This window comes from Nicotiana attenuata, unplaced genomic scaffold (genome assembly GCF_001879085.1).
Source record: "Nicotiana attenuata strain UT unplaced genomic scaffold, NIATTr2, whole genome shotgun sequence".
Taxonomy (NCBI): Eukaryota; Viridiplantae; Streptophyta; class Magnoliopsida; order Solanales; family Solanaceae; genus Nicotiana; species Nicotiana attenuata.
In genome coordinates this window covers 12,437-75,133 of record NW_017671079.1, presented here as the reverse complement: position 1 = coordinate 75,133, position 62,697 = coordinate 12,437, and the positions used below count along the sequence as shown (strand labels likewise).

The 62,697-nt window shown below is 36.9% G+C and overlaps 4 protein-coding genes across 5 annotated transcripts; 1 reads left to right on the top strand and 3 right to left on the bottom strand.

Moving 5' to 3' along the window:
- Window positions 1–7,391: 7,391 nt before the first annotated feature.
- LOC109205758 lies at window positions 7,392–10,608 on the bottom strand. The gene is made up of 4 exons (XM_019368503.1): window positions 10,013–10,608; window positions 9,018–9,568; window positions 8,329–8,930; window positions 7,392–7,832 (listed from the first exon to the last, which is right to left on the bottom strand). The coding sequence occupies exons 1-4, from the start codon at window positions 10,606–10,608 to the stop codon at window positions 7,392–7,394; spliced, it is 2,190 nt and encodes a 729-aa protein (XP_019224048.1).
- A 6,083-nt stretch (window positions 10,609–16,691) lies between these two features.
- Window positions 16,692–17,588, bottom strand: LOC109205757. The gene has a single exon (XM_019368502.1). The coding sequence runs from the start codon at window positions 17,586–17,588 to the stop codon at window positions 16,692–16,694; it is 897 nt and encodes a 298-aa protein (XP_019224047.1).
- A 14,800-nt stretch (window positions 17,589–32,388) lies between these two features.
- Window positions 32,389–41,473, bottom strand: LOC109205761 (probable RNA methyltransferase At5g51130). Of its 2 annotated transcripts, XM_019368507.1 has the most exons (9): window positions 41,233–41,473; window positions 36,768–36,975; window positions 35,618–35,732; window positions 35,395–35,442; window positions 34,627–34,897; window positions 33,126–33,213; window positions 32,978–33,043; window positions 32,782–32,850; window positions 32,389–32,642 (listed from the first exon to the last, which is right to left on the bottom strand). In XM_019368507.1, the coding sequence occupies exons 2-9, from the start codon at window positions 36,888–36,890 to the stop codon at window positions 32,553–32,555; spliced, it is 870 nt and encodes a 289-aa protein (XP_019224052.1). In that variant the 5' UTR covers window positions 36,891–36,975; window positions 41,233–41,473; the 3' UTR covers window positions 32,389–32,552. The 2 variants fall into 2 exon arrangements, with proteins under 2 accessions (XP_019224052.1, XP_019224053.1); XM_019368508.1 differs by lacking the exon at window positions 36,768–36,975.
- A 7,784-nt stretch (window positions 41,474–49,257) lies between these two features.
- Window positions 49,258–51,299, top strand: LOC109205760 (rRNA methyltransferase 1, mitochondrial). Its single transcript, XM_019368506.1, has one exon. The coding sequence runs from the start codon at window positions 49,539–49,541 to the stop codon at window positions 51,096–51,098; it is 1,560 nt and encodes a 519-aa protein (XP_019224051.1). The 5' UTR covers window positions 49,258–49,538; the 3' UTR covers window positions 51,099–51,299.
- The last annotated feature ends 11,398 nt before the right edge of the window (window positions 51,300–62,697 follow it).

Genomic DNA, 62,697 nt, shown 5'->3' with positions numbered 1-62,697 from the left:
ATCTCAGTACCAGTCTCCCTAGCCATCTGGAGACGAATCGGCTGAATCAAACCATCAATAAACCTCCTTACCCTCTCTCTCTCGGTGGGAAGTATGACAAGAGCATGGCGAGCTAGATCGATAAACCGGGTCTCATACTGAGAGACCGTCATAGAACCCTACTGGAGGCGCTCGAACTGCCTTCGATAAGCATCTCTCTGAGTAACAGGGAGAAACTTCTCCAGGAACAACTCTGAAAACTGATCCCAAGTCAAAGACGACGACCCTGCTGGTCTAGCTAAACAGAAATCTCTCCACCAAGTCTTGGCGGATCCAGATAGGCGGAATGCAGCAAAATCAACTCCATTGGACTCAACAATGCCATGTTCCGAAGAACCTCGTGGCAGCTATATAAGAAATCCTGTGGGTCCTCAGAAGAAGCACCGCTGAATGTAGCAGTGAAGAGCTTGGTGAACCTATCCAGCCTCTACAAAACATCTACGGACATAGCCGCTCAATCGCCGGTCTGAGCAACTACCCCCGGCTGAACTGCCATAGCTGGCTGAACCACTAGAATCTGAACCTGGGGAGCTACCTGCTCCGGAGTACGTGTAGCAGGAGTCTGGGCTTCTCCTCCAGCCTGAGAAATGGCTGGTGCTATAGGAAGCAATCCTGCTCGGGTGACACTCTCCATGAGGCCCACCAACCGTACCAAAACGTCCTGAAGAACTGGGGTAGCAATAAACCCCTCTGGGACCTGAGCTGGGCCCACCAGAACTGCTGCGGCTGGGGCCAGAACCTCCTCCTCAAAGTCAACCTGAGGCTTCGCCGCTGGTGCTGCTGCTTGGGGCTGAGCTCTGCCCCTACCTCGGCCTCTAGCACGGCCTCGTCCTCGCCCTCTGCCCCTAGCGGAAGCTACCTGGGGCTCGGACTGCTGATCGGTAGATGAAGAAGCGCGTGTTCTCGCCATCTGCGAAAGAACGGAGTGGAAATCCAATTAGCATTGAGAAACAGAACCGCACGACTAGAAAGAACAAATGTGAAACTTTTCCTAACTCTGTAGCCTCTGGGGGATAAATACAGATGTCTCCGTACCGATCCCTCATACTCCACCAAGTTTGTCCATGAGTTGTGAGACCATGTAACCTAGAGCTCAAATACCAACTTGTCACGACCCGGATTTCCCACCCTCGGGGGTCGTGATGGCGCCTACTCGTAGTAGCTAGGCAAGCCATTTTGATTACTTTTCCATTAATAAACAATTCTTTTTAACAATTTATGACAACAATATAAAACAACAAAACTAATTAATAGCGGAAGTCTTAATTATAGAAACTGAATAAAACACGGAGTAGTCAATATAAGCCTCTACCCAAGACTGGTGTCACAATACTCACGAACTGCTAAGAATTTCTAAATACAAGGGTCTGAAAGAACACATAAGCTGTTTGTCTCGAATACAAAGAGGCAACAGTCTAAAAGGGAGAATAAGAGAGAGACATCGGGCCTGCGGACGCCTGCAAGGCTACCTCGGGTCTCACGATAGTGAAAGCTTGCTCCCGTGCTAATGCTGCTGCTGCTGCTCGAAACCTGGGCCTGTGCAAAAAAATGCACAGAGTGTAGCATCAGCACAACCGACCCCATGTGTTGGTAAGTGTCTAGCCTAACCCCGGCAAAGTAGTGACGAGGCTAGACCAGACTACCACATAAACCTGTGCAATTTCATATATATATATACAGCGGAATCGAAATACAAAACAGATAAACAATATGGGAGGGGAAACATGTTGTGGGGAGTATAATAAATTCCAAATAAGAGTCGTCCAATAATAAAGGAATACAGCACAACTCAATAGTACATAATGAAAACAGAATTCAATCAGTGCACGGCATCACCCTTCGTGCTTTTACTCTCGTCCTCACCAAGCAATAACAAGTGCACGGCATCACCCTTCGTGCGTTTACTCTCATTCCTCACATATATCAATAGAATCGGCATAGAATGGTACATCGTGCGGCACGGCATCACCCTTCGTGTTTTAACACTCTTTCTCATAATAAGCAAACAATGCACGGCATCACCCTTCGTGCTTTACACTCTTTCCTTACCATAAACAAACAGTGCACGGCATCACCCATCGTGCTTTATCACTCTTCCTCACCCAATCAACAATCACAAACAAGGGCAAGGGAATAAATAGACAATAATGAAAATCCCGGCAAGGGAACACAAACAACAATTTAAACCCCGGCAAGGGCACAATATCAATAACCAACAACGTCCCGGCAAGGGAATGAATCATGAACTCTTTTCTTTCTTTCACTTTCATCTCATAGTTCACATTATAACTTGAGCCAATGCTCCAAAGAGTTACTTATCTCATATACCTTCACAATTTGTATTTCAACCCGAGCCAATGCTCCACGAAGTTTCAAGATCACAATTTCTTTCACAAGGTCGTTACAATATATAGAAGTCATCATTTAAGCATGGAAAGCATAACAACAACCAAACTATAAGCAAATAAGGACTCGCGGTCATGCTAGACACCAATTCATAGATACTCGTCACCATGCCTATACATCATACTCGACAATTGACAACTTACAAATAAGACTCAACTCATATTCCCTCAAGCTAGGGTTAAACCAAACACTTACCTCGATGCCTTGAACTCAACTCAAGACTCAACTATGGCTTTACCCCGCAACTCCACCTCCAATCATCTCGAATCTAGCCACAAATTACTTAATTACGTTAACAAACACTAAATGAATCAATTTGAATGAATAAAAATGAATTTTCCAAAGTTTTTCCCAAAAATTCCAAAATTGCCCCCGGGCCCACGTGGTCAAAACCCGAGTTTCGAACCAAAACCCGGTTACCCATTCCCGCACGAACTCAAATATGCAATTTGTTTTAAAATCGGACCTCAAATTGAGGTCCAAATCCCCAATTTATAGAAAACCTAGGTTCTACCCAAAACCCCCAATTTCTCCCATGAAAATCATTGATTTTAAGTTGAAAACATATTAAATGATGTTAATGATTGAAAGAGTTAAGTAAAAATCGACTTACAAATGATTTGGGATGAAACTTGTTCTTGAAAAATCGCCTAAGGAGTTGTATTTTGAAAGTGGGGTGAAAAATGACTTGAAATTCGTCTAAGCATGAAAAATGCAGGTTGCAGATGTGGGAAATGCGAACTGGGGTTCGCAATTGCGAATCCCGACCTGCTACTTTGGGAATTGCGTACAAAAGTTCGCATTTGTGAACCATTGGCATATTTGGGGACTTCGCATTTGCGAATAGAAGCGTCGCATTTGCGAAAGTCCCAGCTTTCGCATTTGCGATGCTATGATCGCATTTGCGATCCCTGTGCAATGTGAGCACCTTAGAATTTTCGAAGGATTCTTCGCAAATGCGAAGCCTGCAGGTCAGATCACACCAGCAAATTTCCAAGTTCAAAAATGCACTCTGTGGCCTATCCAAAACTCACCAGAGCCCTCGGGGCTCCAAACCAAATATACACACAACCTCAAAAACATCCTACGGACTTACTCGTGCGATCAAATCGCCAAAATAACATCAAAAACAACGGATCAAGCCTCAAAACTCATGAATTCTTCCCAATTTTCATAAAACATCAATTTTCCATTTTAAGTCCGAAAAACGTCAAACGACGTCCGATTTCAACCAAACTTTACAGAAAGCGCTTAAACCATATATAAGACTTGTACCGGGCGCCGGGACCAAAATACGGGCCCGATACCACAGTCTTTTAATCAAATTTCATTTCCAGTTTCCTTGATAATTTCAGAAAAACAATTTTACTCAAAAATTCATTTCTCAGGCTTGGATTATCGGAATTCGATTCCGGGCATACACCCGAGTCCCATATTTTTCTACGAACCCTCGGGGACCGTCAAATCACGGGTCCGAGTCCGTTTACCCAAAATGTTGACCGAAGTCAAATATATTCTTATTAATATCAAAATTTAGCATTTTTCACACGGAATTCATATTTAAGCTTTCCGGCTACATGCCCGGACTGCGCATGCAAATCGAGGCAACCCTAAACGAAGTTTTCGAGGCCTCGGAAGCACGGAATGAATGAGAAAACAGGTGATGACCCTTTGGGTCGTCACATTATTTATCTTTATTCTTACACTAAGTTGCTTCACTAACAATGATACATACGACTAACAGAAACCAGTGCTTGATGCTCAATGTGTGGAGTCAAGAGTTGGGGGGAATACTACATTAGAGGTGCCGTGAAACATACCACCTACAGGTCAAGAGGGTGTATCCACAGAATTCTATGTATCTCAATTTGAGCTAGACAACAAGTTTCTTACAGTCAAATTCCAGAAACTAGAATTGTGATACACAACAGTGCAAAAAAAGTTGAATCAACCCCAGTACCATCTCATAGGATCGGCGACCAAGTAGATGGTATTCTTCTCCTTATGAGTATAACTTCGACTTCGCAGGTTAGTGTTTTTATAAACTAAAGATCTATTTCCTCATGGTTTTTAAAATTAAAAGTCTCTACTCACGAATTCAATGAACAACAGGTACCTAAGTAAAGTTGACCCCCATTTTTGGAAAAAGACACCCCTTTGAGGATGATTCAATAAAGGGGCCACATCCTACATTAATCATTCAGGAATATGACAAATGGGTTCGTGATGGTCTTCTCGCTAGACATGATCAGAGGTGAGTTATCCCCCGGTATGTGTATTAAGTTTTTATATTTTAAAAAATGTATATACTATTTTTCTATATCATACTTGTAGAGTAATTTGGAACACCATTACAAGAAGAACAAGGCAACACTTCATATACCATTGGATTTTGGAGTTGATCAAGTTAATTCAAAAAATTAGTTTTACCTTCTATCGTTTGACGGGAAGCTATGGGATGACAACGTAAGTTTTTCCCCTAACTGACTAATTTTCTTTGAATAACAGCATGCATTTGATTGTATTCTGTTGTAGTATTTTTACTGTTTTCAAACACTCTATATGATGAAATGTTTGATGAATGCAATGGCATCATTATTCAGCTGTATTCAGCTGTAGTCAGTATTATTAAACTGTTTTAGTCAGTTGTAGTCAGTTGTATTCAACTGTATTATTCAGCTGTATTCAGTTGTATTTTTCTTGCTTTCAGCTTTATTCAGTTGTTCTCAACTGTATTATTCATATGTATTTCTCTATATTCAGCTGTATTCAGCTGAATACAGTTGTATTCAACTGTTTTATTCAGCTGTATTCAATTGTTTTATTCAGTTGTATTCAGCTGTAGCCAGTTGTATTCAACTGTTTTAATCAGCTGTAGTCAATTGTATTCAACTGTTTTATTCAGCTGTATTCAGCTGTATATTTCTGTTTTCAGCTGTTTTCAGTTGTACTCAACTGTATTATTCATATGTATTTCTCTGTATTCAGCTATATTCTTTAATAGTTTGATTAATTGGACTCACACCATGTAATTAAATTTGTGTATAGCATATTGATGTCATATTTTACTATCTGAGAAAGAAGGGAAAGTACAATCAAACAAGCAATTTCAAGTATACAATTGTTGATTGTATATTCAAGACAAGAATCGCTGAAATCTTCGACAGGTATGCTGATACAGATAGTAATGCTAATGTAGCCAAAGAAGAGGATGTGGTATGTGAGTACATAAGGGGCTACAGATTGCTAGTTAATGTACCTTGGAATACTGTGGATAATGTCTTGATACCAGTCAACTTGAAGGACAAACTACACTGGGTATTGGTTGTTGTCTCATTCAAGGAGAGATATATCAAAGTGTATGACTCGTACAGATCTGCAGGTCATGATGCCTATGTAGCTTCTGAGATTGATAAGCTAGCTAAGCTTGTACCTCTGTATCTATCAATTAGTGGCTTTTACAGAGATAGTCAAGGCATAGATTGGTATACTTACTCAGCATACACTGACAAGTCACATAATGATCCATTTGAAGTTTTTTTCTTATTAGATCTGCCTCAACAGAAAGCTGGGAGCATGTAAGTATTCAATCATCATTCTTTTATGTTATATACAAATCTAATTGTATGAATTATTTTTAATTGTTTCAATCAATTATTTTTTAGGGATTGTGGGGTGCATGTTGCGGCATACGCAGAGTTTCTGAGCACTCCTGGTGAGATTCCACAAACAACATTTGATTCTAATCTACTCCTTCAAAGATATGGTGCTCTCCTCTGGGACTATGCTATGTGGAAGATAGACGTTGATGCCATAAGCGAGAATGAAGCACCCTCAAAGATTGCTAGGCAAATCACGGAGTTAGATTCGTAGATGCAGATAGTGTTAAAGTAGTTTTCGGTTAATGTAGTTTTGGAATATAGCTTGAAGAAGAATATTGTTTTGAGTAGTTTTTTGGTGAAGATGGTATTTAGTTAGAAAAACTTATCACTTTATCATCAGTGTTCGTGTATGACAATTGCAACTTTTGAATCGCTGTTTCACTGGTTTGTTTATAAGTATTCATGCTTATTCTTCAGTTTGTATTCATATGTATCTTACAGGATTCAAGTATGTATTAATATTCAGTAACTTTGCTTGAACAGGTTTTAGGTATTAAACATGTTAATATCCAAGTCAGAAACTTTATGTATTCTGATGGTAGGTTATATTAAAGAATTCAGATGTATCTTTCTGAATTCAGGTGTATTCAGTTGTATTCAACTGTATTATTTAGTTGTATTCAGCTATATTCAACAGCATTCATTTATATGTATCTTTCAAGTTCAGTTAATACATATTAAAGAATACAAATTCATATGTATTAAACAGGTTATACATGTTCAGCTGTAGTCAGTTGTATTCAACTGTTTTATTCAGCTGTAGTTAGTTGTATTCAATTGTATTATTCAGCTGTATTCAGTTGTATTTTTTTGTATTCAGCTATATTCAGTTGTACTCAACTATATTAATTTATATGTATTTCTTTGTATTCAGCTATATTTCTCTGTATTCAGTTATATTCTTTAATATGTATCTTTCAAATTGAGTTAATATTTTCTAAAGAATATAAATTCAGATGTATTAAACAGGTTATTGTCTAGTTAGAGACTATAAATTCAAACTTATTGAAATTGTTATATTACAGCTGAGTATATAGATGTATTCCGATGAATTCTGACTAGTTATGTATATAACTCAGGCACTATCTATAATAAACTGTCAAAGTATATGTGGACAAGGTTATATTCGATTGTATCCGACACATTAAGGCAACTATATGCATTCAGAATCTATTCATGAAAGTCATTTCAGAAATTATTACTTGACAATGAGATTTATTACTTGACAATGTCATCATAAGTATTGACAAATCGTTGAAGCACCAATACATGTCAGAGTGTTAACTATTTATTACGTGGAGCATTTCTACACGTTTGCTTGTTATGTCCTCCCTGCCAAAATATGATACATGAATGTTGATTTTTCGGCTGCAGCAATTCACTTAAAGGTTTATCGCGCTTCTTCTTTAGCCTTCCAGGAGGTCTTTTCCATTTGGGTGGTAGTACAACCTCCTCTGCAACATGTGCTGGTATATTCGAGTCATTTCTGTCCGGTAGCGGGTACACAGGCACATCGTATGTCATTACAACAGTATTTGGTTTGTAATAGTTAGAGCAATATTCTTCTGGCATTAGAAACTTGCTCTTCAATACAGCCCAAGCATGTGGGCAAGGCAATTCATCAACTTGGAACCTCCCACAAACACATTTTCTCTCTAACAGGCAGACTGTGTAATTCCTCCCTCCATCGTTAATCGTATGTAAGTATTCAGTTGATGGTACCACCTATAATTAAAAATAGAAATATAAGTTTTGAGCACATATAACTGAATTACCATATGTATAATGCTGAATTACTCAGTTACATACAACTGAAATATTTGCATACAGATGAATACATCATATATTTAGACCAGCAGACTATCAACTGTAATTAGTGCAGAACTTATATAAAGTCTTCTATACTTTAGGCAACAGGAGGCTAACAAAAACATTAGAAGGATACGTCATGACAGTACATATTAAAATTTTATATAATACAGATTTGTTAGTTGTATTCTGATGTATTCGAATAGCTTTTGCAGCATGTTTTTAGTTATATTCAGTTGTATTCATATCAGATCTTCGAAAAAATATGTCTTGTATTTGTTTGGATTTAGTTGTATTCATATGTATTTATGGTAGTTGTATTTTAAAAAATGATTGTATTCAGTTGTATTCATGCCATTAATTCAGAAAACAATTAAGCTATATACTACAATGACATTAAAATATAACTTACAGTCATACGTGTAGACATTGCCTCATTCAAAGTCAGTATCTCCTGGTATTTTTTTCCAAGCGTCGTGTACGTCTGTGTAGCTTCTTTGCAGTTACTACAATTCCAACGACCAAACATCTTCCTAACTTCTTCGAGGAAGTCGTATATTGGCAATTCCCTTGCTGAAACTAGTGCGGCATTGATTGACTCAGCAATATTTGACGTCATTGTCCATCCCCTGTTAACAGGTGCATACAACCTAGCCCACTTTTCGTATCCAGCTAACTCTAAGTATTCTTTCACCCTAATATCTACCTTCTCCATCAGACTGTCAAATTCAGCTTGTGTGTCTGCTTTTGCCATCGAGAAGTATATCTCGCTCAACTTGGCATGGCTCTTTTTGAATTTCTTATATACGTTGTTCCATAGATGCCATATACAAGCAAAATGCGGTACATCTGGATACACTCTCGATACAGATTTAATGATACTCTCATTTCTATCTGAAACGATGCACATGTTTTCCCTGTCACCGTATGCTATCTTGAATTGCTCAAAGAACCACGTCCAAGCAGCATCGTTCTCTGAATCAATAACACCATATGCTAGTGGCAATATATGACCTGTAAATACAATTGAATACATATTTTTAAAACATGTATTCCAATATTTAAAATATTAACAGATTGTATTATAATTCAGATACTCACCTGCACCATCCAACGTGCTTGCCGAAACGAATGTCCCGGTGTAGTAAGATTTTAGGTGACTTCCATCCACAACAACAATGGGTCTACAATGATCAAACCCCTTTATAAAGGCGTACAAAGATATATACACGTACATGAATTCATTTTTTGGTGATTTTACCATTCTGATGTGGGAACCTGGATATGTCATATCCATTGTATATAAGTATCCTGGTAATTTTTTGTATGAATCAGCCGGTTCACCTCTCAAAAAATTCATTGCCTTTTCTTTAACCCTCCACGCCAACATGTAGCTAACATCTACACCTAAATCTGATTTCACATCATCAATAATATCATTTGGGGTGTATTTCCTCTTATGATTAGTAAGCTTAGGCCTTATCATACCACCTATAATGCTGCTACTTGCATGCCGCTGCTCATACACCTTGTCCTTCAGCGGACATGTATGGTTATCAATGAATTCTCTCACTTTGAATAGTTCTGATTTGTTAATGCTTGAAGCCTTAAACCTCCATTCACAATCTTCTGAAATACATAATAATGCATAGCTGCAAAGAATTAATCATTGTACATATGATTAGCATAAGTGTTTACAAAAAAATTCACTCATATACACACGAGTACAATCTAATTATTTTACATACTGACATCTATATATATATATATATATAAAAAATTTTATACTACTGAATTGAATTATAGCTATATGCATTTAAATACAATGAATACAACTGAATACAATTGTGGGTATATGCATATACTTAAAACCACAGTAGACAAAATAAGAAAATAATTAGAGCCACTGTAATGTAATTATACCAATAAAATACATATGAATACATGTATTTAAGGACCATAAACAAACATATGTTAACTACATCTGTGATAATCAAGAGGAAATCCATAAATACGCATAAATACAACAACGTTAAACTTACAGCTCGAACCAATAATAGAAAATACAAAAAAAATTAAATTAAATACATGCAAACCTGATAGCTTTAGACCTATTAACCCGGAATTGAAACCTTTGAGCTATAGCATAATTCTCCATCACCTCTTTCAATGTAGCCTTATCCTTATACACTTGTCCAGCCATAACCTCCCTTTGATTAGTTTTTGAAATTATCAAATCCTTGTGGAGTTCGAACACTCCAATCGCTTCTCCTGAATTGACAAAATCTAGAGCCAGTGTATTATCTGTATCGGAATCGTACCTTTGAACTGCTTCGTCTATTTGCACAATGTCGCCTTGATTTAAACTACCTCCGAATACAAGTTCTTTTTCAATAGTTGTTATACACAAAGGATACATCCCACATTCCATGTTCTCTTTTTTCAATTCTACATACACTCTGTAACCCATATCATTGTGTATTTCTATTGGCGTGCAATTTTCTTCTACTTTGTATTGAATTTTAATGGACTTTGAGCTCAAATCTATACCTAGTTGATTAGAAATCGAAGCAACCAGATCATTAAAGGAGGCATACTCCTTTATCAGTATTCCCTCAATTGAAAAATCGATGTAATTGCCCTCATCGTTCCACTTGCCAGAATGACGCAACAACACTGTTAAACTTGCCATATGTATAAAGGAATTATACCGTATTTTTGTATATAATTTGTATCAATCTAATTTTCCGTGGTTGAATTGATATATGCGAAAAGAGAAAAAGGAGAAGTGAATGGAAGAACTTCGAACAGATGTTGCTCTGGTTTTCACTGCTTTTTTTTTATTGAATGGTGTATGGCAGAATACAGATTAATGGGTACTAGTTTTTGTTCGTTGAGTTAAATTAGGAGAATATCATGTGATTTGATTTCCTTCCGTTTTTAACTAGTTTAACCTTCCAGACTTTGCGCAGATACGTTACTGTATTCACGTTAATGCCGCGTGAATACAGTTAAATACATATCAACATTAGCTGGAATTCCCTTTTTAACGCCTATTTTTTCTATTGTATTAATGAATACAATAGCTTAAATACATAAAATACACTGTATAAAAACATAAAAGGTATCTATAACACGTAATATAGCAAAAGGTATCTATAAATGGCTAATTAGACCTAAAAGATGGTACTTCATGAAAAATTCGTGATTTTGGGTCCATATTTATAGCTTCATGCTAAAAATATAATTATTTAGGTGCCTTTTTTATAGAATACCTTCTACTGCTAGGTAACTGAAATTTTCTTAAATATGGCCTACTTATGTTTTTTTCTCTTTATTTTTTTTTACTATAATCTGTATCCCCTTTTTTCAATGATTTTAAATTGTGTAACACATAATTCTGTTACAAGCAACGTTGGTAACTGATTTTTTCAGTGTTTTTCGTTTAAGACAATTCATGGAGCAAATAATCTATATCTATATTTATATCTATATCTATCTATATCTATATCTATATTATTATAAAAGTATGAATACAATGTCCGTTTACAAAAATAGCCTTAAACATTTAATTTATACAAGGACGGAATCGTAATCACTTATAATATAATATTAAATTTTGGATAAGTTATATATAGGATAGGATATATGATGAACCGAATATATACTTGCCATCAGTTATGAAGTAAATCGAATCCAACTTTGATTAGAAACGCATGTCTATAAAAAGTTTCTTTTTAAGAACAAAAAATCTTGCACCAAATCTTCCGGATTTTTTAGGAAAAATATTCCTATTCATATTAATCGTTCAGTTTTTGCTTCTTCTCAATTTTTATCTACTAAATTTTTGAAAGCTAAAGTGTTATTTCAAAGAGATAATCTATGTTGTATAAAATTATACGTTTAGAATTTTACTAAAAAATTAGAATTTTGAAGTCCACTAACAATAATTTTTTTTATCTATCTATATTATTATAAAAGCACGAATAATGTATGCTAAATGTTGAACGACTAAAATATCCCCAAAATATTGATCGCTTTTATGCCCTTAATTATTTGTAGAGTTTAAGGATCTAATTGTAAATTACCTAATGAAGGAATTTTTTTATATTTAATCTACACATACATGGACCCTACAAAGTTTATCCTAATTGTATTAGAAAGGTACGTCCATAATTGGTGTTATTACTTGTAAGCTTGTGTTTGTTTCTATTCATATTGTAATGACATCATATATCTATAAGAATTATCTTATGAAATATAAAGTACGAAAAATATAAATTTTTGACTGTCCTTTGGTGTTCAAATTTTAAGGTATTCAAGGGAACAATTTCTATTATATGATCATTAATTATATATGATCTGGCGAAAGGTCTATTGCTTAATTTGGTCCAAGTTTCAAACATAACCAACTAATTATGCGTTAAGGTATTCTCTCTCTACTTGAGAAATTATCTTTCTTTTGCACTTTTTATGTTATTTATCTAATTAATGATCAAAATTATAGTGTATGTCCCTTTCTTTTTATAGTATTTCTGGCGCAAAAAAGAAGAAAGCCTTCTTAAATGTCGTGGGACTAAAATATTGTTGTTTCTAATAGTAAAGCTCATGTAATATTCTCTTTGCTTTTTTATTTTACGGAAGATGAAAAAGTCTGCTTTAGTTTGCTTAATAATTCAAATATTTAGGGCACTCTACTTATTTTGACATATTTTTTTGTGTGCTTATTTTATTATGTAACATCTGTGTCCGGTGAAGTTCTCTCACTATTCTCATCGAACATAGCAGTTAATTCTTCTTTTGGATTTTCAATCTTCTTAATTAAAAGATGACTACTTTTTTATTAAAATCAGTAATATTGTAGATATACTTTCAATAAATCTTTACCGTATGTAATATCATAGCGACAGGCCAGTTCAGATATATAGATGCTTTTTATACGGGATGATGTAGTTATCAGGAGTTTGTTCTAGGTGCATGTTGGAACCAAAACCAGATGAAAATAGAAGGTTAACGATATAGACATAGTTGATTAATTAATAAAAATATGATTGATGCTAATATGAGATAAAAGAATTTGGAGTGACGTAAAATATGTGATGATCTGCAAACGCACATTGATTTGTTACATTAAATTGTTATATTAAGTGGGTAGTATTGTCTAAGATAAGAATTGAAATGTTCGGTCACATAAATAATTGACTGAAGATTTACGTGCAACGCACGTACATAGAGACTAGTTATTATAAAAGCATGAAAACATTGTCGGTTTACAAAAATAACCTTATATTATTAAGCATAATAACTCATAAAAGAACATAACCGGAATTTTATATATTATCCTTATAATCCTATTAGTATCATGATATAATACTACACGTTAGGAATCCTACATGATTACCTTTAGGAATCCTATTAGTATAATTACTTTGGGGCTGTTTAATTCATATAAAATTGAACAAGTAAATATCATTAGTCANTGGCGAACTTGCTTTGGGGAAAAACGTATTAGTAGCTTATATGCCGTGGGAGGGTTACAATTCTGAAGATGCAGTACTTATTAGCGAGCGTTTGGTATATGAAGATATTTATACTTCTTTTCACATACGGAAATATGAAATTCAGACTCATGTGACAAGCCAAGGCCCTGAAAAAGTAACTAATGAAATACCGCATTTTAGAAGCCCATTTAGAAAGAACATAACTAAAATAACCTATTTTTTAGACTACATACATTCTATGCTAATTTTTAATATTTAAGATTTTAAAATTAATAAAAAAAATTCTATTAAATTCTCATTAAAAATATGTAGGAAGGTTTAATAAAATAAATTTTATAAAAATCCTCCGTATTTTTTTTTTTTGGTAACTAAATATTTTTATTTTTCACCAAAAGGAGCTTTACAAATCAGTAGCTAAACTATCACAGTTAGCTAACCTTTCTGATCATTCTCTAAAGCTACTAGATTCTAAAAGTATTGACTATTTCTCTAGTTTTTGCTACTGCTCTAATACTACAAATACAAGCAATTTCTCTCGCTATGGATTCACTACTTTTATATATTTTCTCAAAAGTTCTCATATTTCTCTCTATCCATATGCTATGAATATATTCTGTATATATCATCTTGAATATCTGTGCAGTTCGAGTCTTTCCTTTAGCTCTTCTAGTTATCTCCTGTTGATGCCGCTGCCAGTCACGTGCATTCATTGGTTTTCCTTGACCCCACTTGTTCACTATGTTCCATATGTCTTTAGCAAGAGTGCATTCCCAGAATAGATGCTCGTGTGTTTCTGCTACATTTCTACACATGACACATTGTGTATCAATTGCCATACCCCATTTTACTAACCTATCAGTGGTTAGTAATTTGCCCTGTAGTTGTAACCATAGTGTGAACTTTGCTTTAGGTCGAGCTGCATTGTTAAACATCAAATCTTTCCATGGTACTCTTGTTTCCTCTCCTATCAGTTGGGTATATATCTGTTTTGTGATGCTTCTTTCTTTCTTGACTCTCCATTGTATTCTTTCAAAGATTGTCCTGGCTTCCATGGTTTTCCTTGTCATCCAGCATGCTTGTTGTGGGATTGCCATTGTTTCTATTGCTTGGCCTTTAACATAGTATGCATGGATCCATTTTATCCACAGTTTGTCTTTTTTCTGAGCAAGATCCCAAAAATTCTTTGCTATAGCAGCTTTGTTCCATTTCTGAAGATTTGTCAGTCCCAGACCACCAATACTCTTTGGAGCACATACTCTTTCCCATGATACTAGAGCTTTTTTGGTGATGGTATTGCAACCTGACCATATGTAACTGCGACAGTAGGCATCAATTGTTTTCAGAACTTTGGTAGGCAGAACAAAGAGTTGAGCCCAATAAGCTTGGACTCCAAATAGAACATTCTCCACCAACTAAACTCTTCCTCCATAGGATAACTTTTTTGCTGTCCATGCTGAAATCTTTGCCACTATCTTTTCAATGAGTGGTTTCTATTGGACTAGAGATAGCTTCTTAGTAGATAATGGTACCCCCTAGATATTTAAAAGGTAGCTCCCATTCAATCAATCGCAATTCCTGCATCATTCTTTCTCTATCTTCTCTGCTTACACCACCAAAATATATTGAACTCTTAGCCAGGTTTGCTTTGAGTCCTGAAGCTGCTGAGAACTGATTGAAACATTGTTGGATCGTGATCACTGATGATAAATCCCCTCTCGCAAATAGTAATAGATCATTAGCAAAGCATAAGTGTGTGATTGCTAGCTTTGAGCATCTGGGATGGTAATGAAATTCTGCTTTCTTTCTTAGTTCCTTTAGACTCCTACTCAGGTACTCCATTGCTATAGCAAATAAGAATGGAGACATAGGATCTCCTTGTCTAAGACCTTTAGTAGCATTGAAAGGGATTGAAGGCTCTCCATTTATCAGAATAGTATAACTTACTGTTTTCATACATTATAGGATCCAAATGATGAACTGATTAGGGAATCCCAACTCCACTAAGACTTGTTCAATATATATCCACTCCACTGAATCATAAGCTTTTTGGAGGTCTATTTTGATCATGAACATTGGTGAGATATGTTTTCTGGTATAAGCTTTCACAAGCTCATGAGCTAGAATAATATTGTCTCCAATCTTCCTCCCTGGTATTAAACCTGCCTGAGATTCACTTATTATAGAAGCAATGACTTTTTGGATCCTTGCTGCTATAATCTTTGATATCAACTTATACATAATAGTGCAACAAGATATTGGTCTATATTCCTTCACTGTTTTGGGATTATCATTCTTTGGCAACAATGTGATAGCTGTACAGTTGATGGCTTTATACATCTTCCCTGTTCTGAAAAATTCTATTATTGCTACACATACCTCTTCCTTAATGATTCCCCATGCTTTTTTGAAGAAGGTAGTATTATAGCCATCTATCCCAAGAGATTTATCTTCACCAATGGATTCAAGGCCTTGTTGGACTTCCTCTTCAGTAATTGGAGCTATCAGGTCTAGTTTTTGTTGATGAGTCGGTGTTGGTCCTCCTTTCATATTCAACTTGTTTATAGCTGGCAGTTCTTTTGCAGAATATCCCATTAAGGATTTATAGAACTTTACAATTTCCTCTTGTATTTTCCTTGGTTCTGTAAGTATCTCACCTTCTAGTGATGTGATTTCCTTAATAGTTTTCCTCTGACTTCTCTCCTTGACCACAGCTGAAAAATATTTTGTGTTTGAGTCCCCTAATTGGATCCATTTGGCTCTTGACTTCTGTTTCATGATGTTCTCCTCTATCAAAGTCCACTTTTCCAGGCTTTGCATTTAGCCTGTCTTGTGGATATAACACTGCATTGAAATCTCCAACAACTAGCCATGGCATGTTTATTCCTTGAGCCAGAGTTTTAAGTGTTTCCCATAACCTTTTCCTTTCTTCACATGAGTTATACCCATAGATTACTGTTATAACACATGTCTTATTTGATGCTATTGTATTAACTTGACAATGCAGTAATTGAGCTTCTTCTTTCAACTTATCAACTGTGTATAGTCTGCTATCCCATATTAGCCATATTCTTCCATTTACTGCACTCATGTAAATATTCAGGAATCCCCAGTTGGTTACCACATTAGCTGCCACAGTTGTTGCCTTGTGCTCTTTAACTTTGGTTTCAATTATTCCTGCTAATGTAATATGATTTATTTTTGTATATTTCCTCAGTTTCTTCTGCTTATACTTCTTATTTACACCCCTTATATTCCAAAAGAGCCACTTCATTTGTTAAAAACTTGTTCCTCCCCCTTTGTCAGGAGGTGCAGACTTGGATCCACCTTGATCTCTGTTTAACACTGCAAAGACATTCTTTGTTGGTACTGAGCATAGTATTGGGAACTCCTGTAGGTTGAGTTCTGGTACCTTGTCTTTTCCTTTGTCAGGGGCTTTGATATCATTCCTCTCCCTTCGTTTCTGATCCTGCATCAAACCAGTTGATTGTCTCTCCCCAGCTTGCTTGTGCTTGCCTTCTATTTCAATGTTTCTAACCACAGTTCCAACCTCCTGATTTTCTCCATTCTTTTTGTTGTCCTGTTGCTCTTTTGGTTGTTCTTTTGTCACCCATCTCAGCACTATTCTCTTGTGTCCTTCTTGCTTAGCTGGTTGTTCATCATTCTTTCTCTGGTCCTTTGGACATTCATGACCTATAACTTGACATTTCTCACAGAATAATGGCTTCCAATCATACAATATAGGCTGTTGAAATACTCTGCCATTAGGATCCATTACTTCAATTTGGTCAGGTAATGGTTTTGTCACATTAACTTCCACTAGCATCCGGTCAAATGACACACGTTTTTGTTTGGCTGTGCACTCATCTGCATACATTGGTATTCCTATGGCACTTGATATCCTACTTAGTGAATTTATCCCCCAGCAATTCATTGGCAATTTTGGCAGCTTGATCCATAATGGTATTTCAGTAGGAAACTCCTTATCAAAATCAAATTCAGGAGTCCAAGGCTTTAAAATAATAGGTCTACTATTAATAGTATATGGTCCTGAGCATAGTATTTCTTTCATATCATCAATTGATTGGAATTTGATGATGAAATACCCTTCCTCATGCACAAACAACTCTGGGCTTGCAATTTTGTTCCACTTTAAATCTATATATATGCTCATTGCATTATACCCCAGGCAATCCCCAATTACAAAAGCAATTAAAGCTCATTTCCATTTTTCAGTCTCCCGCTCCACTTCCTCCTTTTCCAATTGAATAACAACTCTGCCATCTACTAATTGAGGAGCAATATAAGCTAATGTCATACCGTTTTCTACAGATCTGTTATTCGCAAAGAGACTCGGCCATTTTTGAGTTGGTTGTTGTACTGTAGCATGCAGCACTATTCCATTGGGTTCCTGAGTTTTTACCTCCTCGATTTGCTTCGATTCCACTCTAACTGTTTCTTCAGCTTCTTTCATCTTCAATTGTGCTGGATCTGGGCTCAATTGAAGTTTCTTAGCACTTGTTGCTCCATTAGACGTTGATCCTAGCTCTTTCTGGACCAGCTCACCCATTTGCACAGGTGTAACTTGAGTTTGTTCATCGACTGTAGTCTCCGGTTGCATGCGTCCTCCAACTGAGCTTCCAAAAGTGACTACTGGTAGTTTCCTAGGTCTGCCGCGTCCTCTTCCTCGTCCGCGACCACGTCCTCCTGCCATGGCTTTCACACCGGCGTAGGTTTACTAACTTGCGCCGAGAGCATTACAGGAGAGAAGTGAATCCTACGTATTGGCAGTACATTACCACTACATAATGTCTAATACGAAGAAAAAATAAAAGCAATATTAAATGGACTGCATAAAGAGTTGAAATTAAGAAAAAAATACCCCCACGATTATTTTATTTTATATTCGAACTATTTTCCTATTTAAATAATATTTTTTTAATCAATTTTTCGTGTAATATTAAAAAATACCCAAATATTAAACAACAACTAAGGGGTCGTTTGGTTTGAATACGGCTTATGCTGGGATAAGTTATGCTGCGATTATTTTTTATCCATTGTTTGGCATGTTGTATTAAATATGGAAATTCCATAATTTGTAAGAAGAATGTATAAGTTATACCGGTGCTAATTACCCCATTCTCTATAAGGTATAAGTTATCCCGGTGTTAATTTTAATCCTGGAATAACTTATACTTGGTTTGCTAACCAAATGAAGTATTAAGGTGGTATTAAATTTTTATACCAGCACTATACCTTCTTATACCTCATACCAAATGACCCCTAAGAGAATATTTAAGAATATAAATGTATGAGAAAGAGAAAACAAATGGTTGGTAAGAGTCAATACCACTAATGATTCTATAAACATAAAGATCTAAAAGTGAAATGTCATATCAATCTTTTACTATTTGAAAATAAAATTTATGGTGAATAAAATTATAACTAAGATTAAATATTCAAAACAAGATATGAACTAATATTAAGATATGAATCAACATAGAATAAATTATCTTTTATGTTAAAACAAAATAATTAAATCTTTTAATTAATTATTTAGCAAAGAATCCGATTCAATTATTTCTTAAATTCGTCATATGAGTAAAATTGTTATTCAAGATAAAAATAATCTTAGGCTATATAAATTTATACCATAAAAAAGAGCATTAGAACACAAAGTAAAAAGGTTAGTATATTATTAAGAATCAAAATGCTATACAAGTGTATGAGGAAGCACAATCAAACCTAAATCCTAAACAAGAACAGGCTTTCAAGACTATATTATAAAGAGTCGACTCTGGTATAACAGGATTATTCTTTGTAGATACCTCCACCTGAATTGAAATGATATTTCTACGTCATGAATTACTTGCAAATATCATATCAAGCGGCATGACACTGTTAGCAATAATAGCAAGTGGTATACCAACAAAGATTTTATTGTGAGGCCACCCACTTTAGATTTGATATACCTCTTCAAACAACTTAAATAACCATCACAAATATATCAAAGCAGAGCAATGGTGCTAAATTTATAAGGAAAGCAAAATCGATAATATGCCATGAAGCACTTATGGCTAAGTGTCAAATGATCGAAATAACTGCCTAGAGTTCTAGAGATATATTGGATATTAATGAACCGTTTGGCGAAAAATTAATGGTTTGGGGGGTGATTTCTGCCAAGTACTATCAGTAGTTCCAAAAGTTGAGACTATAAAAGCTAGCTTGCCAAAGTTATACTTCTGGCCTCAAACAAAAAAGATTCAACTGACAAGAAATATAAAGTAAGAACATATCCAGTATTCAGTGTCTTCTTGCTTCGTGTCGGAAATGAAGAAGAGTATCCAATAAAAGATGATTTGGTTCTTCCTGAACATTTGGTTATCAATCCCAATGATAATAGTAGTGCATTTATGTCACGACCCAAAATCCACTAAGGGTCGTGATGGCGCCGGACACCGCTGTCAGGCAAGCCAACCAAATACTTAATTAAACTCCAATTTTAACAATTTTGGAAACCAAGATTTTCCTTTAAATTTCATAAGTAAAAAGATAACTGCTTCAATTCAAATTAAGTACTAGCAATCACTACAAAAATATTTAAAAACCATCTCAGAACCCGGTGTCACAAGTGCATGAGCATCTACTGATAAGGAAAATAAAATACAATACAACATTCGTCCGGAATACAGTGGACGGAAAGAAAATACAATTTACTGGAAGGGACTTTACTAGCTGCGGGCCGCCTCGAATAATGCAACTCACCTAGTCCCCAATCATCCGTGCTGCTATGCCTAGTGGGCTGCTAGAGATAAATATACCTGTGTAACAAAATGCACAGAAGTGTAGTATGAGTACGTAAAAAAAGTGTACTCAATGAGTATCCCGTCTAATCTCGAAGAAGTAGAGACGAGATGGTCAACTTCGACACTTACTAGAGGTCAATTGACAATATACTAAAAATGTGAGGAAATCATGGATTTATATGGCAGTCCTAATTCACGAAGCCAGAAAACAGGTAAACACCTTCCACAAATAATCAAGAATTTTCAAGATTTACTCTTTATTATCTTATCAATTTATATCAAGCCACGAAGGGCAAATTTCACATTTAAAATTCTCAAGCAACAATATAACATGCGCAAATCACACCGAGGCGACGGCCCGATCCAACAGAAATAAACTGTGCACTTGCCGAGGGTAGACGGCGCGCCTATAGATGCATCTATTTAATCTGCCGAGGCGTTCGGCCCGTTCCATAAATAAACACATACCCTGCTCGCGAATCATGCACGCGACGCAGGTACACATAGAGATACATGCTCAATCAGTGAATTAAGAACTTATAGGGAATATTTATCCAAATAAAATAATTCCTCTTTTTAACAATTCAGAAAAAATGATGTTTAATCTCCTTTTAAATTTATTTACTAATCCAAGGTGATTTAAGCAATTCAAGCTATCAATAGGTTCATAAATCATCCAAGTATGAAATGCTTTTGGGCCCTAACTACCCGGACAATGACATAATAGTAGCTACGCACGGACTCTCCTCACCTCGTGCGTACGTAGCCCCCGCAAATAGGAGCACATAATCAATTATTTCACCTATGGGGACAATTTCCTCTTACAAGGTTAGAAAGGAGACTCACCTCGCTCCGAAGGTCCATAACCGGCATTCCACGCCCTTCCGAAGACTCTAGTTGATGCACCACGCTCCAAAACTATCCAACGGTTACGCAAATCCATTAATATATGCTCAATTAATCATTACAATCTAATTTATAGAAATTCCTAACTCCGATCGAAAAGTTGCCCAAAACGCCCTCGGGCCCACGTGCCCGGAATCCGAAATTTTTCGAAGATAAAGATTACCCATGACCTTAGGAACTCAAATATATAATTTTCACTAAATTCCATACTCAAAATCGTGGTTAAATTCCAAGAATATAATTTCTAGGTCTTTCTACCAAAACCCCCAAATTTCAACCAATTTCATGCTCAAATCCTTACATAATTGATGTATTTAACTTAAAATGGATGGGGATATATTACCTTGACGTTGAAGACGAAAATCCCTCTCTTGAAGCTCCCCAAAAATCGCCCAAGCCATGAAAAATGTAAGAGAAATGACCAAAATCCGACTTTAAAACAACCCCTCTGTGTCCAGCTATTTTCGCACCTGCGGTCCTTTGACCGCTTCTGCGGTTCCGTAGGTGGGGTCCAAATACCGCTTCTGTGGTTCCTCTCAAGCCTCCCCATTTTCGCTTCTGCGGCACGCCATTCGCAGACGCGGTCCCGCTTCTGTGCGGTCTTCTCCAGCTGCCCCTCTTCCGCTTCTACGACTATCCTTCCGCAGATGCGGTTCCGCTTCTGCGGAATCTTGATCGCATCTGCGGTCCTCGAGCCTTGACCAACCTTCTGCTTCTGCGGCTTTCTTTCCACTTCTGCGGGCCGCTTCTACGGCTTGCCCACCGCAGAAGCGAAAATACCAGCAACCAAATCCTTCAGCTGTCCAAAATTCCAAATTTCGATCCGTTAATCACCCGGAATCCACCCGAGGCCCCCGGGACCCCAACCAAACATACCAACCAATCCCAAAACACATTACGGACTCGCTCGAGGCCTCAAATCACATCAAACAACGCAAAAATCATGAATCGACCTCCAATCCAAACTTAATGAACTTCAAAAATTCAAACTTCTATTTCCGATGTTTAAACCTATCAAATCACGTCCGATTGACCTCAAATTTTGCATACAAGTCATATTCGACATAACGGACCTACTGCAACTTCTGGAATCGGATTTCGGCCCCGATATCAAAAAGTCCACTTCCGGTCAAACTTCTCAAAAGCCTTCAAATTTCTATCTTTAGCCAAATGGCTCCAAAATGACCTACGGACCTCCGAATTCACTTCCGATCGCGTTCCTAACTCCAGAATCACCATACAGAGCTATTCCCGGACTCGGAATCCTAAACCGACATCGATAACACTGAAATGCACTTCAAGCCAAACTTAAGAAATTTCTTCAAAAATGCTAACTTCCACAATAGGCGCCAAAACGCTCCCGGGTTATCAAAAACCCGAACCGGGCATACGCCCAAGTCCGAAATCATCATACGAACTTGTTGGAACCTTCAGATCCCGATTCCGAGGTCGTCTACTCAAAAATCCAATTCTAGTTCATTCTTTCAACTTTAAGCTTCCGAAATGAGAATTCTCCTGCCAATTCAACTCTAGACTTCCCAAAATTCAATTCCGACCACGCGCACAAGTCATAATACCTGAAATGAAGCTGCCTCAGGCTGCTGAACGGAGTGCTAGAGCTCAAAACGACCGGTCGGGTCGTTACATTCTCTCCCACTTAAACATATGTTCGTCCTCGAACGTGCTGAGAACTACACTGAAGTAGTCTGAATCACCGGCTAACTTCTCATGCACCTTCCCGTGCTACCACCACTCACTTGAGCACATTAGCTTGATCAGTTCTGAAGATATTCCCTTTTATTCAAGCAGATAGGCCTTAGAGCCTATTTCCAACATCCGGAATTCTCTGTCAGGCCTGTTTCCAACATACGAACACCGTATCAATCACTACACGTTGTACCCAAACATGATTGCATAACTTTGCTGAATTCACATCTTGCATCATTTTACTCACCGGACCAAAATTACATTTTCTGATCGACTTAGTCAAAATTCCCCGAATCTGATGCTCCCATTGCACCCCATGACATACACAGGTCTTACTCTAACTCTTACAATACCGCCACAACGGAGGAGATGTGCAGAAATTCATGATCAACTACCGAATCAACCAATCATTTGGGTCTATACTCCTGACAATAACCATCACCTCATTCTGAACCAAATGATGGTCTTAGCTCCTTAATGTGCTTCATATAGTTAGATTGCACCGATCCTAAATCCAATGATCTCGTCTTACCCAGTACGAACTGCTCAGGCAATAAGCCACCCCGGACATAATCAAAAGCCACATATGATGCTGCAATGTGCCAATAGGCTACCATAACGAACGCGATATAAAGGAAAGCAAACTTTGAGAAGGAAACTCAACTACACCGCTCGCGAATCATACATGCGACGCGGTGGACTTAATTAACAAACACCCCGCTCGCGAATCATACATGCGACGCGGGCACACAGCTAATATAAGCTTTCCTCATAAAATAGGAAACAAAACACATAAAAACAGATACGAGGATCTGTACTCAGCTTCACACTGTTGCGGCGCGCAACCCGATCCAAACAATATAACCATGGCGGCGTGCCACCCGATCCACCCATAAAACTCGCATAAGGAGATACGCACCGAGCTAGATTGCTCATTTCAATAATATACCGAATATCGGTCACAAGCACACTAAGTGCATAATTCCATCCCTGGGGAGACATATAGTGCCAGAAGCCACAAAACTCAAGCACGACTGAGGTGCGATATACGATTTGAAATCTCAAAAGCATCCTGCTCTTATAACATCATCTCTACGCGGATCCTCAACACATAAGCAATTTCTCAAGCCGTCTCCCAACTCACACGGCGCAACACATCATTAAATGAAATGTTTGGCAACGAAATAACACCATGACTACTCCATAAGGAGCACATTACTGAAATGAACACAGCTGACCTGACATAGAGCCCAAATTCATATTTAAACCCATCCACCGACCTCAAGTCAATCCTGATCATATCAAACTAAGCCAATAACCTTTCAAAGGTCCATATAATTTCCCTCTTCTCATAACACACAAGGACAACCATCATAACCGGAGTACTCATCCACAGTCCACAACTCAGTAACGGAGTGCCCTCCAGGCATATATCCTCAACTTATCGATATCATCACAAATCTTCATACTTGGTTTAATTGCTTCAATCAATCAAGTGACTACATGTCACACTTACACAATCTTCCTGTGGGACTCGCTCCCACAACCTTCCGAAATGCCTAACAGGTCCACACATCCAAACCATCGGTTGCACTAACGCTGAAAAGTGATCAAGAATCATCAACCATGACACAAGCCCTTTTTTACAAAACACCAATCTCAGGTGACGCTGAAGACAATACCAACTTACCGTAAACATCGAAACTCCTTTCCTGCTCATCTGAGCCCGTGACATCCTTGTCCACACCGAGCTGCTACCTTGATCTTCACTGCAAATTCCATACCACTCACTGCACTCAACATGCCAGTATATGGTAGAACTCGTTTTTCATCATAGTTTCGGAACCACCAATAGGTTAACACTTCATCATATACAAACTTTTCAGTTGACTCACTTCAGGAGATCCATAGTATCACACAGGTGAATTCCCATAATCGTAGAATATGCAAACCTCTAAGTAGTGGCCTAAGCCACCATTGCCCTACCGAAAATTCTGCTTCCACATAACAAGCCATAACAGTAGAATGCTTCTGAATAACATCAATTGCGGAGGCTGACAAGCCTAATACGTACCATCACAAATCACTCGCATAACTCGATCACGCTGAAGGAACTGATCACTAACACCAATATGCCAAATTCAACTATGGCTAATCAATCTACCTTCTTCCAGTTTATCCTTGATTGCCTTAGAGATAATACTAACTCCATCCAACACATTACGTACTCCATTTGCACCCATCTCGAGTGACCTCGAATCACGAGACCATGCTGTCCCGAATCCCGCGAACCACTTCATACCTTCCTTGCGCGCATATCCTGACGCTTCCCACATGTCCTTCCTCGTCCTTTGATATTCAGTGGTTGTCTTACATAAAAATCTATCTTCGTGGCACTGGAACCCACAATTGCTGCTAACTTTAAACCTTTCCGAAGGTCATCTTTATCGAACCGTCAACATTAGAAATACCGATTCAATCCTGAACCTCCGCACCCTGCGATATCTGACAGTTATATCTCCAATACTATTTCATAATATCTTGCCCTAAAGGCAAATTGTAGCAGATCATAACACCGACAAACTTAGTACGTTCAATTAGGACAACGACACCCCATCATAGAAGAAAACTCCACCACGCTTGCAAATACCAAATCTCATTACTTCCACCATCCCGCATCTGGCCATCTCTAGTCCGCTTGCCTTTCCCCTGCCGGGAATAAGATACCGAATCTCTTGATTAAGCACTGAGTAAACCTCCCTTCAAGTCATTCACTGCCCCGACGCGTGGGCAACATCCTACCATCATATCACTACTGCGAAATAGTCATTCATAAGCATCATGGCAACTTGTTCCTAGCCTCAAAGCCCTCAGAAGTACTGTTACTAAGCTGAAACAATAAAATATTCTTCCATAAAGCGACGATAATAATCTGATCAGCTATACCAGGAGATACATCCTGTATCACATCTGTAATACCATACTCTTCAATTCTCAATTATTAACAAGCGTTTTGCGTCGCATAAGGTTGAGTAGGAAGGAAACAAAGGCATAAGCCTCACAGGAATCAAATCGCACGATAAGGAATCAAGAAGGGAAGTACTCCTAACAGTCCTGCAGCCTCCCGAGGATAAGTACAGACGTCTCCGTAACGATCCGCGAGACTCTACTAGACTTGCTCATGACTCGTGAGACCTTAGCAACCTAGTGCTCTGATACCATGTTGTCACGACCCAAAATCCACTAAGGGTCGTGATGGCGCCGGACACCGCTGTCAGGCAAGCCAACCAAATACTTAATTAAACTCCAATTTTAACAATTTTGGAAACCAAGATTTTCCTTTAAATTTCATAAGTAAAAAGATAACTGCTTCAATTCAAATTAAATACTAGCAATCACTACAACAATATTTAAAAACCATCCCAGAACCCGGTGTCACCAGTGCATGAGCATCTACTGATAAGGAAAATAAAATACAATACAACATCCGTCCGGAATACAGTGGACGAAAAAAAATATAATTTACTGGAAGGAACTTTACTAGCTGCGGGCCGCCTCGAATAATGCATCTCACCTAGTCCCCGAATCATCCGTGCTGCTATGCCCAGTGGGCTGCTAGAGATAAATATACCTGTGCAACAAAAATGCACAGAAGTGTAGTATGAGTACATAAACAACGTGTACTCAATGAGTATCCCGTCTAATCTCGAAGAAGTAGAGACGAGATGGTCAACTTCGACACTTAGTAGAGGTCAATTGACAATATACTAAAAATGTGAGGAAATCATGGATTTATGTGGCAGTCCTAATTCACGAAGCCAAAAAGCAGGTAAACACCTCAACAAATAATCAAGGATTTTCAAGATTTACTCTTTATTATCTTATCAATTTATATCAAGCCACGAAAGGCAAATTTCACATTTAAAATTCTCAAGCAACAATATAACATGCGCAAATCACACCGAGGCGACGGCCCGATCCAACAGAAATAAACTGTGCACTTGCCGAGGGTCGACGGCGCGCCTATAGATGCATCTATTTAATCTACCGAGGCGTTCGGCCCGTTCCATAAATAAACACATACCCTGCTCGCGAATCATGCATGCGACGCAGGTAAACATAGAGATACATGCTCAATCAGTCAATTAAGAACTTATCGGGAATATTTATCCAAATAAAACAATTCCTCTTTTTAAAAATTCAGGAAAAATAATATTTAATCTCCTTTTAAATTCATTTACTAATCCAAGGTGATTTAAGCAATTCAAGCTATCAATAGGTTCATAAATCATCCAAGTATAACATGCTTTTGGGCCCTAACTACCCGGACAATGGCATAATAGTAGCTACGCACGGACTCTCGTCACCTCGTGCGTACGTAGCCCCCGCAAATAGGAGCACATAATCAATTATTTCACCTATGGGGACAATTCCCTCATACAAGGTTAGAAAGGAGACTCACCTCGCTTCAAAGGTCCATAACCGGCATTCCACGCCCTTCCGAAGACTCTAGTTGATGCACCACGCTCCAAAACTAGCCAACGGTTACGCAAATCCATTAATATATGCTCAATTAATCATTACAATCTAATTTATAGAAATTCCTAACTCCGATCGAAAAGTTGCCCAAAACGCCCTCGGGCCCACGTGCCCGGAATCCAAAATTTTTCAAAAATAAAGATTACCCATGACCTTAGGAACTCAAATATATAATTTTCACTAAATTCCATACTCAAAATCGTGGTTAAATTCCAAGAATATAATTTCTAGGTCTTTCTACCAAAACCCCCAAATTTCAACCAATTTCATGCTCAAATCCTTACATAATTGATGTATTTAACTTAAAATGGATGGGGATATATTATCTTGACGTTGAAGACGAAAATCCCTCTCTTGAAGCTCCCCAAAAATCGTCCAAGCCATGAAAAATGTAAGAGAAATGACCAAAATCTAACTTTAAAACAACCTCTCTGCCTCCAGCTATTTTCGCACCTGCGGTCCTTTGACCGCTTCTAGGTTCCGCAGGTGCGGTCCAAATCCGCTTCTGCGGTTCCTCTCAAGCCTCCACATTTTCGCTTCTGCGGCACGCCATTCGCAGATGCGGTCCCGCTTCTGCGGAACATTGACCGCATCTGCGGTCTTCTCCAGCTGCCCCTCTTCCGCTTCTATGACTATCCTTTCGCAGATGCGGTTCCGCTTCTGCGGAATCTTGACCGCATCTGCGGTCCTCGAGCCTTGACCAACCTTCTGCTTCTGCGGCTTTCTTTCTACTTCTTGCGGCCGACTTCTACGGCTTGCCCACCGCCAGAAGCGAAAATACCAGCAACCACGATCCTCTAGCTGTCCAAAATTCCAAAACTTTACGTATCCGTTAAACTCTACCCNGGTCCTCGAGCCTTGACCAACCTTCTGCTTCTGCGGCTTTCTTTCTACTTCTGCGGGCCACTTCTACGGCTTGCCCACCGCAGAAGCGAAAATACCAGCAACCAGATCCTTCAGCTGTCCAAAATTCCAAATTTCGATCCGTTAATCACCCGGAATTCACCCGAGGCCCCCGGGACCCCAACCAAACATACCAACCAATCCCAAAACACATTACGGACTCGCTCGAGGCCTCAAATCACATCAAACAACGCAAAAATCATGAATCGACCTCCAATCCAAATTTAATGAACTTCAAAATTTCAAACTTCTATTTCCGATGTTTAAACCTATCAAATCACGTCCGATTGACCTCAAATTTTGCGTACAAGTCATATTCGACATAACAAACCTACTGCAACTTCCGGAATCGGATTCCGACCCCGATATCAAAAAGTCTACTTCCGGTCAAACTTCTCAAAAGCCTTCAAATTTCTATCTTTAGCCAAATGGCTCCAAAATGACCTACGGACCTCCGAATTCACTTCCGATCGCGTTCCCAACTCCAAAATCACCATACAGAGCTATTCCCGGACTCCGAATCCTAAACGGACATCGATAACACTGAAATGCACTTCAAGCCAAACTTAAGAAATTTTTTTAAAAATACTAACTTCCACAATAGGCGCCAAAACGCTCCCGGGTTATCCAAAACCCGAACCGGGCATACGCCCAAGTCTGAAATCATCATACGAACCTGCTGGAACATTCAGATCCCGATTCCGAGGTCGTCTACTCAAAAATTCAATTCTAGTTCATTCTTTCAACTTTAAGCTTCCGAAATGAGAATTCTCCTACCAATTCAACTCTGGACTTCCCAAAATTCAATTCCGACCACGCGCACAAGTCATAATACCTGAAATGAAGCTGCTTACGGCCTCAGGCTGCTGAACGGAGTGCTAGAGCTCAAAACGACCGGTCGGGTCGTTACAATTTAATAACAGAAATATTTCTATAATTAGATTTTGTGCAATCCACATGATAGAACTAAAAGGATATCTTAGCTAGCAGAAATAAATATGTTGATCAACTAAATAAAAGGTTGATTGCAAAATTTTATAGTAAAAATAAAATATTTTTCGATTTTTGACTCAACAGAAAATGATACCAATAATTACTACCAAGAATAACACTTAAATACTTTAATACCAAATGGTCTTCTACCATACATGTTTGTTGTCAACTTTCTTATTTCTTATGTATGTTAGCGCCACCATATATATAATAGACTATGTTAAAATTGATTATCCATTATATATAGGTTAATTTTGAAGGAAAAATATGTCTGTCATGCTACTGAAAAACTTAGATACGTCGAATAGCATATGTAATAACACATATATGGTATATAAAAGTTTTGACAATAACGTTATACATGCAAAAATTATAATAATGGTTAATGTGCTTTTAAGTATATTCTTATCCCTGAATTCACCTTTTGTCTTCCGAAACTAAGGAATATCCTTTTAAATTTGTGTGAAAATAATTTTTAATATGTTTATGTTTTGCATATATAATAAATAAAGTATAAGGACAAACATCCTAAATACTGGACTATATTTACGTAATATATTTTCTTGCACAAGCAACTGTATGTTGTACTTTCAAGATGGATATCAAGATCGGCAACAAGAGTTCTGGTTAAGGCGTAGCAACCAACACATTGGGAGGAAAAATACACACAAAAATATTGCCATAAAGAAGTGTTCGTTAAGATACCATCACATTAAATATTTTTAAGCTATAATATATAATTATCTAATTAACATAACAAAATTAATCATTTGTGTAAGTTTTGATGATGTCCTTTTATTTTAAATTTATATATGAGGAATTTACACAGAATACAACTTCTTTAACACTTATTTATAAAAGTTACAACTGCTTTTAGAAAATTTCACAAAATACAATTTATTACAACATTTTAACTTTTTAATTAGATTACTAAGTTCATAAACTCCTAAAATTTCTCCCCTAAACGTGGGACACTGGCACAAATAAATTGTTAAGTGGTCAGTTACACATTACCTAATTTTTTAGGCTCCTATAATATCTCAACCATCCCTGTATTAATCATTAATACAATCAAAACAAATTCACTCTCAAAAGAAATATGCCTTTTCAGTTTTAAATTATAGAAGGTTTTCATTTTTTTCCCTTACAACCCCGACAAACCATACAAGGCTTGGAAATTTTGCAGCCGAAAGTGTTTGCTTTCCCCAAAGTTTTTTTGACAATGTATGATTTTATAATATATATATATATATATACTATATATATTGTTATTGTATATTTTAATAATATATACATTTTATTATATACATAATATTTGTTTCCCCCAAGTTTGCTTTTCCTTTATTTCTCCATCAGCAAAATGTCTTTACTTCCTCCAAGTTTTTATATGATGTATATATATATATAGTAATACATTTTGTGTGTGTGTGTGTATACTAGTATATATTATACTAGTATAGTATATTTGTTAATAATATTTCTTCTTTTTTTCAGCTTGATGTTTGTATACTATATAAATATATAATTAATATATATATATATATATATAATTAATATATATATATATATATATGTATATGTATATGTATATGTATGTATGTATATAGTATACAAATATTGAACTGATAAAAGAAGAAGAAATATTATTAACAAATATACTATACTAGTATAATATATACTAGTATATACACACACACTATGTATTACTGTATTTTTCTTTTTTTGGATAATGATTCCTTCAATATATCCAATAAAATTTTTGGTCTTCTTAATTTGATTGATTAATTTTGCACAGTTAGAGAAACGTAAAATTTTTTGGTTTATCAACGTGGTTATGAGATATTGTTATAATTGTCATCAATAATTAACAAAATGGAGAATGTTTAGGGGCTAATTATGGGATATATTATTCCCCTTTAATAGGACATCTGGCGTACTTTTAGGTATATTTTTATACATTTGTTGTAGAATATGTTATTATATTATTAGTTGTAGATTATAAAATATTTTATAAATTCTTAAGTAATTATGAAAATTTCCCTATATATATTATGACAATGTAATAATATATTTCGGCATTTAGATAATTGTTGTATTAGTATACATAAAATTTCTCTCATTAATTAAATTTTATGGTTCCTCCATATAAATAAATATTTAAATCATCTCGCACCATTATTAACGTGCAACGCACGTTCATAGATACTAGTAATATAGATATTTCCGAATGTGAATGAATAATACATAGCCATGTTTAGTATGCAATGAAATCACCTGAGAATAGTTTCAAGTGCCTGGTTGTAACTAATATTAGTACTATGTTTGATTTACCTTTATGTGGCACTAAAAATAATTTTATATGTGAATTAATTACTGAATCATATTTTGTATACAGATAAAAGACTATCCTTTTATCTGCTATATCAAGATCTTTTTATAAGAATCATTTTTTAAATTTATTACTATTTTACTTTGTTGCAAGCGCGGGTAGATTTATTAATTTTATATAATTAAAAATAATAGCAATGAATGATATAGCATGGTCCAATGATTTCAGTATTTTTGATATCGAATATATGTTAAGTTAGAAATTAAAAATAAAAAAAATAAAAATAAAACTATAATTTCTAAATGATTATGGTTTCATGATAAGAACATAAAGGTTGAACCCGTCACATATAAATTCTAGATTCAAAAGTTATTATTAGTCTTTTTCTAATAGTAAAAATAGTAGTCACTTTCCAATAGGATGAGTAATAAATTGAGAGAAACTAAGAAATAAATAGGAGAATCTAGTAAATTATACTTTGCATTTAATATTTTCTTAATGGAAATGCTAGAACTTTAAACAACACTTAAAATGAGATCAGATAGAGAATTATTCTATTTTTGGCACCGTAATTACTATTAACTGTATTATTATCCGAGTTTTTAATATAAAACATCTCTTAATAAGTCTGCAATTGTTCGGGTATGAGAGGATTTCAGCAATGTAGGGCAAGCTTTAAATCGCTAAAAGATCATAAGTCTGCAGTTGTTTGGTCAAGGGTGGTAATGCTAATTCTGAAAAGGAAATTAAGAAGAGCTTATAAAAGATAATAATTGAAAATTGGAACTTAATAAGATCAAGTCGTTGAGGAAAGAGGAGTTATGCGAATAATATAAATAAGATGTAGAGCCAATTCCAAACTAGTTTTAAGCATGTTAATAGCTCCCTACTGGAATCCACATATATACAACACTAATTTTCAGTCAAACAAAAAGCAATTTCATAACTTAATACATCACTTCCAGAATGCCAAAATAGGTCTTTTAAAGCCAGTTTTGCAACCAGATACACTTGATGTTATGTCCTCTACCATTCTAAATCCAATCTGCATTCAGATTAAAGGGATGTGTCAGTGAAACCTACCCATAGTCATGAAATATTTAACTTTCAATTTAAAAAAAAAAAAAAAAAAAAAAAAAAAAAGGAAAGGGAGGGAGGGGGTTATAGAATTCCCTGCAACATACCTTGTCCAAAAGTATGTCTTGAAAATCTTCTGGACGGATCTTAATATTGTGATAATTGATTCTTGTTGTCTGCATAGCAAGAACAACATTAACATTTACAATTTTGGTACGCAAAGTAAAAAAGAAATCCCAATATAAGGTCTTCTCCGTATAGAAAGCACGCATGTGAAGCTAGTAATATATGAAAGGATAATACCTCAGATACAAGACGATTATCGTAGTATGATTTCCAAGGCTGAGGCTCCAAAATAAAGACACCACCCTGCTATCAAAAAAGTACACAGTTAAAACATGAGTTTCTTTCTGTTTTCAAGGAATTGCTTCCTATTACACGTGAACATTACCGGTGAAAGGAGCCTCCAGACTTTGGAAAACAAAGTTATTACTCCCTCATCTCCCCAATTTAAATGCACCCACTTTGACACACTTAAGCTGCATCCAATGAAATTCAGCTCTTCAAGCTCACATACATGGAAATAGAATAAAATTTCAGCACCCAATACTAAAAAACATACTATACATTCTCTTGCTTTAGATCATATGATATAATCATATGATATACAGAAAAGCAGAAAACTGGGTCTAATCTTCTCTGTAAGAAACCCTCAGGGAGCGATTCAAGTGCTAATCAATCTTTGGAAAAGCCAAAGATTGAGAAGCCTGCACCCAGCCCCAACACTCGGGCCAAATTTCCCATTCCCCAAGAAAGAAAAGAGAAAAAGAAAGATCCCACAATAAAATTTAGAAGACTATTGCAGTTGATCTCAAAATTGTCGCACACTAAACAGTAAACACTATTGGAACATAATGGCAGATAACTCAGTTAGAATCACTTATTACTTATGTTGAGCAGACTCTTCATTTTAGCCACCGCACTTGTGTCGACACGACACTTGTACTGATAAAGGAGCCTGCCTCACTTTGGATTCTCCAAGGTATTCAGACCAGCTTTACATGCTTTCTAAGTCACCAGGAAACTGATGCCAATGACCATCTATTCTTGAATTGTGTTATTACTGGACAACTTTGGCAGCTCTTTATAACACTAGCTAGTATTGTTTGGATGATGCCCAAGGAGGTGTTGGCTTGATATGCAGTTGGAACAGTATTAGGGGAAGAACCTGTCACAAGGAATGGTGGAAGATTGCTCCAGCTTGCATATGGTGGACAGCTTGGAAAGAGATGAATGCAAAATGTTTTGAAGGCAAGAGTACTTCAACACAGAAAATCAAGATTCATGCATTTCTCTTTTTCATTTTTAGTTTAAAGAAGAATTGGTAGGTGATGCAGAATCAGTACTAGACTTTTTTGACTCGCTGTAAATCTCACAGAGGTTCTGTACTAGTAAATATTATAGAGCAGCCCTATTTTGAGTGCTGATGAATATAAATATTACCTTTCTCAAAATAAAAATGATATTCATAAGCATGAGAGTCCATAAAAGTCTCTTTGTTCCCCTCTTTTAACCATGTCTTTGTGGTGTCACAGATAGGAGTGGAGCTAAAGGAAAACAAGGAAGACAGAATCCACCCAAATCATACTCACTTAGGACTGGTCAAAGTTGGATGTCAGGGAAACGATAAAAAAATGTTCTCCAGCTAATAAACTCTTTAAGCTTTTGCACTGTTCTTTTATCATCTTGTTCTGCTTACACAATTTGCCTCTACCGCCAAAAGAAGTGCACCTTTAGAATAAAATTTTGGGTGATTTTGAAAAGGAAACACAAGTTGTTCCAACAATATAACATCTTGGGTACCTTTTCGCAGAAGGATTGCAATTGACTAAAAGATTTCACACCTCTTGAACCATACGGGGAAGATGACGTTAAAGAAAAAGAAAACTTACCAAATAATTGTATCATAAGATGTATTGTCTCTTGGATGCCAATTCTGAATAAAATCTCCTTTCTTGAAGGATACTGTGTCAAGAAAATCTCCCTCTTGCAAATGATGAGGTGCTGTACAATCATTCTTTGCCCTTTTATTAAGAGACTCTGCCACAGGATCTTTTAAACAATTTACAGTATTTGATTCTGCTAATTTGTCACCCACTGCAGGCACTGTTCTAATACTCTTCACTTTTCTCCTGAGAGTCCAATAGGCATCATTAACTCTTGCTGGAAGAGGTGAAAAGAGAGAATAAAAGTTATAAACTACATCCTAGCAGCTCTCAGTCAAATACTAAATCCATCAGATCACACATTAGTTAAGATGCCTATATGGATAACAGAATATGGTATTATCGGCAACTATGGCAATAAGTCGCAAAAGAGATCAAGAGGCCAAATTTATACAATAATAAGAAGGAAAAGAAATTAAAGAGTGACAGTGTGACACAACAATCCGACCAACCGCACATTACTATCACTGCACAAAACAATTGTTTGGTCCATCCAATTGCACAGGAAAAATCAACAAAATGCACTATGTGGGTTCAAAATCATATACTAACAAATTCCCGTTCAGCTGGTCTCTAATAAAGACTGATCCATGAAAGTAACATTTGTGCAGTTCACAATTTATTGGCATCTTAATCAGCTCCTGATTTCTTCCGGCCATAATCAACTACATGTGAACCAAATGTGTAGACCAAATGAAAAGTTCAAATACTTACCACCATCAATGTCAATTCCAAGGATGCTTCGGCAGCTAAACTTTTGTGCTGTAGGTCAAAAAAGGATAACTGATATTAACAACAGACAAAAGAAAAGGGAAATGTGTAACCTCTATTGGTGGATAATGTTAGCAGAGATATCAAGCAAAAATCCCACATGCGACTAAAAGCATTAAGGAGAAATCCCAATTCAGAAACAGATATGCAATTAAGAAACTTTTACCAATGGCGATTGTGATCACTCCACTATTACAGCCAATATCAAGACAATCCTTGCCTTCAAACCACTCCTTCTTCATAGCTTTTAACCTTGGATCTTCTTCCAAATCCTGACCAATCTGTACACCAAAACTACCAAATAGTGAGAGTCTAACTAAAAGGTATGCAGTGATGAACTTGCTCAAAATTATGTATGAACTTATGATAATTGAATGAAAAGAATTTTAAAAAAAACTAAAAGGTAACAAAACAAAAGAAATTCTGAGCTGCTCCCAAATTGCTTCAACTTGGGAGCAGTAAGATTTTCCGGAGATAGCACAGGCAATAGAAACCTTAAGACAGTTAGGGAAAAACTTTTAGTGTCTTACCTTTGCCCCTAAAAACTACAATCCATCTGTGCTAAAGAGAGGGTCAGTTGGTAAAAGAGGAAAATAAAAATATTTTTCCTTACAATAAGGATTATCTTCCTCTGTAAGAGCTCTCCTTTCCAACATTAGATCTATTCATCAACTAAAGAATTATTAACTTGAATCCTGTGTTCTTTAATATAGCTTTCGGCATATAATCACGACTGTATTCCCCTGCCTTATTAGTCATGAGCCATATCAAACATTACCTAAGATGGGGGTTTTTCATATAATTGTGGGTATCTAAGCAAGTTGTGCCCACCTTACTTATTACACCCATGGGCGGAACTAGGTAGACTGAAGGGTGTTAAACCGACACCCTGAAAATTACACAATGTAAATAGAGTAAAATTAATATTTTTTGGTTATATGTGAGATGTTGATTCCCCTTGACATGAAGAAAAATACAAGAATAGTAGTTAAGGGGGGTTCAAAATTGCTTTAGGTCATATGTTATTATGTTCAAATTACAACGGTGACATCCTAGAATATTTTTGAATCACCTTGTATAAATTCACGGTTCCGCTAGTGATTCCACCCCTACATTACATAGTATCTATGCTTATGAAGATACGGGGTAACTCTCCCCAAGTATCTATGCTCACCAAGGCTTAAGGTTTTGCCTAGATGGGATTTATTTCCTTACATGGAATTTAATGCAAAACTCATCCATTAGCACCCACAAACCAAACAAGTAATGGGAAGGGTATGTAAAAATAGAGAATGAGGGAGAAGAGAAAGGCTTACTCTATAGCCATAGTAGTTTCTGTAGTTACCATAGAGAGCAACTTCTTTACGTTTTTTCTTCTGCGTCGTCGCTGATGTGTCCTCGTGATGTTCACCGCCTGTTCTTACTCGTTGGTGCTCCATGGAAATATGAAAAACCAAAAAGGCAGATGATCCAAAGGGTTTATGCACTCAATGGGATTAGGGTTTTAGCCGGCTCTTTATACAGCTGTAGGGAAAACAAAGACACAGGTATTATGTGATTTTTATAGGGTGAACGACACAATTAACTACAAAAATAAAATTATTTATATTCATTTGCTTGTATACCAATCAAAGTAATTGATTTTCGTCTTTTTCTCCTTTTCTTTTAAATTTCTATGCTTCTTTTCTTTTTTCCTTCTTTTTTTTATTTTCTCTTTTTCTTTTTTCTGTTTTCTTCTCTCTTTATTCTCCTTTTTTATTCATTTATTTTTTGTCCAAATCATATTATTATTATTATTACCATAATTTAATTTCACACTCAATTTTGGCTCCTACTTTATTATTTTTTTCTTTTTGTTTTCTTTTGTTTATTTCCTGTTCCTTTTCTAATTTCATTTAACTCATTTTTTCTTTTATTTCTTTTTTTTCATAATCTAATTTCATTTAATTTTTTTGCTCTTTTTATTTTTTATTTATATAATAAGAAAATATTTGTTCACATTTTTTTAATATAACTGGTATAATATACATTTTATATTTTTTATTATGTTTTATTCAATTATTAAAATAAATTATACATTATAATTGTATTATCTTCTCTTTTTTGCTTTTTTAATTATTATTATTTCAAAAAATAAATTTATTTCCTTCTTTTCATAATCTTATTCTGCACACATCTTTGGCTCGTTTCTTTTTTTGTTTTTATTTATTTGTATTTTTATATATATTAATTATTATTGTCACACCTCTTTTTCCCCGAAAGGATAGGGGAGTTTTTCCAATTAAAGTGACATTAATCGAAATAGGATTATTTATTTCTTTCAAAGTCGCCACTTGGGATATTTGTTATGGCGTCCCAAGTCAGCGGTTTATTTTAAATCCCAAATCAAGAAAATTTGACTCTACTTTAAAATTTGCGAAACCAGAAGACCGAGTAAGGAATTCTATTAACCAGGGAAAAGGTGTTAGGCACTCTCGAGTTTCGTGATTTTAGCACGGTCGCTCAACTATAAATAATTGGACTAAGTATCTGATTTATTACATGTTTTAAGACTTATGTGCACTTTTACCTTCAAACCACTTTTAATAGAGTTTTAAATGCTTTAAAGATTTATGGAGTTTATTTGAATAAGTCGCGACGTCGCGCACTTATTGTTTTTGTACATATTGTGAATCGCGCAACGTGAAACGTACCTGCGGTTCGCAACATGTTTATTTTTATTATTATTTGAAGTTATGTCGAGTCACGTGAAACAGACACTCGAATTGGGATTTACGTATCGTGACCATGTCACGGGAGCCGTACCCATAGCCACAATGATTTATTTAAACGCGCCTAAAGCAAACTACGATTGTTCATGAACTTTTTTTTTCTACTTTGAGATTATTGTAGGGCCAAGATTTTATGGAAATTAGTTGTGGAAGTAAAGAAGTAACCAACTTTGTTATTAAAGAAGAGATGGGCCAATAGCATATTATTACGAAGGTGGGTCTGGCGGAGGATTTATTTGACCCAACTATTCATTTATCAAATTAGCCAGAACTAAAAGACCATACCATTCTAAACTTAATCTAATTTTCTGATTTTTTTCTAAGATAACCAAATGGCCCAACTAGCTTAAATACTAATCAAACAACCCCTCAACTAATAACAGCAACTCAAACCTAAATAATTCTTACAATCAATTCATCAAATTTATGCCAACTCTCTGACATTTCCATAGTGATTAAAGAAAACCGTCTTTTTGAGAAACAAAACGGCTGAGCACAATGGCTCCCTTAAACCCATAAAAGAGAAAAAGCCGTTGAGCACAATGGCTTTCTTATAAGTGGATTGATCAGCCAGTAATGTTCTATGGGCCTAGAGTAATCTGCTATTGTATGGACTTTTTTTATATCACAAAAAATAAAGTGTATAGACTTTGGCAGACAGCTTAACTCAGGAAATTGTACTGTAGTATAGACTATCAGTAGTTTTTAACTTGAGATAATTAACTGTGACATTTACCAAAATAGGAATACAGCTAATACAATAAAGCTGCTCGCGTTCAGGGAGTCACACTTTCTTATTTTAGTTGAGTTTAACAGGTATTTATTCAGTACTTAAGCCAAATCAAAACATAAAAATTCAAGTATCAGCCAAGTGAACTTAGCAAAACAGCCATAGTATCCATAGCAAGGCATATCTGACAATAGCTTTAAGGAAAAACATACCGAATAGATCGAGGATTAAACTTAGAGGAAAAGAAAGTCAAATAAAGGCTGGAACAGCGAATTGGAGTCCAACTATGCAGAGAACAGCAAAAATCAGCAGCACTTTTTGATCCAAAATGTTTAGAAAACCAGAAACATGGAGATAAACTGCTGCAACCTCAATCAATTCAGAAATATCCTTTCTATCCTCCCTTTTTTTTTATGTTTTCTTCTTCTTTTGTGGAATTTTCAGTGTTCTAAATAAGAGAGTGCTCTTTTTCTCTTTGGCTCTTGCATGTGTGCGAGAATCTGTAGGAGAAGTGTGAGTGAGATGATAGAAGGAAGAGGGGTCTGGCGGGTTGGAGGGAATGGAGAAGAGGAGGTCAGCGACTGCTAGGTTTTCCTTGAGGGAGGAATCTGATTGTTATCCTTAGTGTTAGGGGAATGGGAGTTTTAATGAGATGGGAAAAGAGGAAGGGACTAGTTGGGCCAGGCGGGTCGGTGGGGCTTGGGCTGGGCGGACGGATTTAACATTTGGGCCGCCTCTTTGGCCCAATTCCATTAAATAGCAGGGCAGCCAATTTCTTTTCTTGTTACTAGTTTTAGGATATACGCGATGCACGTTGTCACACCTCCTTTTACCCCCCCACCCCCCCCCCCCCCGAAAGGGGTATATGGGAGTTTTTCAATTAAAGTGACATTACTCGAAATGAGATTATTTATTTAATCAGAGTCGCCACTTGGAATAGTTTATTTGGTGTCCCAAGTCACAGGTTTATTTTAAATCCCAAATCGAGAAAATTTCGACTTTATTTAAAAGTCTGCTCTGTTAACCCGGGAGAAGGTGTTAGGCATTCCCGGGTTCCGTGGTTTTAGCACGGTCGCTTAAACTATTAAAATTGGCCTAATTATCTGATTAATTACATGTTTTAAGCCTATCGTGCATTTTAACTTTATAACCGCTTTTATCTATTTAAAACCGTTTTTCTTAGGATTTATGGATATATTACTTGAACAAGTTACGATTGTCGTACACTTGTTTGTTTTTGAAACACATCCTAAACCACGCTACATGAAATGCACCCGCGGTTCACGACATATTTATTTTTATTAAACATTATTGGAAATTGAAGTCGGGTCACATGAAATGTACACCCGGATTTTAGCAATTACAAATCACAACTACGTCATGGGAACCGTACTCGTAGCCATGATAATTTATTGTAGCGCGCCTAAAGCAAACTACGAAGATTCATTTTTAATATCTAAGTTACAATATTTGTGAGGGCCATGGATGATATAACTATGGATGGCACACCTCAGTCCATTTTCTCTTTAAAGGAATTGCATTCAACTACTACAAACTACAAATGTTCGAGAATTGTTCATTGAGCTTAATTTTGGGACAGTTCTAAAGGTCATGGTTTATGGAAGTTGGAATTGTGGGAAATCATATTAATTTTCATTTTTTATTACATGGAATTGTCCAAGCATTTAAGAACATATTGTGGCACCAAATTCCTAGAACAGAAACCTAAAGGCAATAAATTGAAGATAAAACACAATACAAACAAGTAGTATATCAGGAACAAAAAAAAAATCCAGTAGCTTTATGAATATTGAATATCGTGACATTAGGACCCTTAAACAAGAAAAGCTGGAGACAGGAGCACATTGAGTTATATTGGGCATCAGCTGACACACGTCGAAGCAATGAACTTCACAATCTCCTATAGAGGTGAGAGAAGTGCAACAGCTTTAAATACACCCACATTAAATTAGAGTCTTCTTTCTTGATTCGAGATTTCAAAGAATAATCAAATACATAACGTCGCCGTCGTTTACAATTTCCAGAACTAACATTCACCAAGTTTCTTAACTACAAGATCAGTAAAGTCTAATATTAATCCATGAATCTAGTTCCTTAATACTCTCATCAAATACTTCATGGCTCAACAACAATAACAGTTACATGAATTTAATGGAGAAAGAAGGGACAAATTCACATTTATAGTAACAAAACATATGTTAAAATTCATGGTTTCTATAAATTGAATGGAGATTACATTAATTAAAAGCTGGCTCGTACCTTAAATTTTAGCAGAACACAAAAATAACAGCTAGACAACTATGGAATTCAGCTAGTGACGGAACAGCAGCACTCGGCTTCGATTCTCAGTCAGAAAACCAAATTGAAGCCCAGAAAATAGTGAAGAAAAACTCCTTGAATCAGCAGCAACGAATGCACTTTCCAGAACCAATTTTTTTGTGTTTCTCTGTTGTGTGTAGGGGTCTAATGTTAGCTCTCCTCTTTTCTTATGTCTCTAGGTCTTCTTATTGTTAAGTCTCAAATCTGATAATGTGTAATGGGGAAAGAGATGGGCTTGGGTTTATGGGAATTGGGTCAAATTGAATTATAGCCCAATTTTAAGGCCTAATAAAGACCTTCCTCAAATTCTTTTCTCTTTTTGTTTTCTTTTTCTTTCTCTAATTAATTAAAAAACCAAAATTAAATATTCAAATTATAAAATTAAGCTAATTATCTAATTATAATATTTATCAAAAGAGAAAAATCAATAATCTAAAAATTAAAAGGTAAAAAATGTAAAATGAGCTTTTTTTTGTGATTTTCATTTTAATACAACAATTAGTTAACTAATTGATCTTAAAAAGGTATAAAAACAAAATTTAAATGCAATGCATGATATTTTGGTATTTTTTATGATTTTAATAAGAATTAAACATGCACAAAAATGCAAACAAAAAATCCTACAAAATCCTATAAAATGGCAAATAATTGAAAAAAATCTATTTTCTTTGATTTTTATAGGAACAATTCATATAGGGCAAAAATCACGTGCTCACACACGTGTACTTTATGTCAATGAGAATAAACTTTTAAAAATAATAATATAACACTCAAAATATATATTTGCGTTATAAAATAAAAATTAAATAAAGTGTTACAAGTTACTGAAAATGATATAAGTCATGTTTATGATTTAGATTTACTCTAGAAGTTCTTCCTTTTGTTCTGGTATATGCTTCATTTACAAAAACGCTAGAAATAGTGTTCGAGTGAAAGATAAAAAGGTCATTCCACTTTATATGGACGTTTTGATATTTTAATTTTCTACTTTGGACGATCCACTTTTATAATATTAATAATAATAGTTAACTACATTCTAAAATTAAAGAATATATAATACAACCTCCGTTTTACTTTGTTTGGCATTATTTTCTTATCAGTTTGTTCCCAAAAGATTGACATATTTTTATATTTCTTTATTGGAAAGCTTTTATAGCCACATAAATGGCTATGATTAGTTTAAGATTACAAGTTTAAAAGTTTTATAGCTACCACGAAATATTATGACATATTTAAAACTATAAATTTTAAAAAAAATTCCTCTTTATTAAACTTTGTGCCAAATCAAACTATGACAAATAAAGTGAAATAGAAGAAATAATAAAAAGGTATGAAACACATGTCTAGTAAATTCTTATTTGACGTGTAATGCAATGCTATAACCTACATATGACACTGTCAGCAACAAATTTGAATTATGCGCTCAAAAATAATAAACCACCAATGCTAATCAAGATGAAAAGATTATATTAGACCAAGTCATTAAAACTTCTATATAATCTCGTCAGGCTATCATGAGAAAAACCGCGTTTAAGTTGTATTTATACTTAAGCGCTCAAGGATTTCAAGTAAATAATTATTTTGAAAAGAATTAAGGAAACATTTAAATTGTATTTATACTTAATCGCGTCGCAAGTATATTTCGTTAGCGGGGTGATTACTTCCACTACTCTCATGGGAGCGGGCCATTCGCCTCGCAGGTTGATAATTGTATATATATGGTTCGGGCCTTTCGATCCTCAGTAGTGCACAGTTTACTTTTATGTTGGATCGGGCCGAACGTCCTCGGTGGTATTTGTGTGTAATAATGGAACCAGAACCTTATAATTCGTATGATTCATTGCTTGAAAGGCCACTTGTTTTAAATGAAGGAAATGCCTAGATTTATTGATTTGATAAGGGATTTTCAGTATTATTCTTGTGCGCACTGGTTGCTATCTACGTACATTGTGTATTAGAATATTGAACTTCATATTATTATATTTATCGACCCTAGTAAGTGTCAAGTCGACCCCTCGTCACTACTTCTTCGAGGTTAGACTGGATACTTGCTGGGTACATATTGTTTATGTACTCATACTATGCTTCTGCACTTTATTGTGCATGCTTTGAGGCAGGTGCATCTGGCTATCAGTCTGGCGCGTATAATGGACTCTTTGGCTTGAGATTTCCGGTGAACTGCCCTTCTGAGCTGCTCTGCTGCTGGAGTCTTTCTATGTCTTTACTTTTCCTGTCTATTTCCTTTCCAGACAGTAGGATTGTAACGACCCGACCGATCGTTTTAAAAATTTAAGCTCTGTTCGACGGCGTAAGGTCTTGAACATCTTCATAATATGTGTATCGACTTGTGTGCATGGTTGAATTCAGTTAACGGATGATTCAAAATCAAATTGGAAGAAGGAAACTAGTTTTGAAAGTTTAAATGGTGAGAATTTGACCGTAATTGAACTTTTGAGTAAACGACCCCGAAATGGGTTTTGGGTGATCTCAACAGCTTCGTATGGTGATATTAGACGTAGGCGTGTGTTCGGATTGTATTTTGGAGGTCCGTAGCTTATTTAGGCTTGAAATGCCGAAAGTTGAATTTTTGAAGTTTCCGGATCAATAGTGAAATTTTGATATCGGGGTCAGAATCCGATTTCGAAAGTTGAAATAGCTCCATAGTGTTAAATGTGACTTGTATGCAAAATTGGGGTCAATCGGACTTGGTTTGGTTGGTTTCGGCATCGTTTGTAGGATTCTTGAAATTTCAAGTTCTTTAGGTTTGGATTGGAGAGTGATTCGGGGTTTTAGCGTTGTTTGATGTGATTTGGGGGTTGGACTAAGTTCGTATGATGTTTTAGGATTGGTTGATATGTTTTTTTGAGGTCCCGGGGGCCTCGGGTGTGTTTCGGATGTCCAATGGACCATTTTTGGACTTGGAGAAGGATCAAATTTTCTGGTTTTTCTGTTGCAGACTTTCCTTCATCGCGATCGCGTAAGTAGGCTCGCGATCGCGTAGTCTTAGCTGAGGCAGAGGGAGTTTTGTTCTTCGCATTCGCGGGAAAAGGTATGCGAACGCGTAGTATGGTGGAAGGTTGAATCGCGAACGCGAGGGCTATGTCGCGTTCGCGAATAAGGAGTGAGGTAGCTGTGGAAATGGACAGCTTCTCTTCGCAATCGCGTGAGGTCAACCGCGATCGAGTAGACCTGAGCAGTGTAAGCATCGCGTTCGCGTGGAGAGTATCGCGTTCGCGTAGGGTAAATCTAGGAGCCAGCGAAGTTGTTCTTCGCGATCGCGTGGGAGCTTCCGCGATCACGATTAAGGTTGCGTCTGGGCAGAATATAAAGTTCAAAATCGAGGGTTTTGAGTTCATATCACAAAATTGAATTGGAAGCTCGGTAGGAGACGAATTTTGGAGAGATTTTCGGAGGGAGTTTGCGGGTAATAATTCTTATCTCCTTTTTGTTTATAACCCATTAATCTAAACATGAATTCATCATATAATTTCGTATTTGGGGTGAGAAATTAGGGAAAATTGAGAAAAGTTCTTAGGCCTAATTTTCGAGTTTTGATCAAAATTTTGGTACCGGATTGGAATAATTTTGGTATGGTTAGACTCGTGAGTGGATGGGTGTTCATTAGCCGTAATTTTTACCTAATTCCGAGACATGGGCCCGGGGAGGATTTTTGGGTTTTTCTATTTTCTTACCTTAGCTTCGATTCCTTTAGCTAAATTTGTTGATTGTAGTTATATTTACATTATGAAATTTATTTGATTAGATTTGGGCCACTCGGAGTTGGATACTCGTGGCAAGAGCGTGGTTTCAGGTTGATTTTTTAGCCGGTTCGAGGTAAGTATCTTGCCTAACCTTGTGGGGGGGACTTCCCCTTAGGATTTGAGTCTTCTATGTTGATTGTAGTTCGTGAACGCGAGGTGACCAGTGCTACTCGGACTTATTTATGAAAAATTGGCCTTTTAGAGTTCTTAGGTCTTTCTATTCACTGTGTATGAATGTGTTCTTGACATGACTGAGTTTCCTATTTACTAGTTTCACCTCTACATGCTTAATTGGAATTAATTGCTTCATGATTCACTCTTATTGCCTAATTGACTCCTATTTGACTTAATTGAATAATTTCGCATCTCGTATTGTCATGCTATCTTTTCATAGCTGCTTGTCTTAATTGAGAATTATTATTTTCCCTCATGAAATTTGTTTAGTCTTAAGTGAAGCTAAGATCATCTCTCCTTAAATTGAACTATCGAATATCCTCGAAATCGTCCAACCTTAAAAGGAGTTTAGATAACCTATATCTTTGTTGACTTACCCTCATCCGGGACTATTTGACTCGCATTGATTTCCTTGTTATTGACTTGTATATTGTGGAATCGTTGCTACATGTTAGTTTTCCCGCTGTTGAACTGTTCCCTTTATGTCAGCATTCTTTTCTGTGGTTATTCTTTAGGAGCTGGTTCTGCCGTTTCCTTGTGATTTACAGACTTGAGTCCATTTACTTGTTTTACCTTGTATTACTGTCATTGTTGTTGTTATACGTATTGTGGTGATGTACGAGCCTTCTGTTGTGATGTAACTGTTGTTTCTGTTGGTTGCGCTGCGTATTTACTTTGGGACTACGGATCGGTATTCCGGTAGATCCCCCTGTACATTTATATTTGGGACTACGGGGCGACACCCGGTAGATCCCCCTGTACTGGATATTTACTTTGGGACTACGGATTGGTATTCTGGTAGATCTCCCTGCACATTTATATTTGGGACTACGGGACGACACCCGGTAGATCCCCCTGTATTGGATATTTACTTTGGGACTACGGATTGGTATTCCAGTAGATCCTCCTGCACATTTACGTTTGGGACTACGGGACGATATCCCGGTAGATCCCCCTGTTGCTATCTCTGTGTTGATGTGTTCTGAGCTGTTTTCATTGATCCTATCCTTGTGTAAATAATATATGTGTTGTCCGTTCTATTTCTTATACTTACTAGCTGGTATGAACCATGTTAGGATACTTGCACAAGCATATACGTGGCTAAACACCCTAATCAGATAGGAGGCTTTTTGGTATTGTCGAGTGTAGACGCACACCATTGTTTATTAGTCCTCCATGTGAGAATGACCCTATTTGGTACATGACTTGTTAGTATGACTATGTGGTGTGATGAAGGTACAGGATGCCAAGTGTTAGGGTTCATGTATTGAGGCCCGTATATTATATGATTTTGAGATCAGGCGTCACATGGTGACTTATATTCAAAAGTTAATTATTCAAGAAAAAAATTATATGCGAAAGATATTTATTTTGAAAGAAACTATTTTTGGGAAAATATTATTGGAACGAAGTATATTTCGAAATATTTTTTTTATCACTTGGGGGATTTGGATAATTGATTGAAGTTTGCTAGCTAAGACCAAATGTGAAAGTTGTCGTAGTTATTGGGTTATGACTTGTCCTTGCTGTAATTGTGATTTCGGAGTTGGGTTGTATTTTCATTTGCTTTTTTGTGTTCTTATTACAGTGTTCCACTGTTACTTGCTTTTTTTCCTTCCTTATTGCAATTACTGTGTTATTAGCCCTATCGCGTAGTCCTTATATAGATATTATGTTCTATTGTTCAACACTTATACTTGTTCAATTTTATTAGACCAGTAGGTGTCTCGACTGTTTCTCGTCACTACTCCACCGAGGTTAGTCTTGATACTTACTGGGCACTGGTGTGGTGCACATGCTACTCTTCTGCATATTTTTGTTGTGCAGATCCAGGTATCGATCGTTAGTAGCTGTGCGAATCACTGCCGAGGAGATTCAAGGAAAACCTGCTGCTGCATTCTCAGGCTTCGGAGTCACCTTCTTACTTGTATTCATCTGTTTCCTTCTTTTCCGAACAGTTATATTTAGAAGTGGTAGCTAATTCTGTAGAACTTATGACTTGTAATATTGGGTTTTGGAAGTATGTTCATTGCGTAAAGGATTCATTCCAGAAAACTTTTAAGATGTTATTTATTATTGTTGTTCTTCCGTAAATATTAGGCTTACCTAGTCCTTAAGACTAGGTGCCGTCACAGAAACCAACGGAGGGAATATTGGGTCGTGACAAGGATAGTATGGTTTTGTATATTCTACTATATTGCCCTATACTTGTGACACCAGGTATTGGCACATACATTGGTAGACTTGTGATTTTGGATTTCTATCATGATTTAAATTTCGTAATTATTACTTTCATCAAATTATGCTTAAGTCAAACTCCTAGTTTCTTTATTAATAAGGAAGGGTTTTCACGTATTAATTATTTTAATGAGGATTCACTAATTTATTAATAAGGAAGGGTTTTCACGTATTAATTATTTTAATGAGGATTCACTAATCGATTAGTGTTGGCTTGTCTAACAACGGTGTTGGTATCATGACGGCCAAATGTGAAATTTGGATCGTGACATTAAGTCTTTCGTCATATTTTACTATGATCATATCTTAATGTTAAATATTTTCCCCAAATAAGTTTTGGTCTGTAATGATGTAAGCACCAACACCACCGCCAAACAACAAAATCCTTTCTCTCATTCCATTTTCTCAACATTCACTATCAATGAAACAAAATATGAAGAGTTATAAATATTTTGGGTATCTTTAATTTATTCTAAACCCTAAATATTGAACTCTTCAAATTAATAAAAACATTACCTAAGAAATATCGGTGTAGTAACTTCACGGTATTCTTTTGTATCAGGTAAAGTTTTGAATATTAAAGTGTATCCAATAGAATGGATAATTTTATGTTAAAAAGGATAAAAGATATTTTAATGTGCAATGAAAAGGATAATGAACCGAAATTGAAGATAAAATTCAACCTCTAATAAACGACAATCCATTAGAGAAACTCATATATGCACTAAATATTTATCATTTAGCTAAAATTCTTAACTGCAATTTGCATTACAAAGATGTGTTTGCTCCCTAACAATAGGCTAACAATACAAAACACAAAACTTATACAGAGTAATATAGCCTATTTGACCAAGCTTTTTTGGGTCATTTTTTTTTAGCCAAAAATGTTCTTTTAAAAAAATTGAGGTGTTTGGCCAATCTTTTGGAAGGAAAAGAGTGCTTTTAAAGAGAAGGAGAAGCAGAAAAAAGTAGCTTCTCTCCGAAAGCACTTTTCTGAAAAGCACTTTTGAGAAAATACATTTAGAAGCAATTTTTTAAAGCTTGGCCAAACACTAATTGCTGCTCAGAAGTGCTTTTTTAAATTAATTAGCCAAACATAAAATGCTTTTCACCAAAAGTACTTTTTGAGAAAATCACTTTTGAGAAAAACACTTCTCAAAATAAGCTGATTTATGCAGCTTGGCCAAACGGGCTATTTTATAGCTTGGCCAAACAGGCTAATAGAGAACATATTGCTTTCCTATTAAAATTGAGAATGGTCTAGCCAACCATCTACTTTTATTTTTCCCCGATTAAACCCTGTTACAACTGTATATTCTGATGGTTGCTTTACTTTATAGAAGTGTTTGGCTTCTCAATAAGTTTTCAAACTAAATTGGAGATGCAGTTCAATTTAATAGGATTACTTTGTCCTAATCGAAAAAGAATTCTATTCTTGCATAATTTACGATTACATTCTTAAATTATACATTCAAGAGCATAAAAGTCGATTAATATTTCGGGGATATTTTAATCGTTCAATATTTAACATAAAATATTCGTATTTTTATAAAAATATAGAAGATATATATAGATAGATTGTGCACACATCTTTGGCTCTTTTCTTTGACTGAATTTGTATTCCAAATACTCAGTTATTGACCTACTCAACTTGAAACCTTTAGGCGTCTGTCTCTAAAATTTCAACCTAACGTCTCATCATTTATTTGTTAAAGATTAAAAAATAAGATTCATGAGGCTTATGCATCCCGTCTTAGGGTTTGCGCCTCCCCCGTGTAAACACAAAACGTCTCGCCTTAAAACATTGGTTTGGAGAGGGAACGCTACATCCGCCACCATTTGAAAGTCAGGGGACCTAAACTGAATAATGCTGAACCTCAAGGGTTGAGCTATAATTTAGCCCGGAAACTATCAACTCATCCCACTGCCCCTCCTTTCGACAGCAGCAGCAGCAGAGAAACGGATAAACCCTCCTAAAATCCTTGAGCTCAACAACGTCAAGCAAAGGTATATATTGTTGCCATTTATTTTCATTTGCTATTATATTAAGGTTTCCTTGACAAATATCCCATTATGCTAAAGCAATTTCACACTTCAAAGCCACAGTCTTTACTAGTTGTATGCCATCCAACAATTCTAAAGCACCATTTCAAGTTCACATCTTTGAGTATTTCTAATCCTATCTGCAAGAAATCCCAAACCCATGATTTGAATCGCTTATTAAGCCCCAGAACTTTAGTCCCTCTCAGCACTAAACCACCTTCTAAAAATTTGAACCTGGATATATCTGTGAATTTTTCATGTGGATTTCACCCAAAATATCGTCTTGGTAACTACTGTTTAATTACTGCTAGAAGTTATTCAGCTTCGGATTATGGGAAAATAGCACAAGGCAGTGAAAAGAATCTTCCTTGGCTTGCAAAAGATAAAGCTAAACAAACTAAGAGAAATGAAAAAGTTGTTATAAGCCGATCTTCGTGGGAGGAATCGGCTGAGAAGTTCTTAAAAGATGGTCGTTCTGCTGTCAAAAGTGCAGAATTCAAGAGATATGAGGATAGACGAGACGATTATCAGGGAAAAACTTATAGTGGTGAAGGAGAAAACGATGAGGGAGATATGGAGGAAGTTGATGATCCAAGGTGGGATAAGATTAAGAACACGTTCAATCGGATTAAGGTAAGACCGGGGTCTGATAGGCCGGAGGTCAGAAGGTGGAACAATCAAGATAGTTGGGGTAAAAAGACATGGAAAGAGGCAACTGAATCAACCATACCGCGAATGATTGGCGAGGGAATTTATGGGGTTGGCCCTGTTTTGGCTGCATTGTCTGCGGGAAGAAGGGAATTTTATTCTCTGTATGTACAGGAAGGATTGGATTTGAGTGGGAATAACAGGAAAAAGAAGGATAAGAAAGGGTTTGAAAGAGTTTTGAGGATGGCGGAAAAAGTTGGATTGAGTAAAAAGGAGGTATCTAAACATGACCTCAATATGTTTGCTGATAACAGGCCTCATCAGGGACTGGTCCTCGATGCGTCTCCATTGGAAATGGTTGGTATCAAGGAGTTGGAACCTGTTTCAACTGAGGAAGAGAGCACTCCTCTTTGGGTAGCTTTGGATGAGGTTACTGATCCTCAGAATTTGGGGGCAATTATACGGTCTGCTTACTTTTTTGGAGCTGCAGGGATTGTCTTGTGTGCTAAGAACTCTGCACCGTTGAGTGGGGTAGTGAGCAAAGCAAGTGCCGGTTCACTTGAGTTAGTGGAGCTGAGGTCTTGCAAGAATATGATGCAATTCCTAACGTCTTCAGCAGAAAATGGATGGCGGGTCATAGGTGGATCTGTTTCTTCAAGAGCTGTTCCATTGCGTGAGATTGTGCCTGGTGCTCCTACAATCCTTGTTTTGGGAAGTGAGGGCACTGGTCTGAGGCCATTGGTGGAGAGATCTTGTACCCAGTTAGTTAAAATTCCAGGAAACATCCCCGTGGATATAATTGTCGGAGAAGACGAAGATGATCATAGTTCGTCAGGTCAGAGCTTTAGGTCCTTCATGGCCGTGGAAAGCTTGAATGTAAGTGTAGCAGCAGGTGTGCTTCTTCATCACTTGATTGCCAGCAATTGTAGCAAAAACAACTAACAAGAAAAACAAGCTAATGTAATTTTAGTAGATTCGATTGCAATTGTTTCGACGACTTTCATCTGCATTTTGATGGTCTTGTTTCTGTGTTGTGCAAGGAGTAATTTAATTATGCGTACAGGCAATTGGTGATTTTTCTGCAATTAGTCGGCTTTGTTCACCTTGCATATCAAAGTAATCTATCCAAGACTTGTTGAACTAGTTCTGCTTGTGATATTTCTTCTCTGTACTAACTTGGTTGTTGTTGGAGTTACCCTTTGTAATTGTAGGCATGGTAGGTTTGATGGTAGGTTGGAACTGATAATGCATGAAAACAGTAACAACTAACAACAAACAATGACATGTATGATCAACTAGAGTACAATACTGAAATTGTTGCAGATCTAAATATCAAAATAGCATTAACACTGTATAGTATTAATTTTACTACTGAAAAATGTGACCAGGATAAAGGTTTATGATGTTTGCTGTGGTGGGGTCATGGCAAGCCAATGCGTTTTTCGATTTCATGGTACCTTGGGACATTTGGTTGACCTATAGACTCATGCCTGGTTCTTGAATAAACATAAGTTTGACAATAGACAGATAGTGATTACTGATTCATTATGGTTGAGTTTTTGTCTTGTGATTATTAACTGCTACATCCATGGATTTGCAAAGCAGAAAAGATAAAAATCTTTGAATACTCGGTGTGAAACGAGATACTGGGAAGGTCATATAATATTGCGGTTAGAGATGCTAAACGAAACCTTTCTTAGCGTTACTGTTCTAACAAAAGGAAAATCATGTTTGGAGGTTTGCTTTTGAGTATCATAGCTTGACTATTCTTGGGTAGAGTTTGTCAATCACGTGAGCCTTGAGTTTGCATGAAGTTATGATTTCCATGGAGAATGGAAGTCAGAGATCTCTTGTTTCTTTTGTCTTTTCCATTTGTTCATTTGTTTCTTGTTATTGTGTGGGTTTGGATGGGAGTTCCCCTATTGATTTTACATGATAGAGAGGTAAGTAAATTGTTTGAGGTTTTCACCATTCAAAAAGAAGAAAAAGAAGAAGAATATCCCTGGTTTTTCATTGTGACCTTCAACTGCCCAATTTTGTGCATGATTTTGACTAATTACTTGAAAATACACTTGCTTACATGACTTCCTTATCGAAACAAGTAGTACATGACCTATAGTTGTTTTTGGGGTTTAAATATGAAATGCTTGTGCTAATGTTTTTAGGTAATTAAACTTCTCGCTAATTATTTGTTTCTGATCTCCAGAATTGTGATACTATTATCTTCTTATTTGTGGGTAATGCCTCTTTATTCTCCTTTTCTTTTCTCGTTCTTTCTTTATTTTTTACTTTTTTATCCCTTGCTGTTCATATATTTTTTCTCAATCATATTGTTCCTTATTTTTTCCCCATCATAATCTGATTCCATACCCAATTTTTGGCTCCTTTCTTTTCATTTTTTTTATTCTCTTTTTTTCTTTCCTTTTGTTTATTTTCTTTATTTCTTGTTTGATGTTATAAAAGTCAATACCACACAAGAGGGGGGTGATTTGTGTGGTACCTAATTTTCGCGTTAGAAGAACCTGGTTCTTCTAAGTGTTCTAACTACAGCAGTTTGCGGAATAATAAATACTGAAAGTAAAGTGCACAGAGATTTTTACGTGGAAAACACCTGGCTCAAAAGGTGAAAAAACCACGACCTACTACTCAGTAGGATTTTCCCAAACTCCACTAAAATCACTGAGCCAAAAACTGCATTTACAAAACTCTTTGTAAACCTAAGGATTAACTCTAATCCCAGTGTAGCACACAGTCTCAACTGTTGCGACACTTTCAAGTTAACTCTAACTTGAATACTCAGAGTACCTAATACAATTGCTTCTAAGAAAGCTGAAAGGTACAATAGGAAAACCTACTACAATTGAACTAGACTTAGAATAAACACAATGATGAAACTGGTTCTTCTATCTTAGTTCATGTAGCTTCAGACGTGCACACTTGTATCTCGCATATGTTGCTTGCAAAACAGACTTGATCTTTTTGCTCTCAAATATGCTTAACTTCTGCTTATGTGCATTGCCTGTAAAAGAGAACAACTTGGTTATTTAATGGATTAGCAGTTAGAGTTTGATCGAGACTCCAATGCTTATCCGTAGTCGATTTGAGTCCTTAACCAATACAAACTCCCATCCTTATCCTAGCTTAGGATTGTGTTCTCTTATCATAAGGAGACTGTCCTTCTTAGAACTCAATGCAACCTTTTCGATTTCATTCAGAAGATATTTGCTGCGTAATACATATCTTCCTCACGTGCCTTCCATGTGCAATGGTTATGACTAACTGTGTCTCTCAAGATGGACCAGGTCCTTCCCTGAGTTCATCTGTCAATCTTCAAAACTTCAACTGAACTTGGGCCAACAAATTCCCCCTTTTTGATGATGACAAACTCTGTGCTTTTAGTGATCAGAGAACCTGTGAAACTTAGCTGAAATATCAACACTTAGAAAATTTTTAGAGAATTTTCAACTTACCATAAAGGCCAGATTTAAGTTAGGTCATAAAAATCACTTGTTCAGATAATGAATTTAAGCACAATATCTTCCTCCTTTTGGCATCATCGAAAAGTTGCATAAATAATGTGAGCTCAGTAACCTAATTAGTACTCATGGCCACTGGGGCAACTGCAAGTGAACACATGCTTTAGTTAATCAGAAATCAACTCAACAAAAATACCTATTAGGATCAGAATTAACAAAAAGCAAGAAAAGCTGCATTCATTGATTAGCAAGGTGTTTCTACAATGCAGTCCACAAGAAGAAAAACAAAATTACCAAACCATGAGCAAAAGAAAATAAACAACTAAAATCCCAAACTGGGTCACTGGGGGGGTCTAGACTGGTGCACACTAGGACAGAATATCTAAGGCTTAGAAGAGCTGGAGGGTTGGGTTTGTAGCAGATTGAGCATCTGTTGAAGCATGCTCTCATTTTTCTCCTTCTCCTTAGCAAGTTCAGCTTTCAACCTATTCCTTTCTCCCTCCAATTCAGCAACTCTGGCCTGAAGCCTTGCTATCTCAGCGTCTTTTGCCCCAACCTCCTGAACTAAGGCTCTGACCTTACTATTCACAGGAGTTTTTACTGAAGAACCAGGTTCAACTGGAGCTGTACTGAGCATATAATCACAAGCATGAAGGGTTTTGCTGCCAAAATGCTCTTTGCTCGAAGCCATTTCCCACTTTTTCAGGGGAACTTTCAATCTTTCAAGTACAGTTGTCAAGATAAATCCATAGGGAATGGCATGAGCTTTTGAGCCATTGAGTACCCTTTCAAGCAGCTTTACAATAAAGGCAGGCCAGTTGATCTGCTTCCCTTCATTCAGGCATTGCATAAGAACCAGATCCATATAATTTGCTGTATGCCTTCTTTCCTGTCTGGGTAGAAGGCATTTGTTGACAAATTCAAAAAGCACTTTGTGGTCTGGTCTCATTTCACTTTTCTGAACTGCCCTGGCCTCAGGTACCTCTTCATCTGTTGTGGTGTCACAAAAGTTCCTTGTGATCTGAAGATCAGTAGGCAACCCATCCAGGCAAGGTCACCTCTGCCTTGTATAATCATCATATCCCTCACTAGGGATGTCTAGAATCTTGCCCAGCTTAGCAGCATTGAACTTTACTTTGACACCTTTCACTGTGCTAGTCACCAGCCCATTCTTCACTGTCCCATTTGCCATAAACTCTACAAGTTCATTCCTGGCCAATTTTCCATCCATATGAAGAACCATGTCCTTCCAGCCCTGTGCTTCTAGTGCAGTCAGAAGCCTTATCATACCTGGCTCCTCCAGGTCCTTGAGTAGTCTCCCTTTCAGAATTTTCCTCTTGCCAAACATGGCATATCTGTCCTGTTCCTTCTCTGACTCATCTCCTTCATCCTCACTCCATTCATCATCTTCTTCAGCAATTTTCACTTGTTTTCCTTTTGCAGCTGACCTTGTTCTCTTGGCAAGAACAGGTTCAGCAGGTACTGGCTTGGAGGGCTTCTTGGCAGAAGTCCTGGTTCCCTTTGATTTGGTAGTGGGAACTTCCACAGTAGTACTCCTTTCTAGATGGACCTGTTCCATCTCCTCTTCTTCCTCTTCAACCACAGCCTCCGAGCTTTCACCTATCTTTGCTTTCCCTTTCTCTTTCTCTTTCCTCTTTTTCTTACTTTCTTCTAAAGCCTTCTTCAATTCTGCTTCACTTTCCCTGACCCTACTTCTAGTAGCTCTAATCCTAGGAGTAGACTTGGGTGGTGATTGTTTGCTTTTCTTGGTTGGTTTGGATGCAGCAGGGGTCTTTTGTGAGGAAGCCTTGCGTTTCTTTAGGCCATAGCTGGCCCCCACTTTCTTCAACAAGTCAGCCAAACTCTCTTCATCAGATGAACCAGGTTCATCTTGTTGTTTACTCAGATTAATCAACACCTCAGCAGCCTCACCTGAACCACTTCCCCCTGACTTCGAGACTCCTTCTTCCCCACCCCCACATATGGCTAAAGGTTCCTTCTTCTTTTTCTTCCTCATTTTCCCAGAATCAGTCACACCTACATCTCTAGCAGCCCCTATCAGAACAAATCGATTTTCCTCCATTTCAACTACATCAGAAAAAACGTAGCAAGATTTTACCTTTCTTTGGGTTTCTTGAGTTTTGGCTTGTTCAGAAGACCCAGGTTCATCTCCTTCACTGGTGGAGATGTAATCATCAGATTCAGAGCTAGAGTTGGTCTCAGCTGCTGGGCCTGCTTTCTTTTGACTGGACTGAAGTTTTTCATTCAAAGTTTTTCTCAAAGAACCTGTAGCTACAGTTTTTCTTGTTAGCATTTTCTGGCGATGGAATCTAGGTTTTGGGTTTTCGACTGGTGGTGTGGAAGATGAGGTGTTGGGTGAAACAGGTGGTGGAGTGCCAGGATTGTTTTAAGGATTTGTCATGGTGAGGAATTTCTGAAAACCCTAAGAGAATTTTGGTGGTGTGAAAGCTTTGGAGAGTTTCAGAGACGAGAGAGAATTATCAGGGGTTTTGAAAGAGGGTAATTATTACTCAGAAACTGCAGCCTTTTCAGTAGTCACATAGAGGTCTAATCAATTTAGAGTTCCGGTCTCCGTAGAGATTAATTTGAATTACTAGAATTTAGGAGGAGGTGCCGTTATATTTAGACTTCTAGTTTCAATGAAAATGGTTCAATTGACCCAACAGATAGAATTGTTAGGACGTTTGGTATATCTAGGACTCTTGCTCATGATTGATAATTAAATTTTTCTAATTGTGCAAAGAATAGAAACATACCTGAACTTTCTCATGAGCATAATTTGATGAACCAGGTTCTTCAAGTGAAACTTCTCTTGATTATGCCTCAAATGTCAAAATAGAAAGTTTGTAAGAGATTAGTGAATTGCATAGACACATGTCACAAGAGTATACTATTTACAGTATGAGACTGAGTAGAAATTAGTCTAATATTCACAAAAATTAAGAACTCCTAGCCAAAAATATTTTTTTTTGTACTTTCTGAACTGGACCTTTTAGGTGATCTTAATCATCCCTAACTCCAACCTGTTCCTTTCAAAATTTTCTCTACTCAGTGCCTTAGTGAAGATGTCAGCTATTTGTTTATCAGTAGCACAAAATTCTATGGAGATTAGCCCTTTTTCATAGTTGTCTCTTAAGAAGTGGTGTCTAACATCTATGTGCTTAGTCCTTTTGTGATGAACCGGGTTCTTTGTCATACTTATAGCACTAGTGTTATCACAGAATATTGGTATCCATCCCACTTCTATACCAAAGTCTACTAATTGTTGCTTGATCCACAGTAGTTGAGCACAACAAGAAGCAGCAGCCACATACTCAGCTTCAGCAGTAGATAGGGCTACTGAATTCTGTTTCTTGGTGGCCCATGATACAAGACATAAACAAAGAAAGTGAGCCATACCTGAAGTGCTTTTTCTATCCACTAGGAAACCTGCATAGTCAGCATCAGCATAACCTACTAGATCAAAATTACCACCTTTAGGATACCATAGGCATAATTCAGTGGTCCCTTTCAGATATCTCAGTATCCTTTTGACAGCAGTCAAGTGAGACAAAGTCCTACACTGAAAACAATATCAGGTCTGCTGGCAGTAAGATACAAGAGTGAACCAATCATACCCCTATACAACTTTTGATCAACTGATGAACCAGGTTCATCAGCATCTAATTTAGTGGCAGTTGCAATAGGTGTATCTATTTCTTTAGAGTCCTCCATTTTAAACTTCTTGATTAGTTCCTTTGTATATTTCTGTTGATGAATCATGGTTCCATTTGAGCTTTGTTTTATCTGTAAGCCTAGGAAGAAATTTAGTTCACCCATCATACTAATTTCAAACTCACTTCCCATTAATTTAGCAAATTCCTTGCTCAACCTATCTATAGTGGCCCCAAATATTATATCATCAACATATATTTGTACAACAAGAAGATCTTTACCTTTTTCCTTAGGAACAAAGTGCTGTCAATTTTACCTCTTTTGTACCCATGCTCCAGAAGGAATTTTGACAATCTTTCATACCAAGCTCTTGGGGCCTGCTTGAGACCATAGAGAGCTTTATCTAGCTTGTATACATGATCAGGACATTCTTTACTTTCGAATCCTGGAGGTTGTCTCACAAACACTTCTTCTTTGAGATAGCCATTTAGGAAGGCACTTTTGACATCCATTTGATGAAGAGTGAATTCCATATGTGCTGCAAAGGCTATGAGGAGTCTAATTGCTTCAAGTCTAGCCACTGGAGCAAAAGTCTCATCATAATCAATGCCTTCCTCTTGACTATAGCCTTGAACCACCAACCTTGCCTTATTTCTTGTAACTGTTCCATCTTCATCTAGTTTGTTCCTGAAGACCCATTTTGTCCCAATGACTGACCTGTCTTTTGGTTTTGGAACTAAGTGCAAAGACTTGGCTTCTTTCAAACTGATTGAGCTCATCTTGCATAGCATTGACCCAATCTGCATCTTGTAGAGCTTCACTCACATTTTTAGGTTCAATGAGGGACAGAAAAGCATCAAATGCACACAGGTTCTTCAGTTGTGATCTTGTCTTGACCCCAGATGTTGGATCATTGATGATGTTCTCAATGGGGTGAGAACTCAGGTACTTGTAAGATTTCCCCACCATCTGGTTCTTGCTAGTTTCTCCTTCATAGTTATGCTGCAGAGGAACAGGTTCAGGTACAGGTTCCTTCAGATTGGTTCCCCCTGTCAGGTTGCCCTGGGTGAGAGGACTTGTTCCATCACTTGCTCCTTCCTTTGATGCCACTTTGACTTGTGCTGTGGCTTCAGTCAATTGTCTCACCAGTCCAATGGCTTCATCTTCATGTTCCTGTCTCTCAGAAAGAGTGTTAGATTCATCAAACACAACATGTACACTCTCTTCAACACATAGAGTTCTTTTATTAAACACTTTGTATGCTTTGCTATGTGAAGAATATCCCAAGAATACTCCCTCATCACTTCTGGGATCAAACTTACCTAGGGAGTCTTTGCCATTATTGTGCACATAGCACTTACACCCAAAAACCCTAAGATGGGATATGCTTGTTTTTCTCCCTTTAAGTAACTCATAGGGAGTTTTCTCTACAAGAGGTCTAGTCATGCATCTATTTATTATATAACAAGCAGTGTTTATAGCCTCTACCCAGAAGCTATGAGGTAGTTTACTAGAAAGTAGCATGGTCCTTGCCATATCCTCAAGGGTCCTGTTCTTCCTTTCAACTACCCCATTTTGCTGAGGAGTCCTAGGGGCAGAAAAATTATGATCTATTCCATTTTCATCACAAAAATTAGCAAACTTTGCATTTTCAAATTCAGTTCCATGATCAGACCTAATGGATGCAAGTTGATTTCCTAATTGTTTCTGGGTTTTTCTAATAAAAGCAGTGAACATTTCAAATGCTTCATCTTTAGAAGTTAGAAACAATACCCAGGTAAATCTAGAATAATCATCAACAAGCACCATTACATATCTTTTACCACCTCTGCTCATGGTTCTCATTGGACCACAAAGATCCATATGAACCAGTTCCAACGTCTTGGACGTACTTACCATTTTCTTAGGTTTGAAGGATGACCTTACCTGCTTCCCCCTTGCACATGCCTCACAAACTTTGTCTTCCTTGAACTTGATATTAGGTAACTCTATCACCAAGTCCTTGGAGACTAATTTGTTCAATTGATTTAGACTGGCATGGCCAAGTCTTTTGTGCCAAAGGAGGGGATCATTAATTAACACACTCAAGCAAGTTAGTTAATTTTCAGAGAGAGCTGACAGATCTACAATGTAAATATTGTTAACTCTCCTTCCCTGCAAAACAATCTTGTCAGTAGTAAGGCTAATCACAAAACATTTTGTGGAAGTGAAAGCCACAAGGTTGCCTCTATCACACAGTTGTGACACACTTATCAGGCTATATTTTAAGCCATCTATCAAATAGACATTCTCAATGGAATGAGAGTCTGTCTTTCCTACCTTTCCAACACCAATGATCTCACCTTTCTTTCCATTTCCAAAGGAGACATTACCTCCTTTTAGGTTCTCAAGTGAAAGGAACTGGTTCTTGTTACCAGTCATATGTTTTGAGCAGCCACTATCCATGTACCATATTTGGCTACTTCCCTTCACTTAGTCCTGCAAAAAGAAATCATGGGTTAGTCTTAGGAACCCAAACTAGTTTGGGTCCCTTTCTATGGGCAAAAGGATGAATTAAATTTTTCTTTGCCCAACCAGGCAGTTTGTGCTTTTCTTGAACAAAGGCTTTGTTCTTTTGACTGGCCTTTTCTCTTGCATTACATTTATTTTTGTAATGGCCAGTATTACCACAGTGTGTGCAGATCTTATTCTCAGGAAGTGTGAGATACTTGTTTTTGGGATCCCATTTTGGAGCTTGTGTCCCAAATCCAAGTCCTCTCTTGTTGCTACTATGATGTTCTTGCAGCCAGGAGAGTGCATCGGAAGCCTTGTTCCATTTGCATGTTCTGTCTAGTTCATGCTTTACCTTTCCTAAATCTTCTTTTAGGACTTTAATCAATTCATCTTTCTTGTACAGTTCATCTTTCATTTTTCCTAGATTTTCTTCTAGGGTGAGAAATGATTGATCAGCCCTTTTCTTTCCTGTTCCTAATTTCAGTTTAATATTTTCAGATCTAAGTTCTAGAATCTTATTTTCAAGTTGATGAACCTGGTTCTTCAACTCAGTATTTGTGTTGTCACTCTCATCAGCCCTAGACTCTACCCTTTTACATTTTTCTTCTAGGATAACACATTCCTTAGACAGAACATCCTTCTCACTGTTTATTATTTCAGACTCATCTATGAAGTCCATCAGCAGATCAGCCTAATTTTCTTTAGACAGGAACTTAATCTTTTTTTAAGGNCATAGCATTGACCCAATCTGCATCTTGTAAAGCTTCCTCACATTTTTAGGTTCAATGAGGGACAGAAAAGCATCAAATGCACACAGGTTCTTCAATTGTGATCTTATCTTGACCCTAGATGTTGGATCATTGATGATGTTCTCAAAGGGGTGAGAACTCAGGTACTTGTAAGATTTCCCACCATCTGGTTCCTGCTAGTTTCTCCTTCATAGTTATGCTGCAGAGGAACAGGTTCAGGTACAGGATCCTTCGGATTGGTTCCCCCTGTCAGGTTGCCCTGGGTGAGAGGACCTGTTCCATCACCTACTCCTTCCTTTGATGCCACTTTGACTTGTTCTGTGGCTTCAGTCAATTTTCTCACCAGTCCAATAGCTTCATCTTCATGTTCCATTTTCTTAGGTTTGAAGGATGACCTTACTTGCTTCCCCCTTGCACATGCCTCACAAACTTTGTCTTCCTTGAACTTGATATTAGGTAACCCTATCACCAAGTCCTTGGAGACTAATTTGTTCAATTGATTTAGACTGGCATGGCCAAGTCTTTTGTGCCAAAGGAGGGGATCATTAATTAACACACTCAAGCAAGTGAGTTCATTTTCAGAGAGAGTTGACAGATCTACAATGTAAATATTGTTAACTCTCCTTCCCTTTCCAACACCAATGATCTCACCTTTCTTTCCATTTCCAAAGGAGACATTACCTCCTTTTAGGTTCTCAAGTTTATTACCAGTCATATGTTTTGAGCAGCCACTATCCATGTACCATATTTGGCTACTTCCCTTCACTTGGTCCTCCTGTTCATCTTCTGATTCTCCGATGGCCATAAGAGCTTGCTCATCTTCAGCTTCATTTTCTGAGTCCTCATCTGTTGTTTCTCCCCATGCAGCAACCATAGCTTTAGTTGATCCCTTGTTCCTTTTTGGTTGAACCTGTTCCTTCTTCCTGTTTCTTCTTTCTGCTCTTTCTTTCTTCCATTCAATCTCCCATTGAGGGCAGTTTCTGATGTGGTGATCAGTCTTCCACACTTGTAACACCCCTCATTGATTTGTTTCTCAGGAGCCCTAGGTTTGCTGAATGTTGTTCCTTTTGAAGCACCCTTTCCTCTCATAAGATATTTCTTGAAATCTCTGGTTATCATAGCCATTTCATCATCTTCAAGATCTGATCCTTCTGAAATTCTGAGAGCTAGACTTCTTTCTTTCTTTGGAGCATCCATCTTCATTGTTTGCCTTCTCAATTCATAGGCAGTGAGATTTCCAATCAGTTCATCCAACTTTAAAGTAGCAATGTTCTTGGATTCCTGAATGGCAGTGATTTTGCTTTCCCAGGAGATTGGCAGAACTCTAGTTAGAATCTTCTCCACCTTGTCTTCTTCCAGGATAATCCTTCCAAGAGACTCAAGTTCATTTGTCAGTGTAGTGAACCTGGTATACATTTCTTGGATAGTTTCTCCATCCTTCATAGTAAAATTCTCATATTGAGAATACAGTAGTGTTCCTCTTGACCTCTTCACCTGAGGTGTTCCTTCATGAGCCACTTGTAAAGTGTCCCAAATCTCCTTGGCAGTAGTACAGCCTTGAATCCTGCTGTACTCATCAGGACCAAGTCCACACACTAACCATTTCTTGGCTTTTGCATTTTTCTCCCATTTCCTTAGATCTTCAGCAGTACAATCTACTCTTGTCTTTGGAACATCCACTCCTTCAGCATTCTTCTTGGTTGTGGCTAAAGGACCATCAGTGATGATATCCCAAAGCTCATAGTCTTCGCCCATTATATGGTCCCTCATTCTGTTTTTCCACCAGGAGTAGTAGAGACCATTGAAGAGAGGAGGCCTGGCAGTGGATTGCCCTTCCCAGTTCCCAGGTGGTGCACTCATGTTGATCTTTTCCTAAGGTGTTAACCTCTTCAAGGATAACCTGCTCTGATACCAATTGATGTTATAAACGTCAATACCACACAAGAGGGGGGGGGGTTGATTTGTGTGGTACCTAATTTTCGCGTTAGAAGAACCTGGTTCTTCTAAGTGTTCTAACTACAGCAGTTTGCGGAATAATAAATGCTGAAAGTAAAGTGCACAGAGATTTTTACGTGGAAAACACCTGGCTCAAAAGGTGAAAAAACCACGACCTACACTCAGTAGGATTTTCCCAAATCTCCACTAAAA

What these genes read in the sequence shown, in the direction of transcription:
- LOC109205761 (XM_019368507.1), bottom strand. Translation starts at nt 36,890, where the DNA reads ATGGAGCACCAACGAGTAAGAACAGGCGGTGAACATCACGAGGACACA. An exon ending in GAAACTACTATGGCTATAGA is followed by an intron (nt 35,733 to 36,767) that starts GTAAGCCTTTCT and finishes TTTGGTGTACAG; the next exon opens with ATTGGTCAGGATTTGGAAGA. An exon ending in TCTGGAGGCTCCTTTCACCG is followed by an intron (nt 33,044 to 33,125) that starts GTAATGTTCACG and finishes TTTTGATAGCAG; the next exon opens with GGTGGTGTCTTTATTTTGGA.
- LOC109205760 (XM_019368506.1), top strand. Translation starts at nt 49,539, where the DNA reads ATGCTAAAGCAATTTCACACTTCAAAGCCACAGTCTTTACTAGTTGTA.
- LOC109205757 (XM_019368502.1), bottom strand. Translation starts at nt 17,588, where the DNA reads ATGAGCATATATATAGATTTAAAGTGGAACAAAATTGCAAGCCCAGAG.
- LOC109205758 (XM_019368503.1), bottom strand. Translation starts at nt 10,608, where the DNA reads ATGGCAAGTTTAACAGTGTTGTTGCGTCATTCTGGCAAGTGGAACGAT. An exon ending in AATAGGTCTAAAGCTATCAG is followed by an intron (nt 9,569 to 10,012) that starts GTTTGCATGTAT and finishes AATTCTTTGCAG; the next exon opens with CTATGCATTATTATGTATTT. An exon ending in CAATGTCTACACGTATGACT is followed by an intron (nt 7,833 to 8,328) that starts GTAAGTTATATT and finishes TTTTAATTATAG; the next exon opens with GTGGTACCATCAACTGAATA.